The sequence below is a fragment of the Ovis canadensis genome, chromosome X, assembly GCF_042477335.2.
Source record: "Ovis canadensis isolate MfBH-ARS-UI-01 breed Bighorn chromosome X, ARS-UI_OviCan_v2, whole genome shotgun sequence".
NCBI lineage: Eukaryota > Metazoa > Chordata > Mammalia > Artiodactyla > Bovidae > Ovis > Ovis canadensis.
Window position 1 is genome coordinate 4,052,939 of NC_091727.1, and position 72,089 is coordinate 4,125,027.

Genomic DNA, 72,089 nt, shown 5'->3' on the forward strand with positions numbered 1-72,089 from the left:
GCACAATTAAATAGATGTCAAGTACGTTCTTCTCAGCACATTTCTCACATATTTTCTTAGCAATTACAGCCTGTTTCCTCAGCACCAGCGTTGACGATTGTCGGCACTTGAGAATGTTTTAAGTTTGCCGTGCTTCCTGGCAGAATGTTCAGAACCTGGATTAAAAATCTGCAAGGCTAAGCTCTCAAGTTTTCCTCTTAGTTGTTTTCTCATGCAAGTTTCATGGTTCATATTTTAATGATATCTTCTGTATCTCTGGGCAGATAACACAGGTTGAAAGGTGTGCTCAGAAATTAAATCAATAGTTATATAACTGTCGTGGTGGGCATGACAAATTTTAACCCAGACCTCAAAATGGATTATTTCTTACGTAAAAGGTAAACTCAAGATGACTGATCTTAAAGAAATGGCTGCTTCAAAGATGCATCAAACCTTCAGCGAAAGGTTGGCGTTTTCTTTGTCCAGAGATGAACCCGTGATTAATCTTTATCTACCAAGGAGCTGTATGTGAAGCAGCATTTGATTTTAAATTACTACTTCAGCAGAGAAAGATGTAAGTGAGTAGAATCCACCTACAGAACCCAGCGTTTTACAAGCCTCTTGTGTAAAAAACGTTCACTGTCATACAAAGCCCATGACTCTTTGATTAAAACAGAATCCTAAAAAACAAAAGAAAAAAAATAAAAGGAAACAATAACAACAAAAAACAGAACCCTATCTAACATAGTCTAAAGAGAAGTGAAGGAACTCAAGAATATTTAACTGATGACTTTTCACTGACGGCCAGGACACGCATGGAAACATTATGAGTGCAAGAACACATAGAGTTCTACAAGCAAGAATCAACCATTCTTGGACAGCAGATTCAGACTCCCCATTTCCTAGAGGCTGCTACAAAGTTCTCTTGTAAGCTTCTGCAAATAGTATAGTTTAGAACAAGGTACACACGTGTACACACACACACAACACACACACACAGGCCCATGCACACAATCCTTTCCATGGCTGCCTAATGTTCCATTTACCAATGGCTGTCGTTACACTCTTGTCAATGGTGATTCCGGCATCCTTCTGCACCATCACGGAGCAACTGTTTAGTATATGCAGCCTCCCACCCAGATCTGTCTGCCATAAGGGTGCTTGTATGCCTGAGCTCACCCCTACAAAGGAAGCGCTGCACGGTCGCAGGCTGTGTGCATTGTAAGTGGGGAGCATCTCTGCCAAAGTTCCCCCTGAGGGAGCTGCCCCATCGACACCGTTCTTACCAAAACTTACTAGGTGTTATCAAGCTTTTAGATCTCCAGTGCAAGGTTTAAAAATATGGGTTCCCATCCCTGTTTGTATTTCTTCACTTTAGAGGGAAAAATAATTTCCCACTTATTTAAGTTTATTATATAAACTTAATTAGTGGGAAATTATTTTATAATAAATGTCTTAATAAATGTCATTTATTAAGTTTATTATATAAACTTAATATATATTAACTTAATATATATACATGTTTTATGTATTAACTTAATATATTTATATATATAAACTTTATATATCTAATAAATTTAAATAAGTGGGAAATCGTATATATAAATATTACATATATATGTAATAAGGCTTTTATATATATAATATATATTTAGATAAGTGGGAAATTTATATAGACTCAGACAGTAAAGAGTCTGTTTGCAACTGGGGAGACTCGGGTAGGGAAGATCCCCTGGAGAAGGGCATGGCAACCCACTCCAGTCTTCTTGCCTGGAGAATCCCATGGACAGAGGAGCCTGGCGGGCTGTGGTCCAGAGAGTCACAAAGAGCCGGACAGGACTGTGTGACTAACACTAATGCTATTTATTATTTGTTCCTCTCAAACTCGGTTGTTATTATTGTTTGGGGTGAATATTCTGGACATCCTTTAAGCATGGTAGCCCCCAGTCTGTTAGCGCTTTTAATGGTTAGTCTTACATGTAGCCTTAGCCTGCAAAGGTTGTCAAAACAGAGACACGAGACTGAGCGGCTTGGAGGAAAGACATTTACCTCTCAATGTCCTGCAGGTTGGAATTGGGGATAACCAGTCAGCAGGGCTGGCCTCCCTCCTGGGTGTGTAGACGGCCGTCTCCTCCCTGCTTGCTCACGTGGTCGTCCGCCCGTGTGGGTCTGAGTCCTGACCTCCTTTTCTTATAAGGACCCTAGTCCTGTGGGGTCAGGGACCACCCCCCGACCAGTGACCTCATCTGACCTTCATCCGCCTTTTAAAGACTGTTCCCTCCAAATAAAGCACATTCTGAGGTCCTGGGGGGTCGGGGCGTTAGCACGTGAATGGTGCTGGGGGTGGGAACACGATTTCCTCTGTAGCATATCACCTGGGTTAGGCTATAGTGCCCGGGAGCTTAATCTAACGCTAGTTTGCATGAGGCTGTGAAGGTCTTTGGGCGGTGTGGTTAGCATCCACAATCAGCAGGCTGTAAGAAAAGTAGCTGAGTGGGGAGACATAAACTGGGAGATTGGGATGAACATGGACACACCAATATGTGTAAAATGGATGACTAATTAGGACCTCTCTACTCAGGGATCTGTGATGACCTCCGCGGGAAGAGAATCTAATAGACTGCATACATGTATATGCATAATTGGATCACTTGGCCATACACTCGGAAGTAACAGAACATCGTGCATCAACTATAGCTCCAACATGAGAGAAAAAAGAAAGACAAAACAAAAATAGAATCACAAATGTAGAAAATAAACTTAGGGTTATCAGGGGCGGAGAGGAAGGATATATCTATCGGAAGATTGGGACTGACAGGCTCACACCATTGTATATAAAATAGACAGCTAATAAGGACCTAAGGTATGGCAGAGGGAACCCTTCTCAATATTCCGTAATGACCTACATGGGGAAAGACTCTAAAAAAGGAGCATATACATGTATGAAAGGGAAAGTCACTCAGTTGTGCCCGGCTCTTTACAACCCCATGGACTTTACAGTCCCTGGGATTCTCCAGGCCAGGATACTGGAGTGGGTAGCCATTCCCTTCTCCAGGGGGATCTCCCCAACTGAAGAATTGAACCCAGGTCTCCTGCATTGCAGGCGGATTCTTTACCAGCTGAGTCACCAGGGAAGCCCAAGAATACTGGAGTGGGTAGCCCATCCCTTCTCCAGCGGATCTTCCCCAACCCAGGAATTGACCAGGGGTCTCCTGCATTTACAGGCCAATTCTTTACCAACTGAGCTATCAGGGAAGTCCATATACAGGTATACGTATAACTGAATCACTTCGTGTACCCCTGAAACCAACACAACATTGTACATCAACTATACTCCAATAAAAGCTAAAAAAAAAAAAAAAAAAGTAGCTTGTCCTTCATAATGAAAAAGGGGCCTTTCCTGGTTAGATGAAAAGTCTTTATATCAGAACTGAGATTTCCCACCAAAACAGAAAAAGAAATTCTGTCTCAGGACTAAAACATCAACTCCCGCCTAACTTTTAAGTCTGTTACAGATTTCGAATGTGAAGGTACTCTCCCCTCCACCACGCAAATCCTGGGAGCCAGTTCCTTGAAATAAACCATATGTGTGATTTATCAAAAAAAAGAAAGTGAATCCAACACACTGCATAATAAACTTGTTCGTAATATAAATATATGTAAATTCAGGAGATGCAAGAGGCATGGATCAAGAAGGTCCCCTGGAGGAGGAAATGGCAACCTGTTCCAGTACACTTCCTGGAGAATCCCATGGACAGAGGAGCCTGTTGGGGTACCCAGTCCGTGGGGTCGCCCAGAGCTGGACATGACTGAGCGACTGAACACAGCATCCATCCACACACAGCGTCCCGGGTATTCTGGAGCGTGTAAAGTGAAAGTGTTGGTGGCTTCGTCTGGTGAGTGATAGGCATACAAATCTTTAGCTAGATGGATAGAGCTCCTGCATATATAGAAGCCACGTATTACAGAAGGTGCAGATCAAGGTGGCCTTGGGGGTGGTTCCCTCTCCAGCCTGGGAAGGAAGAGCGAGTTCCAGACCTCTCTCTCGGCCTTGTGCGTGGACATCTTGTCCCTCTGTTTTCTTCACCCGGCCTTCTCCCTGGGTATGTGCCTCTGATCCAAATTTCCCCCTTTCCGAAGGACACCAGGCTATCAGATTGGCCCCCACTGGCATGGATTCATCCCAACTCATCTGCCTCTTCAAATAAGGTCCCATGTCGAGATGCCGAGAGTGACGACTTCAAACCATAAATGGGAGGGTCATGGTTCAACACGGACCAGGACGGGCGGTGGTCCTTTCTTATTAGCACCAAGTAAACATGCCCTCCTGTTCCTTTGGATGTGTGTGTGTATGTGTGTGTGTGTGTGTGTGTGTGTGTGTGTGCGTGCGTGCATGTGTGGCTAAAAGCTGAAAGGCAAACGGGGCACAGAGAGAGGCTTCTTTGAGCTGCTCCTGGTGCTCAGAAAGGACGACGCCTTTGAAACAATGTGCAAAGCGTTTTACAATTCCAAAGGGCTGTTCCCAAAACCACAAAAGACAGCGTGCAGCCTTCAAACTAAGCAGAGGGTGGGAGGGAGAATTCTGAGCCGGTTATGAGATGAGGGGGCATGTCAGGACAAGGTGAGAGGCCTCTTCTGAGAAGAGGTATTAACACGGAGAGGGCGCCTTTGCCCGACAGTAGACGTTGAGCATGGGAAAATAGCAGAGGAGGGCACAGGGCAGGAAGCTGGGTTTTTGCACACCCGATCCTTGTCACCTTGGCCACTGCAGGCCTTTGGAAGAGGTTTTCAGAAATCTTTCTGGTTTGCGTCTCGACTTTTCATACAATTCAGGGTGCCGACTCGGGTGACACGTTCTATTAACTGGCCACTCAAAGTTCTCCTAATGGAAAAGGTCTGCAGCTCACATCTGTGGTAAATGAACAGCTCGTTTCCGTTTCTTTTTTCCTTTTTGCAAATTTGCAGCAGGACAAGTTAAAAACTACTATGAGATATGATTGAACTATGAAAGTTCTGCCGCCTGATGGCTCAGCGGTAGAGAATCTGCCTGCCAAGCAGGAGACGCAAGTTCGATCCCTGGGTGGGCAAGATCCCCTGGAGGAGGGCATGGCAACCCACTCCGGTATTCTTGCCTGGAGAATCCCCATGGGCAGAGAAGCCTGGCAGGCTACAGTCCATGGGGATGCAAAGAGTTAGACATGACTGAATCGACTTGGCCCACATGCAGGCATATAAATATATATCTCTCCATACATGGAAGTGAAAATGTTGCTCAGTCGAGTCTGACTCTTTGCGACCCCATGGACTATACAGTTCGTGGAATTCTCTAGGCCAGAATCCTGGAGTGGGCAGCCTTTCCCTTCTCCAGGGGATCTTCCCAATCCTGGGAACCAACTCAGGTCTCCCACATTGCAGGTGGATTCTTTACCAGCTGAGCCACCAGGGAAGCCCATACGTACATATCTGTAATTTTTATTTCTTGGCTGCAACACATAACATGTGGGATATTAATTCTGTGCCCAAGGATCGAACCTGTGCCCCTGGCATTAAAAGCATGGAATCTTAACCACTGGACCATCAGGGAAGTCTGTTTATTTAAGATCTGTCCCAAAGGGGTTTTCCTTACAAACAGAGGGGAGTATTTCCCACATTTTATAAATTCAATTTGATGAGTACAATAGAATAGCATCTGTTTCTCTTATTTCAAAAATAGTTTCAAATATTCCTTTGGCCACGCTGGATCTTAGTCTCTAGTCTCACTACAAAGGATTTCTGGCCTGCATTCGAGCATGCAGGGTCAAGACTTTGGGCATGGAGTTCCCCGACCAGAGATTGAACCTGAGTCCCCGCCGCACTGGGAGCTTGGAGTCTTACCCACTGGACCACTGGGGGAGGTCCCCATCTCTTTCTTTCTTTTTTATTTTTGGATGATGAACATAAGTTTATTTATTTATTTCTTGATCTTTAACTTTTTTTTTTTTTACTTCATTTATTTTAATTGGAGGCTAATTACTTTACATTATTGTAGTGTTTTTTGCCACACACTGACATGAATCAGCCATGGGTGTACATGTCTATCCCATCCTGAATCTCGCTCCCACCTACCCCCCCATCCCATCCCTCAGGGTCATCCCAGTGCACCAGCCCTGAGCGCCCTGTCTCATGCATCCAACCTGGACTGGCGATCTGTTTCACATATGGTAATAGACATGTTTCAGTGCTATTCTCTCAGATCATCCCACCCTCACCTCCTCCCACAGAGTCCAAAAGACTGTTCTATACATCTGTGTCCCTTTTGCTGTCTCGCATACAGGGTCATCATTACCATCTTTCTAAATTCCATATATATGCATTAATATACTGTATTGGTGTTTTTCTTTCTGACTTACTTTGCTGTATATAACAGGCTCCAGTTTCACCCACCTCATTAGAACTGATTCAAATGAATTCTTTTTAATGGCTGAGTAATACTCCATTGTGTATATGTACCACAGCTTTCTTATCCATTCATCTGCTGATGGACATCTAGGTTGTTTCCATGTCCTGGCTATTGTAAACAGTGCTGTGATGAACATTGGGGCACATGTGTCTCTTTCAATTCTGGTTTCCTCGGTGTGTATGCCCAGAAGTGGGATTGCTGGGTCATAAGGCAGTTCTATTTCCAGTTTTTTAAGGAATCTCCACACTCTTCTCCATAATGGCTGTACTAGTTTGCATTCCCACCAACAGTGTAAGAGGGTTCCCTTTTCTCCACACCCTCTCCTGCATTTATTGCTTGTAGACTTTTGGATCGCAGCCATTCTGACTGGTGTGAAATGGTACCTTACTGTGGATTTGATTGGTGTTTCTCTGATAATGAGTGATGTTGAGCATCTTTTCCTGTGTTTGTTAGCCATCCGTATGTCTTTGGAGAAATGTCTGTTTAGTTCTTTGGCCCATTTTTGGTTGGGTCCTTTATTTTTCTGGAATTGAGCTGCAGGAGTTAGTCACGGGCTCACAGCTATATTTTTCTGCGATCACATCTATTTAAGATATGTCCCGAAGGGCTTTCCTCACGGGCAGATGGAGTATTTCCCGTATTTTCTAAATTCAAGAACAACAGAAGTGGCAAAGTACCACTTGCAGCCCCAAAGCAGAAACAAATGCCAAGATGCATGAACTCGGAAGAGAAGAAAGCAGACTGGCTTACCAAACGGGGTAAAATTCAGCAAGTAGTTCCCCTTTTCTGCAGGGTATCCCACTTAAATACAAAGTCAATTTGCTTATTCCGGGGCAGGGGGCATTTTCTCAAATGGACAGAAAGAATTCTCTGGCTGAACGCACCAGGGTGACTTTCCCGACTGTAGGAGCTTGTGGGCTCCACCAGGCCTATTGTTCGTTCCAACTACCAAGCCCTGGGACAGCCGGTACTGCTGTGGGGAATTTCGCAGGGACGGTCGGCAGGACTAGGGTGTCCCGACAGCTGCTAAGGCTTTCCCCGGAAATTCCCCCAAATTCCCGCAAGCAGCCAGGCCCCCTCGGCTGGTTTCACCAGCATTTGTTAGCGACTCCAAGCTCGCCACACGACAGGCCGACTCCTCGAGAGACGAGGTGTCCAGGCACGGAATCGTAGATGTATTTGTAGACTGCGGAGATGGTGGACTTGGGTATGTTCCCAAAAACTGTCTTTCTCCAGTTAGCATTTGGCTTAAAGAAAAAAAAAAAAAATTTTTTTTTTTTTTTGCTGTGCACCACTACAATATTGCTTCTGTTGCTTATGCTCTGTTTTCGCTTGTTTGTTTGTTTACTTGTTTTGGCAGTAAGACATTGAGATCTTAGCTCACTCACCAAGATGGAAACTACACACCCTGAATTACAGTGTTAGCTGTTCAGTCATATCTGATTCTTTCCAACCCCATGGACGGTAGCCCTCCAGGCTCCTCTGTCCATGGGATCCTCCAGGCCAGAATACTGGAGAGGGTTGCCATTTCCTTCTCCAGGGGATCTTCCCACCCCAGGGATCGAACCCACATTTGATGCATTGCACATGGATTCTTTACCTTTTGAGTCATTGGGGTTTTCCTAATCACTGAATTTAAGTAAATTCAACTGGAAAGAATTAGCATCCACCCTTGGCAAGGTTTCAGCGATAAAAAACGTGCTTTGATTTAAAGACTTGCATGATTCCATGGAAATAATCTTGAGCATGTGCTTTCCTGGTGGCTCAGCTGGTAAAGACCACCTGCAATGTGGGAGACCTGGGTTCGATCCCTGGGTTGGGATGATCTCCTGGAGAAGGCAATGGGAACCCACGCCACCATTCTTGCCTGGAGAATCTCATGGACGGAGGAGTCAGGTGGGCTGCAGTCCCTGCCAAGTTGCTTCAATTGTATCCAACTCTTTGCAACCCCATGGACTGTAGCCTGCCAGGCTCCTCTGTCCATGGGATTCTCCAGGCAAGAATACTGGAGTGGGTAGCCATGCCCTTCTCCAGGGGATCTTCCCGACCCAGGCATCAAGTCTGGGACTCGTGAATCACACAGGTACATTCTTTACGGTCTGAGCCACTGTGGAAGCCCCCTGCGTTAGAGGGTGAGGTCTTCACCACTGAACTGCCAGGGAAGCCTCCCGAGTCTTTCACACTAAAAGAGGGGAGGGTAAGACCTTACTTCAGGCCAGACTCCACAGGGGACATGTTAATCTCTCCCTTCCTGCAGTCATTCACAAGTGGCCCTGGGCAGGACCTTTATCTTGAGCTCAGTAGCAGTATTTTTTACCTTAATGCTCATTACCCGGGTGGCAGGGTTCCCAGAGATGGGCTATTGTGATCAACCCTTTACCGCTGGACTTGGAACACAAGGTTCTTCCCTGTTACACTCCGTCTGGGTGATGTCACTCAGCGTGATGGCCTCGGGGTTCATCGGTGTGGTCACATACGGCAGGACCTCCTTCTCTTTAAGGCTGCTTACCCTCCTGAGGTCGGATATGCTGCTTTTCATTATTTGTGCATCCTTGGTTTTTCCGTGTGTCAGTGGACAGCTGTGTGTGGCTTGCACACCTGGGTTGTTCTGGATAACGGCACAGTGGACACAGGAGCATGCATTTCTCCTGGAGGTCCTGGTGTGCCTTTCTCTGGATTCACACTCAGAAATGGTAGTAAAGAGAACAGCTTTAGCTCAGCACTAGTGGTAAAGAACTCGCCTGCCAATACAGGAGACAGAATTTCTGTTTTCTCGGATATTTCCCGAGTATATAGAATGCACACATGTTACTAAACTTCTGCTTGTTTCCGTCTTGTTAATCTAATCTTATGGGCTTCCCTGGGGGCTCAGAATCTTCCTGCCAAGCAGGAGATGCGGGTTTCATTCCTGGGTCGGGAAGATCCCCTGGAGGAGGGCATGGCAACTCACTCCAGTATTCTTGCCTGGAGAATCCCATGGACAGAGGAGCCTGCTGGGCTACAGTCCATGGGATCGCAGAGAGTTTGACACGACTGAGCGACTAACACACGTTTATCGGGCCGCACACTGCCGTATGTAAAACAGACAGCAGGTGGGAACTTGCTGTGTGACTCTGGAAGCTCAAACGGGGGCTCTGTGATAATGTAGAGGGTTAGTAGAGGGTTCAGGAGGGAGGGGACATGTGTACCCCTGCTGCTGATTCACGCTGATGTATGGCAGAAACCAACGCAATACTGTAAAGCAAGTATCCTTCAATGTAACACCAATAAATTAAATGCAGAAAATTTCTCTGGGAGTCTCCCAGTGTCCTGCTCAGAAGCTATCGTCTGCCAGCAGCTGTTGCTCCTTGGCGTCGTGTTCACCATGAAACTCGCCTCCTGTGTGATGTGAGGTCCCCACTCCCACCAGCAGAGTCAGTGTTCCCGTAACATTAATGTTAAGGGACACAGTGGAAGCTTTTCCCCATCATCTCCTAAAAGGGAATGGCGGCCACAAAACGGCTACATTGATTAGCTCCTGCCTGACGGCTGGCTGAAAAAAGAAACCAGGCTAGAGATTTGGACGAGGCTAGAGACTCTCACACAGAGTGAAGTCAGTCCGAAACAGAAAAAGAAATATCCTATATGAACACATATATGTGGAATCTGAAAAAAAACAAACTGGTATCGATGATCTTATTTCCGAAGCAGAAATAGACACGCAGACACAGAGAGCCAAGGGGTGAATTAGGAGACTCGGACTGACATATATCAACTATTGATACTAGGCATAAAACAGGTTGGAGGAGGAAATGGCAACCCCCTCCAGGATTCTTGCCTGGAGAATCCCGTGGACAGAGGAGCCTGGCGGGCTGCAGTCCATGGGGTCTCAAGAGTCAGTGGTTTAGCGACGAAACTGCCACCATCACCACCTCCGTAAAATAGGTAACTCATGAAAACCTTCTATACTGCGCAGGGATCTCTGCTCTACGCTCTGTGGTGATCTCAGTGGGAAGGAAAGACAATGAAGAGGGGATATGTGTATATACAAAGCTGGTTCACTTTGCAGTACAGCAAAAACAACATTGTAAAGCAACTATACTCCAAAAAGGAAAAGAAAAAAAGTACCATAAAGAAGGAAAGAAATCAGGCTTGTCTCCAAAGAAAGCAGGCTTCGGGAGAGGAAAAAACACAGGCAGGACAAAATAAAATTGAAAGCTGCCCTGATGTTTATAGGTGCCCATCAGTCCTGAATATTCATCGGACGGACTGATGCTGAAGGGAAACTCCAATCCTTTGGCCACCTGGGGGGAAGAATTGACTCACTGGAAAAGACCCTGATGCTGGGAGAGATTGAAGGAGAGAGGAGAAGGGGAAGGCAGAGGATGAGATGGTTGGATGGCATCACCGACTCAATGGACATGAGTTTGAGCAAGCTCTGGGAGATAGTGAAGGACAGGGAAGCCTGGCGTGCTGCACTCCATGGGGTCCCAGAGACTGGGACACGCCTGAGCAACTGAACTGAAGCGACCTTATCTTGAAAACAGTGACTGACAGGAAGGTAGAAAAACTTTGCAAACCGGAGCATGAAAGCAAGAGAAGACAGAGCCTGTGGACCCCAAACGGGTGACGAGAACCCCTTTTGGAAATGACGGCCAGTCTGAGTCAGCAACGCTTCCTTCTGACAGTGACTCCCAAGCTCAAAATGAAGACTTGAGAACTAGATGACTTTTGCTCTGCCGTTGTCAGATATGAAAGGCTATGGCAGAGATAACCCTCTGCAAGGCCGCTCTCGTCCACGAAGGGGAAGCACCTCCGGTTGCTTACTGAGCTCTAGTGGGTTACAAAGAAGCGAGATGGGCATGATTAATTTAATTCTTTCCTCGGCTGCTTTTCACACCGCAGAAATGATTCTAAAAATAGCCTACAGAATTACGTAACTTCCTTTGCCGTGATACTCTTGATTTCTTTCTTTCCTTGTTTTTCTCTTTTCTTTTCTTCTTTTTTCCCCTCGTTTTAAAAGAACTTCTAGACAGATCCACCATAAGCGGCTGTGCCTGGAAGCGATTTAAAAGGTATTTATCTCAGTGGATCCTTCTTCCTCATTAAAGTTCTAGCATTCCACTACTCCTGGGAATGATGATTTAATCTCTGCAGTCTTGCTGGTGCCTGTTGAAGCAGTGGGTTAAGTTGCAAAATGCGTGTTTGGGCGTCTAGAGCTCTCACTGTGAGCTGTAAATGTTTCCACTTCGTTTCCACAGCCCAGATTCTCCAAGACAATTAAAAAAAAAAAAAAACCAACAAGGTGGGATGGGAGCCGACAGTGAGGTTGTCGTGTTGAGGATGCTTTAGACCAAGCTGGGTTCAGAGAAGAAGGCAAACTGCTGCGGGCAAAGCACCGCCCCCCAGGCTAATAGGGTTTGAGAATTTTGGAAGGACTACTCTCTTGTAAGTCTCCTCTTTAATACCCATCCATATTAAATCCAGACTTTGGGGGCACCAAACGACTTGGAAATCAAGACAGAACTTCCTTCACCATGGTTCATTTTATTTCAAAAGGGTTTTTTTTTTTTTCTTTCATTCCTTTAATGAAAGCAAAGTACTCAAACGCATCTTATTACGACAAGGCAATCTCAAATTGCCATTCAAATATACTCCGAGGTACACTGTAACTGTGGATCTGAGTCATTAATAGAACCAGAATGGGCTGAAAAAGGCAACGAGAAACCCCCCAGGAGTACTTTGAGAGTTACAAACAAGATAATTTACCTTCTCTTATTTTTTGGTGGTAGGAGGCCATTGGATCCATCCTGAAATCCTTTTAAACTCTCCATGAAATGCTCAAGTGAAAACAGGGCTTTAGTTCGTAGACAGCAGATTTATGATTTCTGTGTTTGCTCAGTCTGACTTATCATTGGAATTAAATAATTCAATGGAATGTATTCGGTTTGGTGAGAATAAAAAAAAAAATAGATGGGAATAAAATCAGGCTCAGGGTTTGAAATCTGTCTTTCCTAACGCTGTAGGCTCTAAAGTCCCTGAGCAGGTCTTGCAGAGGGTTTTGTAATAAAGAAAAAAGAAGATTCCCATCTATATTTAATGTTTGTTTTTAATGTAAATTCATTGAGGGCAGAACTGGATCTTCTTTCATTGATTAAAAAACCAGATTACTGTCTTGTTCCTTCTTGAGCAAACCGTGAGAGCAATCGAATTATGTTCACCCAGGTACACACAATTCATTCAAATTTCAGTGTTAGGGGTTAGATGAAAGGGGGGCGGGTATCTTGTACTTACTCATCTATGAGCAAAACAATCTAAGTCTCATCTTGAAGAACATGTATTCCAGCGTGATGTACATGTGGAAAGACCCTGGATATCACTGAAAAATTTGGCCACACTGATTCAGCGCAAAAGCTGACAACATGCGGAAAGCCATCTGGTTTCAATTCTTCTTGTAAGTATAGAAAGATGGGGATTTCACTATCAAATTCCTGTTCGTCTTATAACTGGGAGTGACGCTGGAACTTAGATTAAGGTAGCACCCTGTCCAAGGCTTTCCTGGTGGCTCAGCTGGTAGAGAATCTGCCTGCAATGTGGGAGACCTGGGTTTGATCCCTGGGTCAGGAGGATCCCTGGAAGAAGGGAATGGCTGCCAACTTCAGTATTTTAGCCTGGAGAATTCCATGGACGCTATCCATGGGGTCACAGAGAGTCAGACACAACTGAGCCACATCCATACTTTCACTGGCAGCTCTGGTGTAACCATTACAAGTTACGCTGCAGAATTGTGTTCCTGACACACAATGAATTCAAAGGGAAACGTTAAGGGTCAGAACATTTGAAACTCTTTCAAAAATCAGGGCCAGTTTTCTATGTGTTTAATCTGCAGAGTCTATTACCACACTTGGCATAAATGATGTTCTCAGTATACAGCTGGTCCTTGAACAACACAGATTTGAACTCTGGGAGTTCAATTTTATATATATATAGTATGTTTTTTTTAAGCGCTTCCCTCATAGCTCAGTCAGTAAAGAATCTGCCTGCAATGCAGGAGACCTGGGTTTAATCTCTGGGTTGGGAAGATCCCCTAGAGAAGGAAATGGCAACCCCCTCCAGTATTCTTGCCTGGAGAATCCCATGGACAGAGGAGCCCGATCCATGAGGTTGCAAAGAGTCAGACATGACTGAGCGATTTTCACTTTGTTAAAAAAAACAATAAGTATTGGGTTGCCCCCAAAGTCTGTAAGATGTTATGGAACAACCCAAACAAAGTTTTTGGGCAACTCAGTGCTAAAGTTCCAAGTAATACAAAGTTGCTTGAATTCCAGGATGCAGACAGAAAATGCAGAGGTTTAATTCTTCTATGTTATACGGAGAGTCTCAGCTGTGCAGGCCACTGCCCCTAACCCTTCACATTGTTCCAGGACCAACTGAATATTTATCTGCCAGAGGAGTGAATGAATGATTCTGGTGAAAATCGCTCAGTCGCATCTGACTCTTTGAGGCCCCATGGACTATACAGCCCGTGGAATTCTCCAGGCCAGAAGACTGGAGTGGGTAGCCTTTCCCTTCTCCAGGGTATCTTCCCAACCCAGGGGTTGATCCCAGGTCTCCCGCACTGCAAGCAGATTGATAAGACGATTGAAAGGATGATTCTAACCTATACACAAAACTCTATGCCCTGCAATTTGAGAGGCAACTTAGTCATTAAGACCAGAGACACAAAGAGTTCTCCATCTCTACTGAAATCCCCCCTCACAGCAGAGAGCTTATCGCCTGTGGCCTCTCTGAATGAGAGTAATAAAAATAAGCAAAACAACAGGCTGCATGGATACAATGCCCCAGATTCATTTTGTTTTCCAGAGAACCATGATGGAGGGTTTGAGACAGTTGATTAATACTGCTCAATACTGATTAAGAAATGGGAACCCTCCCACACTGCTGGTGGGAATGAAAATTAGTACAACCTCGATGAAGATAATATGGACATTCCTTAAAAAAAAAAAAAAAACTGAAAACAGAACTGCCATATGACCCAGCAATTTCACTCCTCGGCATATATCTGGAGAAAACTGTAATCCAAAAATGATATATACACACCAGTGTTCAATGAAGCACAGTTTACAAGAGCCAAGACATGGAGTCAACCTAAGTGTGCATTGTCAGAGGAACAGATAAAGAAGGGATGGTCTATATATAGAAGGGAATATTACACAGCTGTAAAAATGAATGAAATCATGCCATTGGCAGCAACCCCGATGGTCCTAGAGATTATTGTCCTAGTGAAGTAAGTCAGGCAGCGAAAGACAAACAGCACAATATATCACTCATATGTGGAATCTTATTTTTTTAAAAACGTATACAAATGACTGTATTTACAGAACAGAACCGATACTGAAAACGATTTGATTTACAGACAAACTGATACTGTAAACTTAGGATTACCAAAGAGGAAGGAAGGGATAAATCAGAAGTTTAGCATGAATATACCCACACTACTATATATAAAATTGATAACCAATAATAAGGACCTACTTAGCACTGGGAACTCTGCTCAATATTTGTCAATGACCTATATGAGAAAAGAATCATATATATATATATATATATGATATATATATATTTGTTATATATATATATATATATATATATATATATATATATATTTGTTGGAAGAAAAGTTATGACCAACCTAGATAGCATATTGAAAACCAGAGATATTACTTTGCCAATAAAGGTCCGTCTAGTCAAGGTTATGGTTTTTCCAGTGGTCATGTATGGATGTGAGAGTTGGACTGTGAAGAAAGCTGAGCACCGAAGAATTGATGCTTTTGAAGTGTGGTGTTGGAGAAGACTCTTGAGAGTCCCTTGGACTGCAAGGAGATCCAGCCAGTCCTTTCTAAAGGAGCTCAGTCCGCGGTGTTTATTGGGAGGAATGATGCTAAAGCTGAAACTCCAGTCCTTTGGCCACCTGCTATGAAGAACTGACTCATTTGAAAAGACCTTGATGCTGGGAGAGATTGAAGGCAGGAAGACAAGGGGACAACAGAGGGTGAGATGGTTGGATGGCATCACTGACTCGATGGACATGAGTTTGGGTGAGCTCCGGGAGTTGGTGATGGACAGGGAGGCCTGGCGTGCTGCAGTCCATGGGATCGCAAAGAGTCAGACACGACTGAGCGACTGAACTAACTGAACTGAAATGAACTGAACTGAACTGATGAAGCCTGGTCCTGGTCCTGAAGCTAAATCTTTTTTTTTTTTTTTTCCAGAGATCATGAATCCAACACTGTTCACCGTAAGCTATCATTACCACAATAAATAAAAACACACACATAAATGTTTAAAATCTGCTGCTCCTTAATACTTGTGGGGAGAAAGAAAGAGAATCAGATCACGTTGCTCAAGGTCCTGGGATGTGGAGAACAAAATCTGGTGCGTTCCACGGAGCGTCTTCATTGCCTACTCTGGTTAATTAACTCTCTGTGAAGTTCAACTAGGTTGCACCATCCCAATAAGGAAGCTGAGAGTGAAGAAGCTTAAGCGCGTGGGCAGTTTCAAGTACTTGATAAATGGAAGCAGCGATGCTGTAACCCTTATCTTCCATGCCCAGGTCCAGAGCTGTTCCCTCTCTCCTGATACCCGTTGAGTGGACATGAATTTGTTCATGCTACAGTTGTCTTCGTTGGAGAGATTTCTCTGGCATCAGGGAGCGTTTGGCAACAAGTTGACATGCTTTGCAGAATGCAAAGCCATTTGTTTCCAATGCGTGACTTCTCCCTTCTTTCCTTATTGAAGTGATCCTTCCCATAACTCATTCAAGATCATCCCCTGTGTTCAGGGTTTATACTGAAGTGAGTCAAGAACAGTGAGCAGACTTCTCTGTGCTCTCTGAGAGAGACGGTGGCATGGCCCAAACTTAATGTACCTTTGTGACCTCACAGTTTGTGCGAGCTCAGAACCAGATGGATTCTCCTTGCAGAGGTTGGTGAGGCTTCCTCCAGAGGAGCCTGGCTGGGCTGAGACCTCATCTAAAGGACTAACTGGGGAAGAACACACTTCCCCAGTGTGTTTAGACTGGTTTAGACTGGTTCTCACACTCCTAGGGGGGTCACTGCAAGATTTTTAAAGACGTCTGTAAGATCTTTTATTAAAAGATTTTTAAAGGCTTCTATAAGATCTTTTTAAGATTGCTTACTGTTTTAGCATTCAGATCAGTTCAGTCTCTCAGCCGTGTCTGACCCTTTGTGACCCCATGGACTGCAACACGCCAGGCTTCCCTGTCCTTCACCATCTCCCAGAGCTCGCTCAAACCCATGTCCATTGAGTCCGTGATGCCATCCAACCATCTCATCGTCTGTCGTCCCCTTCTCCTCCTGCCCTCAGTCTTTCCCAGCATTAGGGTCTTTTTCAGTGAGTCAGTTCTTCTCATCAGGTGGCCAAAGGATTGGAGTTTCAGCTTCAACATCAGTCCTTCCAATGAAGATTCAGGACTGGTTTAGACTGGTTTGCTGTTAAAGGGCTTCCCTGGTGCCTCAGACAGTCAAGAACCTGCCTGAATTGTGACATACCCGGGGTCTGATCCCTGGATCAGGAAAATTCCCCTGGAGAAGAGAATGGCCACCCACTTCAGTATTCTTGCCTGGAGCATTCCAATGGACAGGGAGCCTGGTGGGCTAAATAGTCCACAGGGTCACAAAGAGTCGGACGCAACTCAGAGACGAACACTTTCAGTTTCACTTACTGGCAAAAGTGTTTAAATTAATTGTGCCCTTGGTTACATGTTGAAAAATAGAGCTAAGGTTTTAAGGGATGACCAAGAGATTGTACTTCCTTTGTGCTTTTGTTGTGGGAAAGAGTAGATGAAGATGAAACAGCAAAGGCATAGCCAAGAATCAAGTTGTACAATTAAGGGCTGATATTTTCTCAATGAGAACAAGAAGCAGGTCTCAATAATAAAGAACAAAAACGTAGGTCTCTGCCTCGTCCTACTCTGACAGTTAATTTCTGATACCTTGAGACACACACTGATAATATATAGCACCCTCTGCATTCAGCAGTCACACGTGCCCCTCTGCCACTGTAGGTTTTGTGGTCTCATTTCTACCCTCCACTAAATATATCCAGGGACTCTGGAACTCCTGGGTGGCGTGAGCAACACACAGACCCTTCCTGCACCATGAGTGTGTGAGTGTGTCCGAGCATTCAATTTCTCAATTCAGTCTCTGAGCTCATCAAGAGAAATAGGCAGGACATGCGAACCAATGTAATATCGCTTTCTCCAAACTCAACTTTGGAGTTTTGGACTCAAAGCTTTGTCAGGGTGCAAGTAGATCAACCCTGAATATTCACTGGAAGGAGTGATGTTCAAGCTGAAACTCCAATCCTTTGGCCACCTGATGAGAAGAACTGACTCATTGGAAAAGACCCTGATGCTGGGAAAGATTGAAGGTGGGAGCAGAAGGGGACAACGGAGGATGAGATGGTTGGATGGCATCACCGACTCAATGGACATGACTTTGAGCCAATAGTGAAGGACAGGGAAGCCTGGTGTGCTGCAGTCCATGGGGTCCCAAAGAATCGGACACAACTCAGCAGCTGAACAACAATAACCAAAGCAGCAACAAAGAGTTGTTCAACTCTAGAAAATTGCTTGGTTGTGAAAACCCTTCCACTTTATCCACCTATTGTTTTTGTAGGTCTTCTTTAAAGAATCATGAAATCAGAACAGTATCTGAGTGGCTAGAAATGGCATAAAATAACAGATAGCCAAGTAGACAAAATTTTAATCAAATCTTTTGGTGTTTGGAAAGGAAAACAAATGGTAAATCATTTAAAGGTTTTTAAAAAAAAAAAACATTTAGATGTAAACTGTTCTCTTCAGAGACCATCCATATTTAATTTTCATGTTTTATAAAACAGAACCATGTTGTAATTAGTGATACAAACACGCATGAAAACAGTTTTCGTGTGGAGCAATTCAAATTCATTTGGCTTGCTGATGGTGCATTACAGGCTTATAAACCCCCCTAGTTCTTGGCACAAAGAGGGAATGGACTTTTCTTAGAGGGGATTTTTTGGACATAGCTGAAAACTATGGAAATTCTTATACGCCTTGAGTGAATTCCTACAGGGCAGGTATTATAATGCTTAGAGTAGCAAGATTTGACTCTTTTCCTTAAGTAGTAATATGAAAACAGTTTTCACCAATTAGACTGCCCTTACCAAGTTAAATGCATGTACCTAACATACCTATGCTGAAAAAGACCGCAAATATATATATTAATATGTAACGAGTCGGACACAATTGAGCAACTAACACACATCACCTTGGGGCTTCCCTGGTGGCTCAGAAGGTAGAGAAGCCACCTGCAATTTGGAAGACCCAGGTTCGATCCCTGGATTGAGAAGGTCCTCTGGAGAAGGGAATGGGCAACCCACTCCAGTGTTCTTGCCTGGAGAATCCCACAGACAGTGGAGCCTGGTGGGCTACAGTCCATGGGGTCCTGAAAGCTGGACACAACTGAGCAACGGACACCCACATATATTAATATGCAAGTGTCTGTGCGTAGCAGAAGCTGGTGAGAGGCTGTGTCTACTGGTCTTCATGGGAGCACACTGAGGCCTTGTATTCAAGAGATGCAGAGAGCTTCGCTTGCAGTGCTGATGTTCAAAATCTTTGTTCATGGGCTGCCACACCAGTATGGTTGGGGAGATTGCTCATAAACACAGATCTCCAAGCAACTCGTAAAAGTGGAATCATGCTGTGTATGTCCTTTTGGGACTGACTTAGCAAAACACCCCCAAGCTTCACGCATATTGTAGCACATGTCAGAATCTCCTTGCTTTTTAAGACTGAATTATAGTCCACTGTGGGCTTCCCAGCTGGCTCAATGATAAAGAAGTTGTCTGCCAGTGTAGGAGACGGGGGTTCGATCCTTGGGTTGGGATGATCCCCTGGAGGAGGAAATGGCAACCCACTCCAGTATTCTTGCCTGCAGAATCCCATGGACAGAGGAGCCTGGTCCATGAGGTTGCAAAGAGTCAGACATGACTTAGGGACTAAAACAGCAACATTCCATTGTCTTTGTAAACCAAATGTGATTCTGCATTCATCTGTCAATACACACTTGGGTTTCTTCCACCTTCCGGCTACTGTAAATAATGTTGCTATGAACACAGATATGCAAATATTCTGCTTGACATTCTTTTAAGGGTATACTCACAGGTGGAATTCCTGGATCACGTACAACTTTTACCAACTCCCCACTGCCCCCTCCACCCCGCAAAAAACAGCAGAATCTCAAGTTCATATGAGACTTGCTTCAAGTTTTTATTGCAACAAAATCTTTGCTGTGATTCCCGTGCACGTGATCATACAAGAAGCTGCGTGGAGAGAAAAAGGGCAGACATATTTGCATCCAGGGAGAGTCAACGTTGGTTGGGTCGAGTCCCTGAGCAGTGGAGCTCTGATACAACAACTGGTGTTAATCACACTCACCGGTACTCAGAGGAAGTCATACCATCACGTGACCCATCAATTCTTCAGTGGTGTTGGGACAAAGACACTTGGGTTTGGGGTGCTTTATTAGTGAAGAATCGAAGCAGAGTTTGGGAGCTCAGAGTCGTAACCACTGGGCCACCAGGGAAGCCCCCAGCTATTACATAAATTACTTTAAATTCAAATTATTAATCAGTGTGCCAGGTTATATGAGTGTGGGTCTAAAAGCAGACATTTACACACAAACGAAATCCTATTTCCCCTTGCCCTCCCATATTTTAGCTGACCTGGCACTTTGTCTGAATGCATTTTTACCCTCCTTACCCACCCTGATGCTAGGAAAGACTGAGGTCAGGAGGAGAAGGGGGAGACAGAGGGTGAGATGTTGGATGGCATCACTGACTCAATGGACATGAGTTTTGAGCAAACTCTACTATATAGTGACGGACAGGGATGCTTGGCGCATTGCAGTCCATGGGGTTGCAAAGAGTCAGACACGACTGAGCAGCAACAACACACGCCTTCTCCAAGAGAACCAAAGAGAAACACGTGACTCTTTTGAAAGTTCTGGAACTTGGCATTCGTGTCTGTGAGATTTGCAAAGGATGGAGCGTTCATTGCCATGAAGGGAGGCATCCTTTCTGAATGTCGTATGAGGGTTCATCCATAAAGTCTCAAATCACTTCAGTGAAAGAGAGTGTATCCTTTCCTAAATTTTTAGGGAGCAGGCAGGAAGCCACATGTTCTAAGTCAGCAGTGTCCATCACTTCTGACCTGGGGAACAACTTGACCTCCTTAGAAATGACTAAGGACCTCAGTTCAGTTCACTTCAGTCCTGTCCAACTCTTTGCAGCCCCATGAACTACAGCATATCAGGCTTCCCTGTCTATCAGTATCTCTTAGAGCTCTCTCAAATTCATTCATTTAGTGATGCCATCCAACCATCTCATCCGCTGTTGTCCCCTTCTCCTCCCGCCCTCAATCTTTCCCAGCATCAGGGTCTTTTCCAATGAGCTGGCTCCTTGCATCAGGTGGCCAAACTACTGGAGCTTCAGCTTCAGCATCAGTCCTTCAATGAATCAGTCCTTCCAGTGAATATTCAGGACCGATTTCCCTTAGAATGGACTGGTTGGATCCCTTTGCAGTCTGAGGGACTCTCAGGAAACTTCTCCAACACCACAGTTCTAAAACATCAATTCTTTGACACTCAGCTTTCTTTATGGTCCAACTCTCACATCCATTAAAAAAAAATCATGTATTTATTTCGCTGTATTAGGTCTTTTGTGATCTTTTCTTGCGCGTGGGCGCCTCTCTAGTTATGGGATACAGGCTTAGTTGCCATGTGGCATGTGGGATCTTAGTTCCCTGACCAGGGATCGAACCTGTGTCCCCTACAGTGGAAACTCAGATTTCTAACCAGTGGACCACCAGGGTCGTCCCCCAGAGAACATTTTTAACATCCATTATATTTATTCATACTTCTGAAAGTACAAATGAAATGAAGTGAAAACCCAGACACAGTTAAAGTATTGACTCATTAGTCTTTTTTATACTGTAGCCCACCAGGCTCCTCTGTCCATGGGATTCTCCAGGCAAGAATACAGGAGTGGGTTGCAATTCCCTTCTCCAGGAGATCTTCCCGACCCAGGGACTGAACCTGGGTCTCCTGTACTGCAGGCAGATTCTTTACAATCTGAGCTATGAGTTCAGTTCAGTTCAGTCACTCAGTCATGTCCAACTCTTTGGGACCCCATGAACTGCAGCACACCACGCCTCCTTGTCCATCACCAACTCCCGGATTTCACCCAAACCCATGTCCATTGAGTCGGTGATGCCATCCAACCATCTCATCCTCTGTCGTCCCCTTCCTCCTGCCCTCAATCTTTCCCAGCATCAGGGTCTTTCCCAGTGAATTGGCTCTTCTCATCAGGTGGCCAAAGTACTGGAGAGCTCTGCAGTAATTAAATGAATGAAGAAGGCACAGCACATTTTTCAATAACGAGCATTATAGTTATTTTCAGGAATTCATGAATCTAATCAACATATGCTTTTCAGAATCATCCAATGGTTTCCAGGGGCAGGGGAGAAAGAGGAGAGAAAAGAGTTAGATGTGAAGTGAAGCCATGATTTGTTGCCATCCCCTGCCATGTGATGTCTTAAACAGCGACAGAATGATACAGGGTTGAGTACTAGCAATTAACTTAATGTCTGTTATTAAAATGGTCGCTGGTTTTCCTCCATTGATTTTTCACTCTCGGGGAATGACAAGCTCATGGCCCTGTCTCCATCTCTATATGAAGGACTTGGGATAAGCAGTGCTGTTTTAATGCCTTGAATACTGTTGGCAGGACCAGTGGAGGCAGTCACCCAAGAGGAAGGGAGAGTTTGGATACCTCAGATGTGGGCTTCCCTGGTGGTTCAGTGGGTCAAAAAACATGCCTGACGATGCGGGAGACTCGGGAGACCTGGGTTCAATCCCTGGGTCGGGAAGATCCTCTGGAGAAGGGCATGCCAACCCACTCAAGTTTTCTTGCCTGGAGCAATCCCATGGATAGAGGAGCCTGGCGAGCTGCGGTCCACGGGGGTCACAAAGAGTTGGACACGACTGAGCACACCCACCTCAGATATGGGACGGTGTGCAAGGGTGGACCAGGCCAGAAATATGCCCATTTAAGAACTTTCACCTGGACAGCTGTTTGCAAATGAGATCTGGAGGGATGGCAGCTGGGGCTGCAAGAATGTTGAAGGAGAGGGAGGTTGGAAAGGGTTGATGGCACTCTGGACAGTGAGAAAGCCCAGACATAGGAGTTGGCAGGAAGACTGGAGGGGGACATCAGGAAGGAAAGGAGAGGGAAAGGAAAGGGGACTGGTTATCAGGCAGGAAAGGACCAGCTATGAGACAAAATGGCAGGATCCAGCAGTGCTGAAAGGAGCGAAGACGTGGACAGGTGTTCATCGTGTTAGACCAGTGACATCCTGACATCCGGGTCCAACATCCCTTCTAGGCGTGAACACCTTGAAAGTAACATGATCTTCATTTTTGTTTCATTATTTCTTTGATGTGGACCATTTTTTACCGAACTTGATACAATATCATCGCTGTTTTGTCTTTTGTCTTTCTCTTTGGCTGCGAGACACGTGGGACCTTTGCTCGCCAACTGGGGGTCGAACCCTCAACCCTCTCTTAACCATTGGACCTCCAGGGAGGTCCTCAGTTCAGTTAAGTTCAGTCCCTCAGTCCTGTCCGACTCTTTGCGACCCCCTGAACCGCAGCACACCAGGCCTCCCTGTCCATCACCAACTCCCGGAGTTTATGCAAACCCATGTCTATTGAGTCAGTGATGCCATCCAGCCAACTCATCCTTTGTCGGCCCCTTCTCCTCCTGCCCCCAATCCCTCCCAGCATCAGGGTCTTTTCCAGTGAGTCAGCTCTTCGCATCAGGTGGCCAAAGTGTTGGAGTTTCAGTGTTAGCATCAGTCCTTCCATTTAATATTCAGGGCTGATTTCCCTTAGAATGGACTGGTTGAATCTCCTTGTGGTCCAAGGGACTCTCAGTGTCTTCTCCAACACCACAGTTCAAAAGCATCAATAGGGATCTTTCTTTTGAAGGCCACAGGAACATCTGTTAACTGCTGATAAAAACAGGGTAAACAAATCAAATATTAAAGTTCTGTCTTCCTGTATTAAATGAATGCAGGTGAAATGTGGAAATCTTTACATGTCAGATAACTAACGGGGGAAGCGTCATTGTAAGTCTCCATGAATAAAATAACTGCTACTTCTTGTCTATTTTTCACCCCAGAATATTTGCCAGCCCATATGGACATCCTGTCTTATTTATAATTAAATGTGATGCTTACTATAGTATTTACATTTTCTGACTTTGTATATGCTTTTTATTTTGTGTATATAACCCATTGAGTTGATGTGATTTATTTCAATGTGAACCAACAGGCAACATTTAAATTACTGGCCTTTTTTTCAGCCTCACTTTGTTTTACTTTCACAGATGAGCTGAAAATACAAATGAAACTCCACAACCATTTTCCTTCAAGGCTCTGCATTATTTTTAAATTACCTTATGGCATTTGTTGTGGGGGTGGGGGGGGAATAAACCTTGAGGAAAATCTGTTGTTTTCGTTCCAATTTTTAGGTTATGTGTGTTTCCTGCTTGAACGCATACAGACGATTCTTGCCTTTTCCATGAAATTCTTGGTAAACCTTCTTAAGTCACGAAACTCAATTATTTTATCAGCTTAAATGGCTGATTCATGTGAATGTATGGCAAAAACTACCACAATATTGTAAAGTAATTAGCCTCCTGCTCTGCTACTGCTAAGTCACTTCAATTGTGTCTGACCCTGTGCAACCCCGTAGACAGCAGCCCACCAGGTTCCCCCATCCCTGGGATTCTCCAGGCAAGCACACTGGAGTGGGTTGCCATTTCCTTCTCCAATGCATGAACGTGAAAAGTGAAAGTGAAGTCACTCAGTCGTGCCCGACTCTTCGAGACCCCATGGACCGCAGCCTACCAGGCTCCTCTGTCCATGGGATTTTCCAGGCAAGAGTACTGGAGTGGGGTGCCATTGCCTTCTCTGAATTAGCCTCCATTAAAATAAATTTAAAAATTTATAAAAATTATTTTGTCAGCTTAGTAAAATGTCTTCTATGATGCATTTAATATTTTCCCGTCTTCCATTGGTCTTTATTTTCCTAAGTGTCAACTGTATTATTTGGAGTTTAACGTGATGGTTCTGGAGGGCTCTTTAGCCTAAAGAAACCTACCAAATTCCTTTCATTTCACTAAAAAAAAAGAAATTGATCCCATTTCTTTGTTTTCACATGAACCATCTCAAACTGTCTTCCATATCTCTTAGTTGGTTTCTCTAACTTTCACTGTCTCTTTTTACCTATTCCAAAGCAGATCTTCATGTTGGTGGAGCATTTCTGAATTTTGCAAAATCTCTCTCTACCTCCTTGTGCTATTCAACCATCCCAACGTACCCCTTCCTTGTCTGTTGCTATTCTGATGCCTCGTAAGCAACCCGATTCTGTATTTAACATCTCAGAGCAGTCTTTCAACAACAGTCTCTCTTTGTGGCTCCAGTGCACTCCAGAAGAAAGCTTGCCTGCATTCCTCTGCAAATTGCAACCTTTGCTTAACACGGCAGAGTTGTATCCTAATCCTCGTGTTATCCTGTGAACCCAAGTGTCAACTCCTTCACCCGTTTCTCTCTCCAGGTTCACCTTCTGGAGTCCTCTGTTCACACTTTAGGTGTTTTAACTACTTATACTTAGAAAACACATCGGTCATTTACGAGAGCATCTTCCCCACCAACAGGAAGACCTCACAAAAAGTGGCAGGATCTTCCCCACTTGTACCTCCTTCGCATCCAGCCAACTCTTATTAGGTGGCTCAACAAACCGCATTAAATCCAGAAATGAAGGAACTCGTGACTGAGGGCAGAACTCTCACTGACATTAAGTTACCGTTCACTAGTCAGGGTTCTAAAACCTACAACCAATGGAGGCTTTCCTGGTGTCTCAGCGGTAATGAATCGCCTGCAATGCAAGAAATGATCTGGAGATATGGGTTTGAGCCCTGGGTCAGGAAGACCCCAGGGAGAAGAAAATGAAACCCACTCCAGTATTCTTGCCTGGAGAATCCCATGGAGAGAGGAGCCTGGCGGGCTGCAGTCCACGGGGGTTGCAAAGAGTTGGACAGGACTGAGCAAATGACATACACAACCAATAAGGAGGGCAATTCAACTGGGACCGCCCAACTAGGAAGCAATGAAACTAATACATAATCTCAGGACCTGTCAGAGGCCTTTCTAAATGCATTGCAGTAATAGCTCCCTAATAATGATTATGGGGTTTCTATGGCAGCTCAGTGGTAAAGAATCCACCTGCCACTGCAGGAGATTGAACGCGGGTTCAACCCCTGGTCTGGGAAGATACCATGTGCCTTTATCAGCTGAGCCCATGCACGGAAACCCCTGAGCCTCTGCTCTCGAGCCCATGAGGTGGAAGTACTGAGCCCACAGGCCACAACTACCGAATGAAGCCTGTGTGCCCTAGGGCCCATGCTCCACAACAAAGAGCAGCCCTTGCTGGGGACAGCCAGACAGAGCCCGCACAGAGCAGTGGAGACCCAGGGCAAATGGAAGCAAAGAAATAACTGTTAACAAGAAAAAAAAGCCCAGCAGGAAGTAATGAACAGAAAACAGAATAATGATTATGGATGAAAGAACCCAAGAGTCCACTGATGGATGGATGAATGGATATATATACACACACAGTGTACACACAGTGTCTGTGTGTGTGTGTGTGTGTATGTGTGTGTGTGTGTGTGCTCAGTCGTGCCCAACTCTTTGCGACCCCAATGGACTGCAGGCCTTCAAGCTCCTCTGTGCATGAGATTCTCCAGGCAAGAATACTTGAGTGGGTCGCCATGCCCTCCTCCAGGGGATCTTCCCAACCCAGGGATCAAACCCACATCTCTTATCTCTCCTGCCTTGCAGGCAGATTGTTTTCACTGCTGAGTCACCAGGAAAGCTGTACACACACACACACACACACACACACAGAGCACACAACATACACATAAGACTATCATTCATGACAAAGAAGAAATAGTTCCAACTCAACAACGACGACAAGAAAAGATACAACGTAATCGAAAAAAGGGCAGAAGAAGACATGGACAGATGGTCAACGGGGACAGGTGAATATGCTCAGACATTGCAAATTATTAGAGAAAGAAAAATCAAAGCTATAGTGTGGTAGTAACTCACGGTGGTGAAAACGGCCAACGTCGGGAAGCCTAGAAAATAACAAATGCTGGAGAGGGTGTGGAGAAAAGGGAACCCTCCTACACTGTCGGTGGGAATGCAAACTAGTACAGCCACGAAGGAGAAGAGCATGGAGGGCCCTTAAAAGGCTAAAAAGAGATCTACCATAGGATCCACCAGGGGCTTCCCAGGTGGTGCTAAGGTAAAGAACCCGCCTACCAATGCAGGAGACACTGGAGACGTGGGTTTGACCCCTGGGTTGGGAAGATCCCCTGGAGGAGAGAATGGCAACCCACTCCAGCATTCTTTCCTGGAGAATCCCACGGACAGAGGGGCCACGGGGTTGTGAAGAGTCAGACAGGACCGAAGCCACTGAGCGTGCACACACATGATTCAGCAAACCCACTCCTGAACAGATAGCCTGAAACAATTAGAGTTCACAAAGGTAAGGTTATGATCACAGCACGGCTACGCACAGCTGCCAAGACACCAAGATGCAGAAGCTATCTAAATGCCTATCCACAGAGAAATGAATAAAGAAAAAGATGCGGTATCTATATATGTGGTATACATATACAATGGAATATTACTGACCCATAAAAAGGAATGAAATGTCATCTGTAGCAACATGGCTGGATCTAGAGATGACCTCAGCAGGAGCTGAGTGAAGTAAGTCAGACAAAGACAAGCACCACTCGGTATCAATTACGTGTAGAATCTAAAATAGGGCACAAATGAACTTATCTGTGTCATAGACAGAGGCCACACCCAATCATTTTTTTTTTATGACTGGTTAAGAGTCATTCGGAGAAGGTCCCATGGGCAGAGGGGCCTGGTGGGCTGCACTCCATGGGGTCGCTCAGAGTTGGACACGACTGAGCGACTTTACTTTCACTGTTCACTTTTATGCAATGGCAACCCACTCCAGTGTCCTTGCCTGGAGAATCCCAGGGACGAGGGAGTCTGGTGGGCTGCCGTCTCTGGGGTCTCACAGAGTCGGACACGACTGAAGCGACTTAGCAGCAGCAGCAGGAGAAGGCAATGGCAACCCACTCCAGTGTCCTTGCCTGGAGAATCCCAGGGACGAGGGGGTCTGGTGGGCTGCCATCTCTGGGGTCTCACAGAGTCAGACATGACTGAAGCGACTTAGCAGCAGCAAAGAGTCATTGGTTTCCATAGGTAGTTGTGTTTCAGCCAAAGGAAAAAACAAACAGAAGAGCTTTCCAAGATTCACTGCGGTCCGTGACATCCGTAATGTAACACCAGATCTTAAATTCATCAGAGATAAAGTATCATATGCTGGGGATCTGGAGATATCTAACCATGTCTAAAATATAACATGGCGAACTCATCTACAAACCAGAAAACAGGCTGTGTATCAGACATGGAGAACTGACCTGTGGTTGCCAAGCGGGTGAGAGATAGCAGACGGAATAATCGGGAGTTTGGGGTCAGGAGATGCAAATGATTATACACAGTATGGATAAATGATGAGGTCCTACAGTACAGTTCAGGGAACCATATTCAACCTCCTGTGATAAATCACAAGGGAAAAGAATATTAAAAATTATATTTATTGCAACTGTATATATTTATGAGTCACTTTGCTATAGAACAGATTTAAAACAACATTGTAAATCCAGTATCCTTCAATTAAACAAAATTTAAAACATTACGAAAACAAAAAGCTAGTCCTGGAGATGACCTGTATACAGCATGGAGGGAATCGTTCAGATAATTTTGCATCTGAAAGTTGCTAAGACAGTAGGATCATAAAACTTCACAAGAAAAAGAAAATCTCCTACTGTGTGAGGTGGTGGATGGTCACTGGACCTCTTGAAGTCACAATGTCACAATATATGTGCTTAGAGGCTCAGGCGGGTCTGACTCTTTGTGACCCCAAGGACTGTAGCCCACCGGGCTCCTCTGTCCATGGGGATTCTCCAGGCTAGAATATTGGCATGGGTTGCCATGCCCTCCTCCAGGGGAATCTTCCCAACCTGGGGATCGAACCCAAGTCTCTGACATTGTAGGCAGATTCTTTACTGTCTGAGCCAGGGAAGCTTGTCACAATAAATACACATATCAGATCATCATGAGAACTTCTGTGGTGGGCTAGTGGCAAAAAGTCTGCACTCACAAAGCTGCGGGCCTGGGTTCAATCCCTGCTCTGGGAACTAGCTTTTGCATGCCACAGCTAAGACATGGTGGATAGAAATTTGTTGTTCAATCACTCAGCTGCATCTGACTCTTTGCGACCCCACGGAGTCCAGTATGCCAGGCCTCCCTGTCCTTCACGATCTCCGGGAGTTTGCTCAAACTCACGTCCACTGAGTCGATGATGCCATCCAACAATCTCATCCTCTGTCCACCCCTTCTCCTCCTGCCCTCAATTTTTCTCAGCATCACAGTAAATACAAGAGAAATCCTTAAAAAATATTATGTTGTACATCTCATACGAATATGATATGGTGATTACTCCTTGAATTGAAAACAATAAAAATGAATGCAATATGTTGATTATACCTTGAGCTGAAATGAAAGAAGAAATACACCCTCTAACATTTTAATCCTGAACATCTGGCTTCCAGAATTATGAGAAAATGAGTATCTGTTATTTAAACTGAAAAAACAAGAGCAAGGTCCCTTCCATCTAAAGGTTTGGTCCATCTTGCTTTCCCACCCGTGTCCCTCAAGACCAGCTCTCTTTTCAGAGATATATGGTCCCTCACAAGACACCTTCCCGCTTATCCTAGGGGGCTGTTCCTTAAAAGTGCGTATACAGAGACAGCATGCCACCGATATAGTTTAAGCTCTCCAAAGGCAGGGAAAGCAAGTCGTCATCATCAGTCTGTTTACACACTGCCGAGAGCATTATCTCAGTGCATTCCAAGCAAGAATGATTCAACGTTTCTCTTGCAGCCATTAATTATTGAAGAACATCCCCTCTGGGGGAGGGAAGATCTTCAGTGAGGTTAGAGCTATAAAAGCCTGATGTCTGCAGAGAGGGTATCAACGCATCCTGAGCCTCATCACGGAGAAGAAGGTCCGGTTTCAGATCCAATTAGCATCAGAAAAGTACCTGATGCGGCTTCTAAGAATAGGATCAAAGCACATCAGCATTTCTGAACCGAGTAGCAGGGGGTGCGGGGAAAGAAGACACTTCTACATGGTGAGCCCTTTGGGGGTGAATCGGAAGCTTCTCAAACAGGGTCCATTTCAACCTTGAGAAACGACCTCTAGGGCTTCCCTGGTGGCTGCGAGGTAAAGAATCCACCTGCCAAGGCACGAGACATGAGTTCGATCCCTGGTCCGGGAATATGCCACGTGCCTTGGAGCAGCTAAGCCTGTGGGCCACGACTATTAAGCCCGTGTTCTAGGTGTCCAGAAGCCACAACTACTGAAGCGCGTGGGCACTGGAACTTGTGCCCTGCGGCAAGAGAAATCAGCTCAGTAGGAAGCCTGCATTCCACAATAAAAGCAGCACCACCCCCTACCCACCAACAACCCCCAACTCCCCAAACCCCCACGCCTCAGCTCACTGCAGCTAGAGTGAAGCCCGTGAAGCAGTGAAGACCCAGCACAGCCAAAGAATAAAAAGCAAGAAAATTATGAACAAGGTAATAATTTGTAAGGGCTTCCCTCACAGCTCAGTCGGTAACAAATCTACCTGTGATGTAGGAGACCTGGCTTCAATCCCTGGGTGGGGAAGATCCCCTGAAGAATGGAATGGCTGCCCACTCCAGTATTCTGGCCTTGGAGAATCCCATGGACAGAGGAGCCTCGTGTGCATTCATGGGCTCGCAAGATTCGGACACGACTTACAGACTAAACCAGCAATAATTTGTAAAGAAGACGTGCCTGGGTCCGTTTTCTAAAAGAATGAAACTGAACAATGGGAGAGGTCACCCAGTTGCTTGAGAACCTTTGCTCTGAGTTACTGGGTGCTGTTTGACTTAGTTCAAATGGGAGCCCAGAGTTTGCACCTCCATGAAAAGTGGGGGTTGCACTTTTTTAAAGGACTTTTCCTTGATTCTGACCTCTGTGCTTGCCTTACAGTCTCTCCCTTCTGGAGTCACCGCATCCCTCCAGGCTTTGACTGGTCTGAGAGCATCTACCCTCAGAAGACAGAGAAAATGCCACTCTCCCTGTCTCCCTTCATTACGGAGGAGAACATTCCTTCCCAAGGCTGGTTCTTCTGCATGGAGTGGTATCGACATCACTTCCAACACCCCCTGTCTCTCTAAGAATTATCCTGTACAGATTTACAAGTATTCAACTCAGTCCACAGCATTTTGAGTGAAATTCACCCAGAATGAACGAGCGTCTTTCCAGTGAATGACTATGATGTCATAAACAACAAGAACACAAACGTTGTTCCCTTCAATATTCCTTAAATGTTACCCTCTCATCACATCTTTATCACGACTAAACAGGTTCTGTTCAATCTGGGCCTCCCTCGTAGCTCTGTCGGTAAAGAATCTGCCCGCACTGCAGGAGACCCAGGTTCAATCAATGGGCTGGGACGATCCCCTGGAAGAAAATGGCAACTCAATCCAGTATTCTGGCCTGGAGAATCCCCATGGACAGAGGAGTCTGGCAAGGCTAGTCCATGGGGTGGCAAGAGTCAGACATGACTTAGCAACTAAGCAATGATGAAAGAGCAACACGGAGAACATGCATTGAGGTGGGAATTGCTTTCTCGGTGAACCTGGTACTCATAAGCAATTCCAGAAACAAGACTTCCAGGGACTCTGGTCATATGTGGGCAGTTGAATCAAGAACCACACAGCACCTGTAGTCAACTCACATGTCAACACGGCTGTGGATGTAAAACTCATGTAGTTGTACAGGTGACGGCCAGGGGTCTCCATCTCACACGGTAGAAATACTGACTACTTTCAGCTTAGGGTTGAGCTCGGTGACCTCTGCCTTTACCCTGATTCTTTGTCCTTTCTCAGTTCATAGTGATCGTTTGATCAGGCCAGTCCATCCTATAGGAGATCAGTCCTGAATGTTCATTGGAAGGACTGATGCTGAAGCTGTAGCTCCAATACTCTGGCCACCTGATGTGAGGAGCTGACTCATTGGAAAAGACTTTGATGCTGGGAGGGATTGGGGGCAGGATGAGAAGGGGACGATAGAGGATGAGATGGTTGGATGGCATCACTTACTTAATGGACATGACTTTGAGCAAGTTCTGGGAGGTGGTGATGGACAGGGAGGCCTGGCATGCTGCAGTCTCTGGGGTTGCAAATGAGTTTGACATGACTGAGCAACTGAACTGAACTGATCAGACCCTCTCATCTGTTAGGGACTTCGCTGGTAGTTCAGAATGTAAAGAATCCACCTTCAATGTGGGAGACCGTGGTTCTATCCCTGGGTCAGAAGATCCTCTGGAGAAGGGAGTGGCTCTGCATTCCAGTATTCTTGCCTGGAGAATTCAATGGACAGAGGAGCCTGGCAGGCTAGTCCATGGGGTCACAGACTCAGACAAGAGTGAGCAACTATCATTTTACTTTCTTATCCCTTACTCTTTCAGAGTTAACTTACTGCCTGGCAAAGTCTGGTGATGTCAGTCTCTCTCTCTATACACACACACACACACACACACACACACACACACACACACACATGGGCTTCCTCGGTGGTCTAGTGACTAAAACTCTGCACATCCAATGCAGAAGCCCAGGTTCAATCCCCTGGTCAGGGAACTGGATCTCACATGCCACAGCTAAAGATCTTGTGTGTTGCGACAAAGCCTGGGCATAGTCACATTAAATATAAATTATATATATATATATATATCTCCATGAAAATTCTTTCCTTCACAGTAGTTCTGTGCAGCAAAATAGTTACTAATAATTAGTGCTATTAGCTTTGAATCAATAATCTATAAATAATCTACTGAGCTGAAGATCTTCACCACTTAGTTCTTCGTTGACCTATGGGCAAAACTCTTTTGCTAGATAGGACCCCTAGAATATGAGGAAGAGGAGATATTTACCGAGAGACACCAGAGGAGTTAGAACACAGAAAATCCAAGCACAGCACCCCACAACTTCTTTCCTTGGTAATCATTTAGCCAGCATATGCTTTCCCAGCATAATCATTTAGTAAATCGAGTCACTGTCTTGCTTTACATTTTTTTTTTCTTTTTAAAACGCACGCATGTGACACCATCTAGAGAATGATGCTTTCCAAAACGGCCACTGGAAGTTGCAGGGGTGAGGAAATAGACAAGGTCATCTGAGTTATCTTTCCTGTCACTCAGCTTGGAGATTCATTCCAATAAAAAGGGGGCCTAAGTTCCCAGAGGTCTGGTCCGTGCCAGGAATCTAGACTTTTGAAAGCATTATTTTTAATGAGTCCTTGAGTTTATGCAAAATGCCTTTGCTCATACGGGTTTGGTTGACAAGCATTTAAGTTTCTGGCCAAAGGTGGTTGAGGAAAAGACATGTTCACTGTACTCTCCTTCCTTAAAATCTGCCATAAAGACATGAAATGGTGAAAAGCTAGAGGGAAGAAGTAACCTCTAGCTTGAGTAGAAGAAACTTTCCACAGACCTTCATCAGTGGACTGAACGTGGAATCTGGATTTACAAAGAAATGACAGACACCCCCGCCCCCTTGTCCTGTGAGAAGGAAGCCTAGAAAAGCTAAGGAAATTCTCCAGGGTCATAATGCTGCCAAGGGGTGCCGTCACAGAGCTTGACGCCAGCAAGCAGGTGCGGAGAAGGGAGTGGAAAATAAACCCCTGAAGAGACGAAAGCCACAAAGCTGACTCACGCCGGCAGACACGGTCAAGATTCTTTCCCATGCCGAAAGGACCAGCAACACTGATTTTTTCATTTCTTTCTGCAGCTTCACCAGTTTGCTTGCTGTTGCGTGCCTGCCTTGCCTGTCTCGAGCCTTTGAGAGACCACAGTTTATTTATTCCCTTTCGCGATGGCTAAGAATAGTAATGCTTGGTGTTGCTGTAGGATTGCTATCGAACGGAACGCATGGGAGCATGAAGTAGAATGTGTACCCATTATGAAAAAGGAGGTGAAGTCATTATTGTTGGACAGGTTAGTTTTATAACAAAAACTTCAGAGAATCAACCAGAAAAAAAAATTTTTAAGTGATAGTAAGACAACAAAAGAACATGGGTATTTATGAAATTAGCACAGAAATTCAGTATTTCCCCCATATATGAGTAATAATATGTTAGACAAGAAACTGACAGGAAGGGAGTGAATCAAAGTGAAGACGCTCAGTCATGTCCGACTCTTTGCGATCCCATGAACGGAGCAGCCTGCACCAGGCTACTCCGTCCATGGGATTTTCTGGGCAAGAGTACTGGAGTGGGTTGCCTTTTCCTTCTCCAGGCAATCTTCCCGACCCAGGGATCGAACCCAGGTCTCCCACATTGTAGACAGATGCTTTACTTTCTGAGCCACCAGGGAAGCCTAACTCATTACCAGAAAGGTAACTCATCACCAAATAACTAGAGTAAAGCACCTCAAAATTAACTTAAAGGGCCATGTATGATATATAGAGAGGAAGGTGTTGAAATGTTATTGACATAAATAAGAATTAAATAAGTGGAAAAGCCTATTATTTCTTCCACGGCAAAGAAGACTCAGGATTATAACGACGTCCATTGCCCTAAATTAATTTGTAAATTGAAGGCGATCTCAATGTTAACGTTGATAGCATTTCTTTGAAACAAGGAAAGCTGCGTCTCAGATTAATGAGGAAGGGCCAGCCCCTCCAGACATTCAGACGTATGATAAAGCTACATTTATTAGAGCCACTTGACGTTGGCGCCGGAGTATACACAGAGAGCAAGAGACTGGACAGAGGGCATAAGTAGACAGACATACAGAGAGGAACTGAATTCATCACAAAGAGAGCATCCTGAATCAGTGGGGAAGAGACGGTACGCTTATCAAGCGATTGTGAGATAGAGATAGGGCCATCAAGGGAAGATATATATGTGAATATTGTACGCACATATACGTGCGTGTGTGTGTATATATATAAAACCATTTTTGTTACTGTATATGATAACTGATGTTTTTCAACTGTGACACTGGAGAAGACTCTGAGAGTCCGTTGGACTGCAAGGAGATCCAACCGGTCCATCCTAAGGGAGATCAGTCAGGGGTGTTCACTGGAAGGACTGATGCTGAAGCTGAAACTCCAATACTTTGGCCACCTCATGTAAAGATCCATTTCACTGGAAAAGACCCTGATGCTGGGAAGATTGAGGGCAGGAGGAGAAGGGGGCAACAGAGGATGAGATGGTTGGAATACATCACTGACTCGATGGACATAGGTTTGAGCAAGCTCCGGAAGTTGGCTATGGACAAGGAGGCCTGGTGTGCTGTAGTCCATGGGGCCGCAAAGAGTCGGATACGACCGAGCAACTGAACTGAACCGATGACAACTATATGTAGGCTTTAGGCATGGGCTTTCCTGGTGGCTCAGATAGCAAAGAAGCTGCCTGCAATGCAGGAGACCTGAGTTTGATCCCTGGGTCAGGAGGCAACCCACTTCAGTGTTCTTGCCTGGGAAATCCCACGGAGAGAAGAGCCTGGTGGGATACAGTCCGTGGGGTGGCTAACTCCATACTACATAAAGACAGACTCCACACTAACCAGAGCTCAGGCTTCCTTGGTGGCTCAGATGGTATAGAATCTGCCCGCAATGCAGGAGACCCAGGTTTGATCCAGGTTCGAGAAGGAAATGGCAGCCCACTCCAGTATTCTGGCTTGGAGAATCCCATGGGCAGAGGAGCCTGGCGGGCTACAGTCCATGGGGTCACAGACAGTTGGACACAACTGAGCAACTAACATATACTAAATAATATCTGTGTATATTCAGATAGATGGTAGATGACATATATTTACATTTCCATTTATTGACTTCTGGCTTATATTTTCCTTATACAGATTTAAGTAGCAGGGTAGAGATTCTATAATAGAAGGGAGCAGGGCTCATTTTACAAGTACAAGGCTGAAGTGGAGATGGCTTTCAAATCAAGGCAGAAACCTAGGCACCATATTGACTTATTGATTTGGCCATTCCAGATTTATGATATGTGCCCTCCAAAATGAACTATAAGTGAAATTAAAAGAGAAATTTTGACAAGATGCATCTCTCAGCCTAGTCATCACGGATTAAAGGCTGAGGATGCTTCTGTTATCTTGTTTTTTTTTAGCGTCATCAAAAGCCCTCAGCACAGCAGGCTGAATAAACAATCACTCTCCACACATACGATCATCAGTTCACGTGACTCAACTCCATACTCTCAAACAGGAAATCTTCCCTCTACATCCAAGCAGGAAAACAATTGTTTCACTTATCCCCCAAAAAGGAAAAGAGGCTAAAGTTTCCTAGATTTGTCTTCTGTCTCAGCTTAATATAAACTTCATGCTGCTGGGAATGAAATCAACTATAAAAAGTGAGCCAAGCTACTCCGACTTCCATTCCGTTTTTGTTTGAGTTTTCTTTTTCTTTCTTTTTTTTTTTTTTGATAACATCTTTACTGAGATATTTACACTCAGTCGTGTCCGACTCTTTTGATCCCATGGACGATAGAGTCCATGGAATTTTCCAGGCCAGAGTACTCGAGTGGGTAGCCTTTCCCTTCTCCAGGAGATCTTCCCAACCCAGGGATCGAACCCAGGCTTCCCACATTGCAGGCAGATTCCTTACCAGCTGAGCTGCAAGGGACGCCCATTGAGATATAATTATTGAGATATAATCCACATGCCACAAAATTCACCCATTTCAAGCACAAATCAGTGATTCCTAGCACATCAGAGGAACTGCTCAATCATCACAAGAAATTTTAGAATATGTTCAACATCTTCAAAAGACCACCTGTAACCTTTGGCTGGCATTCCTCATTACCCCTCTCCCCAGCCCTAGGCAATTACAAACACGCTGAACGTGTCTATGGATTTCCGTATTCTAGACATTTCCTATCAATAGAATCCCACCGTATGTGGTCCTTGGTGACCAGCTTCTTCATTTAGCATAATGTTCTGAAGAATCATCCAAAGAGTAGCGTGAGGTAATTCTTCATTTCTTTTTATGGCTGAATACCGTTCCACTGCATGTAGAGACCACAGGCTTTCCAGTTGGCCCTAATGGTAAAGAACCCGCCTGCTAATGCACGAGATGAAAGAGACGTGGGTTCGATCCCTGGGTGGGGAAGATCCCCTGGAGGAGGCAATGGCAACCCACTCCAGTATTCTTGCCTGGAGAATCCCATGGACAGAGGAGCCTGGTGGGCTACAGTCCATGGGGTCACAAAGAGTCAGACATGACTGAACGACTCACCAGGCATGCAGAGACCACGCTTGTTGACCTATTTGTCTACTGATGGACACCGGAGTCCTCCAGCTTTGCTCCTCTTCTTTAAGAATGTTTTATCTATCCTGGCTCCTTACAATTCCAGATGAGTTGTACAATCAAGCTTTCCATTCCTGAGATGGGCCATTGGGATTTTGACCGGGGTTTCAGTGAATCTGCAGATCACTCTGGTGAGTATTATTTATGCCAACAACATGAAATCTTCTAAATAAGGAACACGGATGTCTTTCCACCTACTGGGGTCGTCTTCACCTTCCATCACCAATGTTTCGTAGTTTTCAGGTTGTAAGGTGCATATTTTCCATTGTAAGTTATTCCCAGGCACTTCATTATCTTTGATGATACAGTAAATGGGAATTGTTTTCTCAAGTTTAGCTTTTTTTTGTGAATGTATAGAAATTTCATTGAGTTTTTTTTTCTGTTGATTTAATATCCTTAGGATTTTCTATATACAAGATATGACACCTGAAAAAAAAAATCATCTTTTACTTCTTTCTTTCATAGCCTGCATGCCTTCATTTTATTTTCTGCCTTAATTCTGCCCAGGCTGAAATGTACAGTACGATGTTAAAAACAATCAGCAAAAAAACCTGTCATATTTCTGACCCTGAGGGGAAGAATCCAGAATTTCGCCATTAAGTGAAATGTTACCTCTTGTGTTTTTGTAAATGTTCTGCAGAGAATTTTCTATACGTGTAAGAAGAATATTAAATTTGAGTTAATGGCCCATGTTCAAATTTTGACATATATACAACCAGTCATTCTTACAAAATATAGCCACTGTGCTATTTAACGAGTGATCTTAAATTTGCATTAATAAAGTGCAGAAAAATTCCCAAAGAGCATTAGTAGAATTTGATATGCACCAAAATTCAAATTGCATATTAATACTTTCTCCAAACAAACAAAACAAAACAAAAAAACTATAAAAGATAAAAACAGACATTAAGATATATCCCATCTATTCAAACACAGATTCTAATCATGATATGTGTTAGCATTAGCAATGCTAAAAATATAATTGGTCATCTTAAAAATTACTGAAAATAGGTTAGAAATGTATTTAAAAATATACTAAGTAGCTTAATTCACTTGTCAGCTTCAGTTTGAAAATAACAATGTCACCTTGGTTGTATAAAGCACTTGCTTTCATAACCTTTGCCTCATTTTAGCTCTCAATTTCTATAATTTCAGTTTAAAAAATTGTAGGTTTAATTTCAGACTTCTGGTTTAGTTAGGTCTAAAAGTGGATATTAAATTAGGACTCAATATTAGTTTCTAGATGACCCAAGACCTTTTTTTTTTTTTTTGCCAACGTCTCCACATCCCCAAGAAAGGATGAATATCACCAGGACTTGCAAAGGAGGAACCAGCGGTGATCTGAAATGCATTTTGTAATTCTCAGCTCCTCACCTACATCAAGCATATTAGAGTTGGCACAGAAACGTCCAAGTTTGAGGTGTTGGAGGGGGAGGGAGAGAGTTTAATGGAAAGCAAATTTGAAGTTTTTTTTAAAAAAAGGCTTATTTTATTCAAGCACAATCGGTTTGCAATGCTGTGTTAATTTCTGCTGTATAGCAACGTGAGTCTATTAGACATATATGCGTTCTTTTCCATACTCTTTTCCACTAATGGCTTATCGCAGGATCCTGAATATCGCTCTCTGCACGCTCCATCAGAACTGTGTTGTGGATCCATCCTGTACAGCGTAGTTGGCATCTGCTAGTCCCAAACTCCCATGCCATCCATCCCTCATGGCAACCACAAGCCTGTTCTTTCTGTCTCTGTGAACTCTCAGTTATGAGACGAGAATAATGCATTTTCATCTGAGCAATGAGGAGACTGTAGCATTGACATCTATCCCTCCATGTGAGGACAGCGTTTTACTGGCGACGTCTGTCCTAGGAATTAAGTTTCACCATTAGAGTCCCTTGGATGGCAATGAGATTCAACCAGTCCATTCTAAAGGAGATCAGCCTGGGTGTTCTTTGGAAGGAATGATGCTAAAGCTGAAGCTCCAGTACTTTGGCCACCTCATGTGAAGAGTTGACTCATTGGAAAAGACTCTGATGCTGGGAGGGATTGGGGGCAGGAGGAGAAGGGGACGACTGAGGATGAGATGGCTGGATGGCATCACGGACTCTATGGACGTGAGTCTGAGTGAACTCTGGGAGCTAGTGATGGACGGGGAGGCCTGGCGTGCTGCGATTCATGGGGTCGCAAAGAGTCGGACACGACTGAGCAACTGAACTGAACTGAACGGATTCCATCCCCTAGTTCTCATCTCTTTAATGCTCCCTCACTTGACCTGATGTTGGCATAATTTCTCATCAACCTCAGCACCACCTGAAGTTTCCACTGGACAGCAAAAATGGGGAAAGTTGAATCTGTTAAAAAAAAAAAAGTATATTAAAGCACTGCATCTCAAAAGGGCACTCAATGAAAAATATAAGCCACCTTAAAAAATATGATTATGGGCTGTTGGCACTAATGAATGTTAATTTATTTTTTGCTATTCAGGTGCTTCACTGTGGGGGGTGGGGGGGGAGGAGTTAATGGATGTGGGATGCCGGTCCAAAACTTTTGAAAATTTGTATTTCAGGTTAAAAAAAAAAAAGCTCAAATTTCCAGGGTGAGGTTGTCTTTTCTCAATAGTTGGAAACCAACAATCCATAGTTAAATCAATTTAAAAATGTTTAAAGAGAAAGGCATCATCTCGAAGGAGGATTCAGTACATTGTTCTGTGTCTTTACTTTCAAGGTAACTACATCATATTTCAAAACTCTAAGATACTAAACAAAGAAAGGGGAGAGAGAGAGAGCAGAGAGAAAATTCTTTTCTGAGAATTTAAAAAAAGAAAGGGGAGAGAAAATTCTCTTTTTTTTTTTTTTTTCTGAGAATTTCCCTAGGCATGAAAAGGAACACATTTGAGTCAATTCTAGTGAGATGGGTGAACCGAGAGTTTATTACACACAGTGAAATAGGTTGGGAGGAGAAAAACACATATCGCATATTGGCCCAATATATAGGGGCTCTATAAAGATTGTGCTGATGAACCCACTTGTAGGGTAATAAGGGATCTGCAGACACAGAGAACAGACTTGTGGGCACAGTGGGGGAAGGAGAGGGTGGGAGGAATAGAGACAGTGGTATTTAAATATATATATATATTTATTACCATATCTTAGACAGACAGCTAGGGGGAATTTGCTGTATGACTCAAGGCGCTCAAACCTGATGCTCTGTGGCAGCCTAGAGGGGTGGGATGGGGTGGGAGGAAGGTTTAAGGAGGAGGGGACATATGTATCCTTGTGGCTGGTTCATGCTGATATAGCTCAGAAAGCACCACAGCATGGTAAGTATCCTGCAATTAAAAATAAACACAAAGAAGGAAGTTTATGAGTCACCAGGAGCTATGAAGCGAAAATGATCCATTTGGTCAATACACCGGCCTTACAGAAACGGACTGTTTTGTCCATCCATGGTGGAAGGACTTTCAGCTTGAGGTCTAGGAGGCAATTTTTGAAAGTGACACTACATGAATGTAAGGACACCTGCTGGTTAAGAAAATGGGAAATGACAGCCTTGCACGCTCCGTGACAATCTTTTAAGTCACGATTCTTATCACATGCCCCCCACATGTCTCATCATCTTACCAACCCAGGGAACGAACCTGCGTCTCTTGCATGTCCTGAGTTGGCAGACAGGTTCTTTACCACTGAGCCAGCAGGGAAGCCCCCATATTACACTTGATCTTAGCCAAAAGGACAAGAAGTGATATACATAATATATATGAATTGGATATATAAGTATGAAAGAGAATGGGCTTCCCCAGTGGTGCTAGTGGTAAAGAATGGCATTGTAACATGTATACTGTCATGTAAGAATCGAATCGCCAGTCTATGTCCGACGCAGGATACAGCATGCTTGGGGCTGGTGCACGGTGATGACCCAGAGAGATGTTATGGGGAGGGAGGTGGGAGGGGGGTTCATGTTTGGGAATGCATGTACACCCGTGGTGGATTCATGTCAATGTATGGCAAAACCAATATAAATTAAAAAAAAAAAAAAAAAGAATCCGCCTGCCAATGCAGGAGACATAAGAGACGCGGGTTTAATTCCTGGTTTGGGAAGATCCCCTGGAGGAGGGCATGGTGACCCACTCCAGTATTCTTGTCTGGAGAATCCCATGCACAGAGGAGCCTGGTGGGCTACAGTCTGTGGGGTTGCAAAGAGTTGGATAAGACTGAAGCGACTCAGCAAGCTCGCTTGCACAAGAGAATATTCTAATATATGCGATTCTCTCCTATATTTATCAATATATCTAATGAATACACTATATTAAGCAATAAATACTGGTGTCATTCAGGGGAAATAAGCATACTTGACAACTTCTGACTAGAGGTTATTTGTTAACAAACTTTCCACAAGGAAATAAATGGCAAAGGCTTTAAGCACATGGAATGTCCTTTGAGCTAGCAATTCCATCTGAAAAAGCGCATCTTAAGCAAATAGTCATTGATGAGGGGAAATATTTCATCCCGCGTTCCTCAAAGTTCTGAAGCTAAATACCCCAAATGAAGAACAGATAAAATATTATGCCAAGGACTTGAATTTCAAAGGATGGTATTTCAAGACACCGGATGATACAAATGAAAGGTAGAGTATATGAGTTAACAGAATAAGTTTAAACTACTGGATGGATACAAATATACAGATACAGAGATATACTGATACAGAGAAAATACTGAAAGCCTGTGTACTCAGTAGGTAACAGTGGCACAATGAAAGCTAATGCAACTTTGTTCTTTGCATCTTTCTGTATCAAATATATTATGAAACCCAAACCAGTAACTTTGCAGTTGTTCAGCTCCTTAGCTGTGTTTGCCTCTTTGTGACCCCTTGGGCTGCAGCACACCAGGCTTCCCTGTCCTTCACCATCTCCTGGTGGTTGCTCAGACGCACGTCCATTGAGTCGGTGAGGCCATCCAACCGTCTCATCCTCTGCCACTCCCGTCTCCATTTGCCTTCAATCTTTCCCAGCATCGGGGAGAAAGCTAACATACTCTCTCAGCAGGTGATGAGATAGTTTAACAGCAACTGTGACACCATTTTGATACAATGTATCCTCCCTGGCCTGTGATGCAAACTGTAGCTGCCTATCTTTCTGGCACACCCTACAACTCTGGTTGCAACATGGTGAAAATCCCAGTTGAGGGATATTCTATAACACACCTGAGGAATCCTCCAAAGTTATCAGCAGCAGCAGTGTGAATCACTCAAACATGTCCGACTCTCTGAGACCCATGGACTGTAGCGTGCCAGGGTCCTCCATCCATGGGAATCTCCAGGCAAGAATACTGGAGTGGGTTGCCATGCCCTCCTCCAGGGGATCTTCCCGACCCAGGAATCGAACCAGGGTCGCCCGCATTGCAGGCGGATTCTTTACCAGCTGAGCTCCCTGGGTGGAACCCCCTCTAGTTTCAAGAGTTCATCTTCGTACCCAAAGGTGTGGTGTGGTCTTCACAACTCACGGTCTGATCTGCGTACGTGATCGGAAACTCCAGTCCACATGTTTTCCCCGTTTCCTTTGTTTTTATAGCTGACATCCCTCGTCTGTCCCAGCGTCTATTTGGGACATCCCGTGCCATTCTGCCCTCGGTCACCTTAGGGTCCTGTTGGCTATGACAGGCTCTTATGATATCCAAACTAACATGAGAGAGGGAGTTGGATACACTGAGTCTGTTTTCTGGCGGGGAGGGGTCTTCCAGCTTCAACCTTTTCACTCGAATGTCCCCACCATTCCTTGCAGTCCGATGATAGACTGTCCTCTTTGAAGCTAAGATCCTTAACGGAACCCACTATGAGCATCTTTGACAAGCTTCCCTGCATCCCACGATGCTCACCTTCTCTTACAGATTCCACTGCAGGTGAGCCGACACCTGTCCTCAGGTGAGCTGGCTCAGGCAGGATACCAGGCTGGCAGGCAGCCTTTCAGGTCTCAGCTGGACCAAGCCCCAAGTCACGGGGCTGTGGTCCTGCCTGTCTGTGACATCACAAAGATTGTCCAGGAGACGGGCTCCGATGCTCACAGTTAGGGGGGTGGGCACCTTGATGCATCTGCAGTCTGGACCATCAGACACTGCTAAAGCAGGCTGCTGGAAAGCGCTCTGCACTTAGCAACAGAGGTAAGGGCTTTTATTCCTCTTTCTCCTTTTTCTTTCTCTCCTTGTTTCCTCTTCTCCTATTGCTTGTCCCCCTTGGCAACCCAGGGAATCTTCCTAACCCGGGGATGGAACTCACTTGCATTGCAGGCAGATTCTTGGGATGGAGCCCGGGTCCCCTGCACTGCAGGCAGATTCGTGACCATCTGAGTCACCGTGGAAGCCCACAAATGTGTTGATATATGATATTTCTTTTTCCTCTGCCTGACTTGACTTTCCTCTGTATGAAGGTCTCAACCCTTGCGCCTTAATGACATTTTTGGACTAGTAGCCACGGGCTCTGGCTCTATGACAGATTTCATGAAGACGCCAGAGGCCGGCCTAAGAAGGACTAAGCCATATTAAGTCGAAAAGGCTGTGTAATGGCATTATCGTGGGATTTGGATAATCTGCTCAGCATCTGGGCCTCAGATCTTGATTGAGCAGGAGACGATTGGTCGGAACCTGTGACAACCAGGGAAGGATTCATGACATGTGGGGGGCAGGATGACTGGGCTGTGACTCACGTATTCTTTCATCAAAAAAATGAATTTTCAAACCTTCTGTTCAGCGCTTCCTCTGGTAGGAGCTGAGGGTACATGGAAGGATGAGGAGAGACAGGAGGGAAAAAGAAAAGAAAGGAAGCGAAGCGCAGTGTGGAAATCACACAGGAGGACTAACAACAGGGTGGCTGGGTCAGAAAAGTAGGAAGGGCTTAGCTCTGACAGGAGGGCAGAAGAATTCACACATGCAACAACCGTGGGGCTGAATCTTAAGGACCTTCTTTCAGGTGAAAAGGTGGGGAAGAGGTTTTCTGGTCCATCACTACATGCATATTCACCATTTGTAAGCTTCAGAGTAGACTCTGTGCAGAGGCTGTAGGGCTTGAAGGTCGACCAGCAGGGTAGGTCAGATCAGAAAGGAGAGAGAATAAGATACGGAAGAATTTAAGTGATGCTTTGAAGGTAATGTAGGATTTAAGTGTATTAGGCGTCCCTGGTGGCTCACAGGTAAAGAAGCCACTTGCCAATGCAGGGGATGCCCTTTGATCCCTGGATCAGGAAAGTCCCTGGAGAAGGAAATGGCATTCCACTCCAGTATTCTTGCCTGAGAAATCCCATGGACAGACTACAGGCCATGGGGTCACAAAGACTCAAAAATGACTTCCGTCAGTTCAGTTCAGTTCAGTCGCTCAGTCATGTCCGACTCTTTGTGACCCCAGCGACTGCAGCATATCAGGCCTCCCTGTCCATCACCAACTCCCGGAGCTTGCTCAAACTCATGTCCATCAAGTCAGTGATGCCATCCCACCATCTCATCCTCTGTCGTCCCCTTCTCCTGCCTTCAATCTTTCCCAGCATCAGGGTCTTTTCAAATGAGTGAGTTCTTCACCTCAGGTGGCCAGAGTATTGGAGTTTCAGCCTCAACATCAGTCCTTCCAAAGAATATTCAAGACTGATTTCCTTTAGGATGGACTGGTTGGATCTCCTCGCAGTCCAAAGGATTCTCAAGAGTTTTCTCCAACACCACAGTTAAAAAGCATCAATTCTGTGGCCCTCAGCTTCCTTTATAGTCCAACTCTCACATCCATACCTTACCACTGGAAAAACCATAGCCTTGACTAGACGGACCTTTGTTGGCAAAGTAATGTCTCTGCTTTTCAATATGTTGTCTAGGTCTAGAAACAACTTAGGCAACTTAACAACAAATGATTTAGAATTTTATTAAGATTCTCGCATAAATGTGGAGGATAGGGAAGACGCGAAGCTGGAAAGGGTCTGGACATTACAAATCCATCAATAGAGGAAAAGTCCGCAATGTGAAGAGCTCGTATTCAGCTGATAGCATGATAGGCATCCTGGGTTCAAGGGAAATAGTGCGGCTTAAATCGGGGTTACAGGCACAATTCAGAGACATTGTGGGCTTACTTCTACGCCACGGCAATGAAGAAAGTCACATAGATGCTTTTGTTTCTCATAAAACTTACGGTCGCACTGGACCACAGTCTATTAAGTGCGCAGTAACATGGTGCCTTAAAAAATGTACAGACCTCAATTAAAAATGTATAGTGTATATTTTTATATATATTAATCACTCATGCTGCTGCTGCTGCTAAGCCGCTTCAGTCGTGTCCAGCTCTGTGCAACCCAGTGGACGGCAGGCCATAAAAAAAGAAATGATGCCATTGGCATCATCACGCATGGAGCTAGAGGTTGTCCCATGGAGTGAAGTCACTCTGGCAGAGAAAGACAAATATCATAGAATGTCTCATGCGTGTGGAAACTAGAAAAAGTGGTTCAAATGAGCTTATCTACCAAACAGATTCACAGACATAGGAAAGAAATTATGGTTGCCAAAAGGGGAATATGGGGAGGGATAAATTAGAAGTTTGGGATTAGCAGAGACAAAATATTCATATATAATGTAGGCAAACACAAGGACCTACTGTTTAGCACAGGGAACTATATTTAATATTTTGTGAGAACCTAGAATGGAAAAGAATCTGAATAACAATGTGTGTGTGTGTTACCTAGATAGTAACACAATATTATAAATCAACTACAGTTCTATTAAAAACATACATACCCATGTATGTGTGTGTGCATATATTTATATATACAGGGCTTCCCTTTGTGGCTCAGCTGGTAAAGAATCCACCTGCAATGCGGGAGACCTAGGTTTGATCCCTGGCTCGGCAAAGATCCCCTGGAGAAGGGAACGGCTACCCACTCCAGTATTCTGGCCTGGAGAATTCTATGGACTGTATAGTCCATGGGGACGCAAACAATCTGATACGACTGAGCGACTTTCACTTTTACACATATATACAAAGACATCCACGCCCTGATTCCTCACGCCTCTGACTCTGCAACTTCACATGGCAAAAGACATTGCAATTTTGATGCCAGTGCGGGATCTTGAGTTGGAGGGAGTATCTTGGATTACACAGGTATGAGGAAGGCAATGGGGTGACTCATGGTGGAAGCTTCTAATGCTGGTTGTGAAAATGAAGGCAGGTCCCCTCGAGCTTCTTTACAAGCTGGGAGAGACAAGAGCCGCAAAACCTCCTTGTTGCTGTATTTAGCCCTAAGTCATGTTCAACTCTTTTGCGACCCCTTGGGCTGTAATCATCCAGGCTCCTCTGTCCATGGGAGTCTCCAGGCGAGAATTCTGGAGTGGGCTGCCATGCCCTCCTCCAGGGGATGTTCCCGACCCAGGGTTTGAACCTGCGTCTCCCGCATTGCAGGCAAATTCTTTGCCATCTGAATCACCAGGGAAATCCAAAATCTTGCTTAGAGACATCAAAACGAATACAGTCTCAACATCACCTTGATTTTTAGACCAATGAGACCAAGGTCAGAATCTCGATCTCCAGAAAGGTAGGATCATAAAGCTGTGTTGTTTGAAGCCAGTAGGTTCATGAACAGTTTCTATCCCCCCTACAAGAGAACTCCTTTTCCTGTAAAGGAACAAAACTCTAGAATGGCCCTAATAAAGATGGGCCATTTCCAGATAACCAGATAAATGGCATCAGGCATATCCTCACCAGGATTGTTCTGCAACATTTTTTGGATACAACCCCTGCTTTGAATTTCCCCTGGAGCCAACAGATGTAAGAATTGATTGTCCTCATGGTACCCTGGCTGATACAAGATTTCTTCATTGGAAATGGAATACTTTAATACCCAAAGTGGTACATTAGAAGAGGCAACATCCACTCATTTTATTTTTTTTTAAGTATTTTTGTTTATTTGGCTGCACTGGGTATTGGGGCTTCCCAGGTTTCACTAATGGTAAAGAATCCATCTGCCAATGCAGGAGACGTAAAAGACACAGGTTCGATCCCTGGGTGGGGAAGAATCCGTAGAGGAGGAAATGGCAACCCACTCCAGGATTCTTGCCTGGAGAATCCCACGGACAGAGGAGCCTGAGAGGCTGCAGTTCACAGGGTCACAAAGAGTGAGGCACGACTGAAGTCACTCAGCTCACATGTCTAGTTTCGTGACGGGGAATGGAACCTGGGCCCCCTGCATTGGTAGCTTGGAGTTTTAGCCACTGGACCACCAGGGAGTTCCCTCAGTTTTAATATGCAATCGAATCATAACCACCTATTTCTTAAGAGATTACAAATCCTCTGAAAATTTTTCTAGGCATTCTTTCTTTGATAAACACCCTTAGCTATAAATTTATCATATAAGAGCAGAAAGGAGAAAATTAAGAACTTCTCGTTGGTAACTAATTCTTGCAAACACACACACACACACACTTAGTAAGGACATTCTAAATAATCAGTTGAAGATACCGTGATATAAATGGGGGCTTCCTAGATGACTCAGCGGTAAAGAATCCACCTGCAATGCAGGAGATGTGGGTTTGATCGCTGGGTTGGGAAGATCCCCAGGAGAACCCACTCCAGTGTTCTCGCCTGGGAAAAAACAATAAACAGAGGAGCCTGGCGGGTCAGACACGACTGACCACACAGTATAAAGAGTACTTCTTAGACTTTGATTTCCAAGTCAGCAAGATGAAAATGGTCCTGGGAATTTGTTATAAAGCCAAATTCTCAGATCCAGTCACAGACTTGTGGCTCAGCTGGTGAAGAATCTTCCTGCAAAGCGGGAGTCGTGGGTTCGATCCCTGGGTTGGGAAGAGCCCCCTGGAGAAGGGAAAGGCTGCCCACTCCAGTATTCTGTCCTGGAGAATTCCATGGACTATGATCGCAAAGAGTCACACACAACTGAATGACTTTCATTTCACTTCATCACAGACTCACTGAGTAAAGGCCAGAGAATTGAGAAGTGGAAGGAACCGTGGCTGTTAACACACGGCAGGGTGACTCCTTGAAAGACAAGGCTCAGCTGTGTCATCCACAGTTAGGATGGTGTCATGCCAGTAAAGGAGAAGGAGGAGAAGGGGGCGATAGAGAGTGAGATAGTTAGATGGCATCATGAACTCAATGGACATGAGTTTGAGCCAACTCTGGAGAAGGCAATGGCACCCCACTCTAGTACCCTTGCCTGGAAAATCCCATGGATGGAGGAGTCTGGTGGGCTGCAGTCCATGGGGTCGAGAAGAGTCGGACACGACAGCGACTTCATTTTCACTTTTCACTTTCATGCATTGGAGAAGGAAACGGCAGCCCACTCCAGCATTCTTGCCTGGAGAATCCCAGGGACGGGGAGAGCCTGGCGGGCTGCCATCTCTGGGGTGGCACAGAGTCGGACACGACTGAAGCGACTTAGCAGCAGCAGCAGCAGCAGCAGCAGAGGATATCGGAGGACAGAGGAGCCTGGCGTGCTGCAGTCCACGGGTTTGCAAAGAGTTGGACGCGACTTAACGACTCAGCAACAGCAACATGCCTGCAAAGTGAAAATTAGTACCAAGCCTTTGATTTTCAAATCTTACACAAACTTCCATCCCCTAACAATGGGTGCCATTTTAGAATTGAATTTCTCCATACCCTTAAAGAAAAAAAAAAGCTAGATAGTTTAAAAATGTACACATCACAGGTTATTTGCTCTTTGTGGACCTTCATGAAAAATAAACGATTAATTGTGCTTAGTAGCTCAGTCCTGTCGGACTCTTTGCAACCACACGGAGTGTAGCCCACCAGACTCCTCTGCCCATGGGATTTTCCAGGCAGGAATACGGGCGTGGATTGCCATTTCATCCTCCAGGGGATTTTCCTCACCCATGGATCGAACCCAGGTCTCCTGCATTGCAGGTGGATTCTTTACCAGCTGAGCCACCAGGGAAGCCCAAAGGATAATTACTTAATGAATAATATCCTCAATTGAATTACCCTTTCACAGACTTAAATACTGTCACCATTTCTTAAAGAAACATCTTTTTTTTTTTCTATCTTGTGTTTACGGCCAACTGCTTGCAAAATAAAACAGAAATTACAGGAATCATGGAAGTATAATTACATTTTCAAAGAAGAAATGATGAAGAACTTTCATATTTAAAAAAGGCATTTTCAAGAGTTAAAATTTTAGTTCTGAATTTAAATCAGGGACAGATTACAGAAGCAGCCTGGATTGGGTATGTTTTCCTTCTTAATCTGTTATCTTGTTTCCAAATGTCACTATTGTTTGTGAATTTGCTGTGTCTTTTGTCTTTTACGAACCACACTTGTTTCTTTGCCCCTTTGCTTTTCCAACGCCAATCTGTTGCGTTTTTCTTATGCTTTCAGCTGCTAATTTGTTTCGTGTCAAAATAATTTTGCTTCATAATTCAGGCTCTCAACATGGCTCCCAGTTTGAATTAATGGGACAATTGGGAAATTTCCATTTCACTTTGGGGTGTGTGGATGTCACTCTTCAGAAACCCTCTTTAGGGTTCAAGATCAAATGTGTTCTGGGACTGTTTCTTTTTAAACCTTAATCTTGAGAGTTCTGCACGGTGATAGGTAGATAAATTGGCTCCTTAATTGAAGAAAACAGGTACACACTTTACCATCACTTACGAACAAAGCTTTGCCATGCACATCCGAGTCAGCTGTAGAAGCGAAGAATGTTCCAGCTAGTTATCATCATCACGGATGCTTTATTCCAAAATCAGCAAGAAAAAATTTAAAACACTCCTAAAAGCAGTGCCCGCCCCCCCCCCAACACTGGCAAATAAATATGTCCTGAAGATACTACTTATGATATAATTTAGTCACCATAAGTAAGTGTTAGTCGCTCAGTTGTATCCACCCCTTTGTGACCTCATGCCCTGTAGCCTGCCAGGCTTCTCTGTCCCTGGGATTCCCCAAGTACGAATATTGGAGTGGGTTGCCTTTCCAACATCCAGAGGATCTTCCTGACCCAAGAATGGAACTCAGGTCTGGTGAATGGCAGGCAGATTCTTTACAGTCTGAACCACCAGGGAAGCCCCATACCCCTCATGTAAAAAGAAATATATCACAAATGACTTTGTGTTAGCTGTGGCACGTGACCTCTTACTTGAAGCATGTGAACTCTTACTTGAGGCATGTGGGACCTAGCTTCTGGACCAGGGATCAAGCCCTGGGCCCCCTGCATTGGAAGCATGGAGTTAAGTCTGCTGGACCACTGGGGAAATCTCTCCATGGACTTCCTCTTCAGAAGTATGCTTCCTGGAGCAGTTGCATTTCATTGCCTGGAACCTCATAGGAGAAGCAGAATCTTGAGACCTGTCTTTCATCTATCTACAGAATGTGCCTTTGGACAAGCTTTCCATCTATTACAGAATCTGTATTTTGACAGGGTGACTCACATATCCAGTAAAACTGGAGAAAGTGTATGTTAGTCGCTCAGTCGTGTCTGAGTCTTTGTGACCCCAAGCCCACCAGGCTCCTCTGTCCATGGGATTCTCTAGGCAAGGATACTGGAGTGGGTTGGCATTTCCTCCTCCAGGGGATCTTCCTGAACCCAGGGATCGAATCGGAGCGTCCTGCTTTGCAGGCGTGTTCTTTTCCGGCTGAGCTACCAGGGAACCTCACTTAAAAGTACAATTACGCTCTGAAACCCAGGAGATTTGGGGATTCCATCCTTAAAACATCTGACTTAGGTATTCCAGTCTGGTGCATATGCTGTGCATATGAAAAAGTCATCCATCTTTGGTGTCAGGGCAAATGAGAAGTGTTATTGGAGACGAGAGCTTTGGACTGAAAGCTGCCAGAACAACAAGGGGGGCGGGGGCAGCGGTGAGCTGTGAGAAGGAAGGAAGAAAGAGATCTGCTTTTCAGAGCCCCAGCCAGGTGACTCCCCTCCCTGGGAATAGGAGGGAAGGCAGGACAGGGAAGCCTGGCATGCTACAGTCCACGGGGTCGCAAAGAGTCGGACAGGACCTAACAAGAATGATAACAACAATTAAAATGGTAAGCGTAGTCCCTCCCATATTTGGAGATACCATCAGGGTTGAGAAACCTTGCCGTTCTGCCTACGGTACTTGGAGAGCCACAATATAAATTCAATTCCAGACTGTTCTACATTCGATGGCAAGGGGCAGATCTAAGAACATGTGCTCTTTGGAACCCACCTAAACGCTGAATTTCTGGACACTAATCTCATCCTCTCATCAGATCACTCATCTCCCTTTTAAGGACATGCCCATCCTCTTTCCGTACAAATACACACAAAGAAAAAAAAAATCTTTTTTTTTTTTTCTTCTTTTGTTAGTAACTCGCTGGAGGGCTGGTAATTACTCTGTATGTATTTAGGAGCAAGTATCATTAGAATTCTGAATTAAAAATAAGATTAATGATTTAATTTCCATCTTGTCAAGATGACCCATTTTAAAAAATACTGATGTGACATAATGCTATGAAAGATTTAAGCATAATTTATTGATAAATCCATTACAACTGGAATGAGAGAGCTATTTGTCTACATAATGGTTTCTGAAATTACAGATAGCACTTTCCCATTATTTCGCTGCAACATTTATAATTCCTTTTTGGATTTACCATTTCTTTTTATTTTTATTTTTTAGCAACCACATGTGGTACAGTGCCAGCCACATTTTCAAATGTCTTCCAGACAGGGCTCACAGTGGCCTTCCAAGTTACTGTTAGTCTTACATTAAGTATCAAGAAACGTAGCTGTGTAAAGTTCTGATAGATTCCCCGGTGGAACACAGTCATTGAGTCTGAGGGCCATGATACAAACGCACAGATTCTGGATCCTGACTGTAGCACTCTAATCCCCACTCTCCATTCCTGCTCCAAGAGCAGGGGAAGCTTAGCCTGAAGATAGGAGCAAAGACATCTTTGCATTTGGGAAAATAGCCAGGTGGCAATATTACTGGTGTAAAGAAGAAATGTTCTCAAATATAGAAGTTCCATAATCCTCACAGCTACATCAAATGTTATACAGATCTTCTCATAACAAGGAATTATATAATTTTAGGTGTAGAAAATTAAGACTTCTACTACATTAAAATTTTTTTAACTTTATATTGGGGTACAGCTGACTAACAATGTTGTGATCCTTTCTGGTGGACAGCAAAGGGACTCAGCCATACATACACATGGATCCATTCTCCCCCCCAACTCCCCTCCCATCCAGGCTGCCACATGGCACTGAGCAGAGTTCCCTGTGCTGGACAGCAGGTCCTTGCTGGTTCTCTATGTGAAATACAGCAGTGTTTCCATGTCCATCCCAGACTCCCTGACTATCCCTTCCCCCATCCTTCCCCCTGGGAACCATAAGGTTATTACAGAGCATTGAGCAGAGTTCCCTGTGCTGTCCAGCAGGTCCTTGCTGGTTCTCCATGGGAAATCCAGCAGTGTGTCCATGTCCATCCCAGACTCCCTGACTATCCCTTCCCCCATCCTTCTTTCCAGTAACCACAAATTCCTTCTCTAAGTCTGTGACTCTGTATCTGTTTTCCAAGTAAGTTCATTTGTACAGTTTCTTTTTAGATTCCACATACAAGGGATAGGATTTCTAGTGATTTTTTTGTTCTTTTTTTGCCTATGCTAGCTAGCCTATAAGATCTTAGTTCCCTGACCAGGAAGCGAACCCAAAGCCCCTGCATTTGAAACACAGAGTCTTTTTTTTTTTTTTTTACTTTATTTTACTTTACAATACTGTATTGGTTTTGCCATACATCAACATGAATCCGCCATGGGTGTACACATGTTCCCAATCCTGAACCCCCCCCTCCCTCCCCATACCATCTCTCTGGGTCATCCCAGTGCACCAGCCCCAAGCATCCTGTATCCTGCATCGAATCTAGACTGGCGATTCGTTTCTGACATGATAGTATACATGTTTCAATGCCATTCTCCCAAATCATCCCACCCTCTCCCTCTCTCACAGAGTCCAAAAGACTGTTCTATACATCTATGTCTCTTTTGCTGTCTCGCATACAGGGTTATTGTTACCATCTTTCTAAACTCCGTATATATGTGTTAGTATACTGTATTGGTGTTTTTCTTTCTGGCTTACTTCACTCTGTATAATTGGCTCCAGTTTCATCCACCTCATTAGAACTGATTCAAATGTATTCTTTTTAATGGCTGAGTAATACTCCATTGTGTATATGTACCACAGCTTTCTTATCCATTCGTCTGCCGATGGACATTTAGGTTGTTTCCGTGTCCTGGCTATTATAAACAGTGCTGTGATGAACATTGGGGTACATGTGTCTCTTTCAATTCTGGTTTCCTCGGTGTGTATGCCCAGCAGTGGGATTGCTGGGTCATAAGGCAGTTCTATTTGCAGTGTTTTAAGGAATCTCCACACTGTTCTCCATAGTAGCTGTACTAGTTTGCGTTCCCACCAGCAGTGTAAGAGGGTTCCCTTCCCTCCACACCCTCTCCAGCATTTGTTGCTTGTAGACTTTTGGATCGCTGCCATTTTGACTGGTGTGAAATAGTACCTCATTGTGGTCTTGATTTGCATTTCTCTGATAACGAGTGATGTCGAGCATCTTTTCATGTGAAACACAGAGTCTTAACCACTGGACTACTAGGGAGGTTCCCAAGACTTCTACTTCTTGGAGGGTTACCTTAGCAACAGCAAAAGTAAAACAGTGGTTGTCAAGACACTGAGTTTCAAAGAATGGATAACAGTGGCTCCAGAAAGATGGAGAATAAATGAGATTAGCACTGTGAGAGTACAGTTGCTGCAACTGAGCAGGATTCAAGGTCATGGTTCCAGGAGAGGGTCCAGGCAGAACCCAGCAGATGCCTCCATCCGAAGTGAGGGTTTAGCGATATCAAGGCAAGGAAAGCTTTCAGAGTCGAGTCTTCAGGACAAGGAAGAGCTGCACAGAGAATCCCAAAGAGTTACAGGGTCCACCCCTGAGTGTTTAGCAGACGAGTAAAGGTCACTCGAATATGACTGGTGCAGCGTGCATGCATAGGACCCGTAGATGGGGATGTGCTGTGTGCTGACTTTAATTGCTCAGTTGAGTTCGACTCTTTGTGACCCCATGGACTGTAGCCCACCAGGCTCCTCTGTCCATGGGATCCTCCAGCAAGAATACTGGAGTAGGTTGCCATGCCCTCTTCCAGGGGATTTTCTTCACCCAGGGATGGAACCCAGGTCTCCCACACTGCATGCAGATTCTTTATCATCTGAGTGACCAGCAAAGCCTGTTGGGGATATACCCATCCAAAAGCATTCAATGGGACAGTGCTTGGACCTTCAAGAGGACCACAAGTAGTGTCTGTTCCTCCTCAGTCAGAAAAGAATGAAATTTCACAGTACCTAATATGCTGCAGAGTGCTGAGGAAGGTCCAGCCTTTGTAAGGAGGAAATCGTTCACCACAGGCTGAGCACAGCTCAGAGTCTGCTTGCCAAACCTCATAAGCTGGGCTCCAGGAGACCAGTCTCCCTCCTCAGAGCTCACCTGCAGCCCAGAATAAAAGGTAAGACTTTCACAGGAATAATTCTCAAACCCAAAGTGGTAAAATTCACAGTGTTCTATATTTAATTTGAAGCAGAGCCACAGAAAATATCCAAAATGAAATACAGCTGAACCTTGAACAACAGGAGTTTGAACTGTTTAGGGGCCACTTATACGTGGATCTTTTTTTTTTTTTTCAAAAATATTACAGTATTACATGATTAGTGATGGACTGAATCTGGATGCAGGACCATGGATATGGAAGACCAATTACTGATACAAAGTAATATGGGGTTATCCAAGAGTCAGTTTCCCTAACCCCCAAGTTCTTTAGGGGTTGACTGGACACAGGAAAAAAAAGTATAAATTCACTGCACTACAACATCAAGTATCCTAATAAATGGGTGACTGGAATACTCAGAGGACAGGAGAGAGAAGAGGACTGAAAAATCATTTGAAGAAATAATGAACAGAAATTGTCAAAACTTAAGGAAAGCTAGAAGACTATAGATTCACGAATCTCAACAAACTCCAAGTGCAAGAGATAAATACAATTTTACCGTCATAACCAAATTGCTCAAAATCAGTGACAAGAGATAAAATTTTCACAGGCCCCAGAGGAAAGAAACATGTTCTATACAGAGGACAAAGATCAGAATAACTTCAGACTGTTAGGGACCAAACGACGGTCTCTAGGACCTGAGTCATGTTTACCAGAAAGAGACAGGATATGCCCTCAACCTGCCTGGCCAATCATGTAACGCCAGCTACTCCTGTAACTGAGACAAAGAACTGCCTGTATATAAGCCGCCATACTCCTTTGTTCACGGCTCTTGTCAGATTCCCTTGTGTGGGATGAGACTTGAGCCCTAGTGCACTAGGAATAAACAAACTCCCTTCTTGCGTTTGCAATACTGTGGTGGACTTGCTCTCTCGGTCGGTTTGGAGATACGGGCTCGGAGCATAACGCAGACTTCTTGTCACTAATTAACATATTCAAAGTACTAAACAAAGAAAGAAAATAAAAGTGGTCACCTACAGTTCTATACCCCAAAAAAATATCTTTAGATCAAACAATGGTATAGAAAGAACATGCATACAAATCTGGAAAAAAAATCATGACCAGAAGACCAGCATTATAATAAATTTCCAAATAATCTTTCAGATATAAAAAAATAAATGATCCTAGATGGATACTTGCATTAACATAAGAGTGGAGAATACCATATAAGCTCCTTGATAAATCTATATGTTTCTTGTTTAAATATCTTTAAAAATACCTGATGGGTTAAACAAAATTTACAGGACTGTTATTGTGAAATTTATAATATATGTAAAATCGAAACGACAATATTAGTATATCCTGTCATATATGACTGGAAAGGTGAAATTGAACTGTTGTACAAAATCAGACAGAGATAGCACAAGAACAGAAATCTACAGGCCAATATTCCTCATAAACATAGGGCTGGAAATTCTAAACACATGCCTTGAAAACTGTATTAAAATAGTGTAAAAAGGATAACATATCAGGATGCAGGAGGACCATTTCAAAAATGTAAGTTTGTTTTATCATTCAAAAATCGATGTGCTAGTGACCAGTTAAAAAAGAAGAAAAAAAAAAAGATCATCTTAATATATATGAAAGAATAACTGAAATTCAATATGCATTCCTTTTTTTTTAAGTATGATAAAAAAAGAAGTGAGAAAAGAAAGAGGCTTCCTCCGTATCCTAAAAGGCATCTACATAAAATCTACAACCACTAGCATTTTTCAGGGTGAATTCTTGGCTGCTAAAATCAGAAACAGACAAGTATGCTTGCTCTCAGCACTTCTGCTCACCATTGTACTGAAGCCTGTAGACAGTAAGATATGGAAAAGTAGCTTTTACACCGTCAGATTGCAAGGAAAGAATTAAAACTGTATTTACACATAACAAGATCATCTGTGTGGAAAAGTCCAGGGTATACACACAAGTACTCGAACTATTAAATGCATTTGGCATGGTTGGAAGATAAAATATCAACATCTAAATTTTATTTCTATACATTCAAACATCACAACTTAGAAAACAATCTCCATTATAGTACCATCAAATGGATGAAACACTTTGGGACGATTCTGACAAAGATGTGCGATACCTGTGTACTGAAAACTACAAAAAAAATTGCTGACAGAATTTGAAGACCACCCAAATAAATGAAAAGGTTACTTGATTTATGGTTTAAAACACTATTTATTGCCAAGATGTTAGCTCTCCTCAACTCAGTCTATAGGTTCAACACAATCCTAGTCAAAAACCTCAGCAGGATGGCTCTTTGTCAAAATTGATAAACTTATTTTAAAATTCATATGTTGATTTAAATAACATAGAAGGGCCCCAAACAAACAAAACTTGAAAAAGAATAAATCTGAAGGTCTCACACGATTTCAACACATACTAAAGCTATAGAAATCAGGACAATATAATATCCGTGTTCAGATAGATAAACAGATCAACTGAACAGAATCAGAACTTGAGAAACAGACCTACACATTATATGGCAAACTTCCCTTTTAAACACACACACACACACACACACACAGAGTCAAGGTGACATTTGAGGGCCACCAGGAGCAGGTGTTTGGGACTCAGGCCCCCAGATACTCTTCTGGTTCCTATGTAGACTAAAAGATCAATACTGCTTCCAACTAAGCCTCCATTCCTTCTCAGCAAAGAATGCAATGGGAGCCATTTCTATCTGATGACAGATCCAAGCCGCCATCTTGCATGCGGACCAGCCCGCCATCTCAGATGCTGACCAGCCCGCCATCTTAGATGCTGACCAGCCCGCCATCTTAGATGCTGACCAGCCCGCCATCTTGGACGCTGACCAGCCTGCCTTCTTGGATGCTGACCAGCTCGCCATCTTAGACGCTGACCTGCCGACATCTTTCACAGGTAAGAGCACCAGCCAAATGTGACTGGGGATGCTTAGAGGGTGATTCAGAACAAGAAACCCATTCCCTTGATGCCAACGCAGCGTCCCATAAATGACAGGCCAGAAGACAGAATAATTCAAACCTTAGTGTAAGTGCAGAACATGGGTGCAGATAAATATAAATAGCAAAAGGGTTCAAAATTAGATTGGTAGCATTGAACAGTTTTATTCACGCTATCTTTGTATCTGTTGACTTAAGATGTTTATTATCTAATTTTGACTTTAACAGGAATGAAACTAGAAAGGCTAGTCATATTTTATCTGAAAAAGACACCTAATTGAAAATGTGCTTTTTTTATATTTTTGGCTTATTATATTGAGCTGGGCAAGAAGTTTGTTCGGGTTTTTCTGTAAGCTGATACAGAAAAACCGGAATGAACTTTTTGGCCAGCTTGATCTAACTAAAGCAATTTTCTAATTCTCTAAGTCATAAGCTTAAGAGTCACTTGTTATTACAAGTGTATTTTTTTGTGTGACTGAACAGCTACATGCCACTACTATATGTTGAAGTCATGTGTCTAAATCGAATACACTTAATATTAAAAAAGAAATTAAGATATAAAATAAAGATGTGGCCGTTCTATGTGTAGTGACAATTCACCAGTGATTTATAGCCACTGGTAATGTTTTCAGAATAAAATTCAGTCTTATAGAAAAGAAATTTAAAAGACTAGGAAAAAGGACAAAATTTTTTTTTAGGTGTGATTTTTTTAAACCCCTAAAATATTTCCCCTTTCCTTATAAATCCCATTAAATAAAAAGAAAATATTTTGGTGTTTGACCAGTGGCATTACTCAGGATTTTACTGTATTTATACATTTCTAATCATTCCTAAAGGAAGTTAACCCTGAATATTCATTGGAAGGACTGATGTGGAAGCTGAAGCTGCAATATTTTGCCATCTGATGCAAAGAGCAGACTCATTGGAAAAGATCCTGATGCTGGGAAAGATTGAAGGCAGTAGGAGCGGGGGACAACAGAGGATGAGATGCTTTGATGGCACCGCTGACTCAAAGGACATGAGTTTGAGCAAACTCCCAGAGATAGTGAAGGACAGGGAAGCCTAGCCAGCTGCAGTCTGTGGGGTTGCAAACAGTCCAACATGACTGAGCAATTGAACATCAACAACAATCATTGTCAACAGAAAACTTGTCAGAAAGCTTTTAGTGACTTACTGACTGGGACAATTAAAAAAAAAAAGAATTAAAACACCTTAATTGCAAAGGGATTTTCAAAATTTTCTACTAAAAATCTCTTACAATTATACCTATGGTAATAAACTTGGTAATAACCTAATGAGAGCTTTTAAGACAGCACATTTTGCAGTGAAAAACGTACTCCAAACACCTCTTACACATTTAGAAATTCTTGTGAAATGTCTGGTCTAGACATATGGGCTACTTGGAGACAGAATGTTTGGCTAAAAATGTACTTCTTCATTACAGTCAGATGAGGCTATTATTTGATATGACAATACCGATACACTGGCAAGAAGGGGCTACAGGAGACAGTGTGTCCCTCCTCCCGAGATTAACTGAACATTAAATTACCTTGTTTTGACAGTGCAATAGAATATCAGCCGGCCTTATGATTCTCCATCATCAAGTCTTCATTGGGTTATAAAAGACAATACTAAAGTGTTTCCTTCTGAAACCCTCAGGCTCATTCTGTTCAGTTACAGAGGAGAAGATTTAGCAGCCTGTGTCATCAGTAATGAAGATATCAAGGCAACCCTGTTCCATTTTTACCAGGCAAATACAGAACATGGGTGTGTATTCCTGTGGATGTACACAAACGCATTCAGAAGTACTGGAGAGTCCGGATTGAAGTGTGCTGGGGTGGGCTGACACCTCTAATTCTTTAAGCTCCCAACTCTATAAAAGTTTTACACCTAAATGGTCTCACCAATTTTGATTCTTTTCATTAAGAAAAGCAGGTTTCATCCAATTACCATGGGGGGGGGGGAATGGAGGTTCCTCAAAAAATTAAAAAGATGATGCAGCAATTACACACTTGGGGATATACTTAAAGGAAAAGAAAGCAGTAGGTGCATAAATTAGATAACGAATTCGAACGCACTGCCCAGGACAGGGAGCTCTACTCAGTGCTTAGTGGTGACTGAGCTGGGAAGGCAATCCAAAAAAGAGGGGAAATATGTATACATATGGTTGAGCCACTTTGCGGTACAGCAGAAACTGACAACATTGTAAAGCTACTATACACCCATAAGAATTAATAAAACAAAGGAAAAACAAAGACATAAGTGGACTTCCATGCATATTGTGGCATTATTCACAACGGCCAAGATACGGAAATCACCTGAATGTCCCTCCATAGACGACTGAATAGAAAAGGAGCTGGTATATATGAACCATGGGATGTGATTCAGCCATGAGGAAACAAGATACATCCAGCCACCTGTGACGTCACAGGTGAACTCTGCGCACACCGTGCTCTGTGAGCTAAGTCAGACAGAGAAGGACAAGCACTGTATGAGTAATTTCACACATGAAACCTAAAAATGTCATGCTCCCAAAAGTCAGTGGGTAGACCGGCGGTTACCAGGGGACTGGGGTGGAGGATAAAATTGATGCTGTTGAAGGGTTACGAACCTGCTGTGAGCAGGAGATAAATCACACAGAGAGATCTAATGTACAGTATAATAACTGTAGACAATAACACTGTATTATAATCATGGAATATGATAAATGTCACTACTATGGCAAACACTAGAGAAAGAAATGGCAACCCACTCCAGTATCCTTGCCTGGAAAATCCCATGGATGGAGGAGGCTGGCAGGCTACAGCCCATGGGGTCGCAGAGTCAGACACGATTGAGCAACTTCACTTTTCATGGCAATTATGGAAACGGTAAAGAATCTGCCTACAATGCAGGAGACCCAGGTTGTTTCCTGAGTCGGGAAGATCTCTTGGAGAAGGGAATGGCAACCCACTCTAGTATTTTTCCCTGAAGAATTCTATAGATAGACCATGGGGTTGGACACAACTGAATGACTAACAGTTTTACGGCAATCAATCATGGTACATCATATAACTGTGAATGACAATTGCACACCTTAAATGTACCTTAAATGTATATATCAAATATATTCAGTTAAAAATGTTGGGGGGCAGTGCATTTTATACTGAAAAGGAAGGTGTACGAAGGGAGTCTAGTCACCCTGAATATTAAAATATACCAGGTTTCCCTGGTGGCTCATTGGTAAAGAATTAGACGTGGGTTCAATCCCTGAGTTGGGAAGATCTCCTGGAGAAGGCAATGGCAACCCACTCCAGTATTCTTGCCTGGGAAATCCCATGGACAGAGAAGCCTGGTAAGCTACAGTTCATGGGGTCTCAAAGAGTCAGACACGACTTACCAACTAAACAACAAACAACAACGAGGGGAGTCTAGTCACCCTGAATATTAGAATATACACCGAAGGGACTTCTCCGGTGCTGTAGTGGATAAGAATCCACCTGCCAATGCAGGGGGCACAGGTTGGGTGCCTGTTCCCATGGGCCAGCTAAAGCCGTGCCTGACAACTCCTCAGCCCACACTCTAGGGCCAGTGAGCCGCAACTCCTGAAGCCTGTGTGCTCTGCAACAAGGAAAGCCAACGCAACGAGAAGCCCGAGAACCATGATGAACACAATGAAGAATAGCCCCCGCTCGTCCCAACAATAAAGACACAGCACACGCAGCAAAAACAAACACACAGCAAAGTCTTCACAATGGTAACTCTGTTGATCTGGTAGAAAAATAGAATGGAATGGAATGGAAAGTCGACAGACACCCAAGGATACACACAAGCTCAATGAATGTTCTTTAACTAAGTTAGGATTGTGAAACTACTAAAATTTATATAGAATCTAGATTTATGTGAAATTGAATTGAAACACACACCATAAAATAAGCCGGTCTTCAGTAATGTTTCTATGTGATTTTGAAAGAGTGTGTCCATACAGGAACCTCTCTTTGCATATTATGATACGAATAAGAGCCACAGCTAAGAGTGCCTCTACAAAGGTCCATCTAGTCAAGGCTACGGTTTTTCCAGTGGTTAAGTATGAATGTGAGAGTTGGACTATAAAGAAGGCCAAGCACCAAAGAATTGATGCTTTTGAACTGTGGTGTTGGAGAAGACTCTTGAGAGTCCTTTGAACTGCAAGGAGATCCATCCAGTCCATCCTAAAGGAGATCAGTCCTGGGTGTTCATTGGAAGGACTGATGGCTGAAGCTGAAGCTCCAATACTTTGGCCACTGGATGCAAAGAGCTAATTCATTTGAAAAGACCCTGATGCTGGGAGAGACTGAGGGCAGGAGGAGAAGGGGACGACAGAGGATGAGATGGTTGGACGGCATCACGGATTTGATGAACATGAGAACTGGTGATGGACAGGGAAGCCTGGCATGCTGCAGTTCATGGGGTCACAGAGTCAGACACGACTGAGCAACTGAACTGAACTGAGCTTACCTTTCCATGTTACAGACCTCAGAGTCTGTGATGCTCTGAGAAAGGAATGCATTGAGATCTGAACTCCGCATGGGGAGTGAAGACACAGCAGTGATCAGAGTGCCTTTTACTGCAGATTACTTTCCCTGGTTTTATATCAGACCTCATATTTAGGGAGCGGTCAGGAGTATGTGAGCATTGCTAACAAAGAAAGAGTATGGAAGTGCTGTCTCACAGGTCACCATCAGCGTCATCACGGAATGTTCTACTACAGTCTTAATTCTTCATCACCAGAGGCCCTGCTTATCGCTGGACCCACCCTTCAACTGGATTCTCTCTCCCCTTTGCCATCATCACTTTAGTAAAATATTGGCAAATACGATGAGACTTACTTACAGAGCTGAAGGTGCAGGGGAAAGAATTGCAGTCTTCAAGGTTCACAACAGGAATTTCTAAAGAGAGAAAGAAAGAGACAGACTGGAATAGAACTAGGCATGTGGAAGAGTAAGAAACAGACAGAAGTAATTGGGGTTAGTCATACGGAAAAATTCTATAATCATCAGTCACATATCGCCAAGAGTTCATTCAGAGATGCACAATGAATGAAATACGATAACTTCAGTCTTACTTCTTGAAGTCTGTCTCAAAATATTTTGCAAATAGCCAACATTTCCTTTGCAAGACTTCTGCAACTGTGACATTCCTTGTCTGATAAGTATCAGCTGAATGGAGGAAGATTTCCTGTTACCTACTTTTATAGTTGTTTGGCTAAAACCACAGGACACAACTTTGAATTTTTCTCTTCTTCTTCTTCTTCTTTTTTTTTTTACTTAAATAAAATCTTGAACTTTTTATTTTGTATTGGGCTGTCGTTCATTAATAATGATGTGACCGTTTCAGGTGAACAGTGAAGGGACTCAGCCACACTTGTACATGTATCCATTTTGCCCCAAATTCCCCTCCCATCCAGGCTGCCACATGACACTGAGTAGAGTTCCCTGTGCTGGACAGCAGGTCCTTGCTGGTTCTCCATGTTAAATACAGCAGTGTGTCCATGTGCATCCCAAACTCCCTAACTATCCCTTACCCCATCCTTCCCCCTGGTGACCATAAGGCTATTACAGAGTATTGAGCAGAGTTCCCTGTGCTGGACAGCAGCTCCTTGCTGGTTCTCCATGTTAAATACAGCAGTGTGTACATGTCCATCCCAAAGTCCCTGACTATCCCTTCCCCCATCCTTCCCCCTGGGAACCAAAGCAGAGTTCCCTGTGCTGTCCAGCAGGTACTTGCTGGTTCTCCATGTGAAACACAGCAGTGTGTCCACGTCCATCCCAGATTCCCTGATTATCCCTTCCCTCCAGCCGCCATATGTTTGTTCTCTAAATCTGTGAGTCTCCTTCTGCTTTGTAAGTTCATTTGTGCCATTTTTTAAAGATTCCACATGTAAGTGATACCATATAATATTTGTTTTTCTCTGTCTTACGTCAATTAATATAATTTCTAGGTCCATTCATGTTGCTGCAAATGGCATCATTTCCGCCTTCTTCAGGGCTGAGTAATATTCCCCGTCTGTATGTCCCACATCTTCTTTATGGACGTTGATGAACATTCAGGTTGCTTCTGTGTCTTGGTTGCAGTAAACAGTGCTGCAATACACCCTGGGGTGCATGTATCCTTTCGGATCATGAATTTTTTTATATTTGGATTTTCTTCTCAAATCTTGGACATACTTTGTGTCTGGAGAAGTGCCATCTTTCAGAAAAAAAGAAGCTGGAAGTCCAACCAGTGGAACCACCAACACTCGCAGTTCCAGCTGTGGGCAGGAGCATGCCTGCTGTTAAGATGTTCTCAGGAAACCAGAATCCTGGGACCCTGTAGGGGATTTTGCCAGCCTGGGGAAGGTCAATGACCATTCCGGAGTTTGGTAGAAATACTATGTCCTGGAAATTCCCAGCATTACGATGAGCTGCAGGATTTTGCTTTTCTGCTTGGGGTGACGATTTTCATCAGCTGGTTCACATCTCCTGTTTTCTTTGTGGTGGTTTAGTTACTACGGCAAGTCCAACTTTTGCAGCCTCACAGACTGTAGCCTGCTAGTCTCCTCTGTCTATGCAATTCTCCAGGCAAGAATACTGGACTGGGCTGCCATTTCCTTCTCCTGGTTTTTTTTTTTTTTTTGGACAGTACCATTGTTTTGCTTGATGTTTCTTCCTTTTCCTTGACATACTGTGAACACAGTTTCTGGGTCAAGACTACATTTTACTGTGACTGCAGGAAATGTGGTCTATTTAATCAATGACTGTGATGGGGGTGGTAACCTGTGGGAGTGGAATCTTAATTTTCCCTAAAGGGCCATGCCTTTAACAAGATTCTTTTTTTAATTATTTACTTATTTTTGGCATCCTTGTTAGCTCTGTTGGTAAAGAATCCACCTGCAATGCAGAAGATTCTTGTTTGATTCCTGGGTTGGGAAGATCTGCTGGAGAAGGGATAGGCTACCCACTCCAGTATTCTTGGGCTTTCCTTGTGGCTCAGTTGGTAAAGAATCCACCTGCAATGCGGGAGACCTGGGTTCGATCCCTGGGTTGGGAATTTCCCCTGGAGAAGGGAACGGCTATCCACTCTAGTATTCTGGCCTGGAGAATCCCATGGACAGTATAGTCCATTGAGGTTGCAGAGTCGGACATGACTGAGTGACTTTCAGATTTTTGGCTGCACCAGGTCCTTATTACTCTGTGTGGGCTTTCTCTAGTTGTGGCAAGTGAGGGCTACTCTCTAGGTGTGGTGTGCAGGCTTCTCATTGCAGCGGCTTCTCCTGTTGCAGAGCCTGGGCACTTGGACATGTGGGCCTCAGTGGTTGTGGTGCACCAGCCTAGTTGCCCTGTGGCATGTGGAATCTTCCTGGACCAGCCATGGAACCCAGGTCCCCCTGCATTGGCAAGTGGAGTCTTAACCACTGGGTCCCCAGGGAAATCCCAGGACACATTATTGTCATTGTTTCCCCAGCTGCTACCCCCAGCTTCTTCACTCTGAAGTCTGCTCCCTCTTTGCACATATTGTGAGCCGCAAAAACTTATGCTCTGTATTTGGGTGCTTATAATTTTCACAACTTATACAATTTTTGTAATGTATACAATGTTTATGTAAAATATTAATTTTAAAATTTGTATAATGTTATATAAAATGTGGAGAAGGCAATGGCACCCCACTCCAGTACTCTTGCCTGAAAAACCCCATGGACGGAGGAGCCTGGTAGGCTACATTCCATGGGGTCTTGAAAAATCAGACACGACTGAGCGACTTCCCTTTCACTTTTCACTTTCATGCATTGAAGAAGGAAAAGGCAACCCACTCCAGTGTTCTTGCCGGGAGAATCCCAGGGACAAGGGAGCCTGGTGGGCTGCCGTCTTTGGGGTCGCACAGAGTCAGACATGACAAAGTGACTTAGCGGCAGCAGCATATACAATGTAAAACCTTTGTTTTGGAATTTATATAATAGTCACATAACATGAAATGTGTATAAGTGTATTTGCATATTTGTAACTACACTGTGGGTTTTATTTATTTATTTTTTTACACTGGGTTTTCAATCCATATTACAAAGAATTTTTGATTTGTGTCTGTGAGTAGAAGTCACACAGTCTCAAATACCGAATTCTTTGATAGAGTAGTGATTTTTTTTTCATTTCAGAGTCAGTAAAATCTCTCACCTTATTGAAGCTAGTAGATTAGAAATGCTTGAATCAATCAAATTCATTTTTGATTCAAAATGAAAAGGCAAGAACAAGTGACTTAGACTAGCATGAGATTCAGTTCAGTTCAGTTCAGTTCAGTTCTGTCGCTCAGTTGTGCCCAACTCTTTGTGACCCCATGAATCGCAGCACGCCAGGCTTCCCTGTCCATCACTCAGACTCACGTCCATCGAGTCGGTGATGCCATCCGGCCATCTCATCCTCTGTCGTCCCCTTCTCCTCCTGCCCCCAATCCCTCCCAGCATCAGAGTCTTTTTCAATGAGTCAACTCTTTGCATGAGGTGGCCAGAGTACTGGAGTTTCAGCTTTAGCATCATTCCTTCCAAAGAAATCCCAGGGCGGATCTCCTTCAGAATGGACTGGTTGGATCTCCTTGCAGTCCAAGGGACTCTCAAGAGTCTTTTCCAACACCAGAGTTCAAAAGCATCAATTCTTATGAGTCTGCAATGGCCTGGCTTACCTAGGAAGAGAAAGTCATACTTTAAGAAATAAAATCAGAATGATGTATTACCACTCATTCTCCAGAAAAAGTAGGGAAGAAAGGCTTGTGCAAAAACGTAAGGAAATGTGAAAGGACATCCAAGAAAAAGCGACTGATTCCACAGCTAGGCTAGCGTAATACTGTACGCTGCATAATATGACAAACACAGAATCACTGATTCTTTCAAGGGAAACATTCCAGCAATATTTGGGTTCTAATATTGTGACAACTGACAACGATGGCAGTTGCTTATAAAACTAGAAGGAACGCTGTCATAATACGTCGTTGAAATTAGATACGTACTTTTTTCAAACATTAGAGATGTGCTTTGGCATTTTCTGAATGGTAAGCCAAATATTCATTCATCCCATATTTGCCATCAGAAGAAGGGAGACACAGCTATGCTACGGAGCGTATGACCTGGAAGACAAGGAAGGCAACTTCAGTCAGTGGGGGGTCATTGCCTGAACATCTGTGGCTCATCCAGGAAGCAAGACACAAATCAATGGTCCTGGGTTATTGTCTCCCTCACCACCAGCCTCTTTCTGCCCTCTGTTAGGGAAATTAAAATGGAAGAAGTCTTGCACAGGCTTCAGAAGCAAGCCTGATCTGCCTGGACACAGCTCAGATTGCATGCCCGCCCCCAAGCACAGCAAGTCAGGCGGCACTGTGGATAAGAAAGGGAGTGGGTCTTGGAATTCTTGAGCCCCTGGAGGTCTGGCCAGTCCTCCAAGGGTCTAAGACCTCTTATGACTCCCAAGGTGAAGCAAACAGCATTGTAAAAGTTGAGACAACCAGAGATGAATTTCTGAGCACAAACTGATGGTAGCAGTTTGGACCTTGGGATTATAAGCGGGAGTCACTTAAACTGCAATCTTAAGTCTCACCCACAGGGTGGATGCGCCGCTTGGGACGTTTCCCCCAGTGGGACTCCAGATTGGTGTTACATTGGACCTCCCAATGCCGTTTATGTCTGCATGTAGGTTGTCAGCCCAACTGGGTAATGTATATGCTGATGTGCATGCGTGCTAAGCCCGCTTTAGCTGTGTCCAGTTCTTTGCAACCCTATGGACTGCCAGGCTCCTCTGGCCATGGGATTCTCCAGGCAAGCATCATGGAGTGTCTTTCTATTGCTTCTCTTTCTTTTCTTTTAAAGTCTGTATACTGAAATTAAGTCAAAGAATCTTCGATTAAAAATTGAAATCTCTTTCTTGTGTGTAACTAGTGGTATCTTTTGCTAACAAATCCTTCAAATCTAAAAAGGAGAGTAAAACTTTTGTCAAAACACCTTCAACCACTTTTCCCCACTCAAACTGGATGCCCATGTATATGAATTCCGAAATGCATTCCTAGTTTTCATACCCAGGGTGATCTATCATAAATTCAATAACCCTCAGTTGCACCTACACCTGTTCAGTTCAGTTCAGTCACTCAGTTATGTCCGACTCTTTGCGACCCCATGAATTGCAGCACGCCAGGCCTCCCTGTCCGTCACCAACTCCTGGAGTTCACTCAGACTCACGGGAGTGTCATACTAGACACAGCCAACCTGTAGCATCTTTGATAAATAACAAGCGTAGCCATAGTGTTGAGGGGAAAAAGACCAGTATCTCAGACTGCGTCTCTAAATGTTTTATCGTGTTAGTTCCTCAGTCCTGTCTGACTTTGTGACCACATGGACTGTAGGCAAAAAGGCACCTCTGTCCATGGGATTCTCCAGGCACAAACACTGGAGTGGGTTGCCATTCCCTTCTCCAGGGATCCTCCCGACCTAGGGATCAAACTCGGGTCTCCTGGGTAGCAGGCAGATTCTTTACCATCTGAGCCACGAGGGAAGTCACAACATTTATATAGGGAACACTTCAACTCCATGAAGTCATCTTCTTATAGAGAACCTCTTATAGAGAACTCTTCAACCATAGAATACGACTTCATGAAGGGATTCCCTAAGCACTCTCTCAGGTGTTGTTTTGCAATGATGCTGGCTTTGTATTGGCAGGGGGTTGGGGGGTGGGCAGGGAGGGCAGGCCAATGTGTAGGCAAGCACCCCGGGTTGTAGCCGTGAAAGTCATTCCATCAAGACACTACCTAGGGTTTCCCTGGTGACTCAGTACTAGAGACTCTGCTTGCTGATGCAGGAGACAGGGCTTCTATACGGGGTCTGGGAAGATCCCACATGCCTCAAAGCAACTAAGCTGCTGTGTCACAACTACTGAGTCTGTGCTCTAGACCCCGGGAGCCACAAGGATTGAGCCCATGTGCCATCACTACTGAAGCCCGCATGCCCAAGACACTGTGCTCTGCAACAAGAGAAGCCACTGCAATGAAACCCTCCTCGCTGAAGCCAGAGAGGGGCCCCTGCTCCCTGCAGCTGGAGAAAAGCCTAGAGAAGGGAGGAAGAGCTAGCGCAGCCAAAAATAAATTTAACAAAGGTTTTAAAAAGAGACTATTGAGAATTTCCAGGAAAGTGGTAGATACAGATGCTGTTGTTACACCAGTAGCACTACAGATTTATCAACGCTTCCAGTTGCATTCAGCACTTCAGTTCAGTTCAGTCGCTGTCATGTCTGACTCTTTGCAACCCCGTGAATTGCAGCACACCAGGCCTCCTTGTCCATCACCAACTCCCGGAGTTCACTCAGACTCACGTGCATCGAGTTAGTAATGCCATCCAGCCATCTCATCCTCAGTCGTCCCCTTCTCCTCCTGCCCCCAATCCCTCCCAGCATCAGAGTCTTTTCCAATGAGTCAACTCTTCGCATGAGGTGGCCAAAGTACTGGAGCTTCAGCTTTAGCATCACTCCCTCCAAAGAAATCCCAGGGCTGATCTCCTTCAGAATGGACTGGTTGGATCTCCTTGCAGTCCAAGGGACTCTCAAGAGTCTTCAGCAAAGTTATTCCAAAACTGCACTTTCTTGACACCCAACTTCTGGTCCATTTCTCCATTGTTTTACCCTTGAGGGCTTGTCAGAGAAAGTGAACATATGATTTGAACATCCTCAATGTCAGAAACTTCCTTGATCTACAGACACAAAGACTGGGATCATAGGTGCAAATTTTCGTTTTTGAGAATATATTGTCTGCTTGAAAACTTTGCTGTGAAGAAAGTTTGCTCAAACTATGGAAACGTGTGTGTATCAATAAGTTGTTTGCCTAAAATTAAGTGGAAATGATCACAGTTCCCCCCTTGAATGAACACGAGGGACTGAGTAAAGTCTTTGAGTTGTACTCACCTTCAAAAACTTGAACTGTTTTACATCAACTCTTTTCCATCCTGGTCAGAATTATGTTCTGATTAGTGGATGTATACTAGAAATCGAGGAATTAAAAATTTGAACCTACCTCTTTTTCTAATCACCCTTACATAGGTGTGTGCATGCTAAGTTGCTTCAGTAGTGTCTGACTCTTTGCAACCCCATGGACTGTAGCCCTCCACGCTGCTCTGTCCATGGGATTCTCCAGGCAAGAAGACTAGAGTGGGTTGCCACGCCCTCCTCCAGGGGATCTTCCTGAGTCAGGGATCTAACCCACGTCTGTTACATCTCCTTCACTGGCAATTGCGTTCTTTACCACTACACCTGGGAAGGCCACTTTTATATACCACTTTTAAAATTTCACTTAGTGTTAAAATGGGTGAGATAGCCATATAATTCAAAATTCAAAAATGATATGCAATGTGCCTTTGGATATTTCCTGCTCAAACTTCTGTTTTCTCCCAATAAGATTAGTATGCAACCAGCCAGTGTTTCCTTTATACAAATAAAAATGAATATATAATCCCTTTAACCTGTTTCCAACACAAAAGCTACATACATTTTCCACATACATTAGTTTATACCATATTTTTCTCATCTAATCCACTATAAAGAAATCTTTATATACTTAGCAGAATTTTACCTGCCAGTTTTCAAGCTTTTTAAGTCCAGTCCTAACTCACCTGAAAATCATTGACTGCACATCAATGTCCATGGCATTTCCTCTTTTGGGAAAGTGCTTTGCATGTCTTTGACCTAAAACAGGTTTCAATACCCTTAAATAAAACAATCCGTGCTTCCCTGGTGGCTCAGATGGTAAATAATCTGCCTGTAATCTTGAGAGTCCCTTGGACTGCAAGGAGATCCAACCAGTCCATTCTGAAGGAAATCCTGGGATTTCTTTGGAAGGAATGATGCTAAAGCTGAAACTCCAGTACTTTGGCCACCTCATGCGAAGAGTTGACTCATTGGAAAAGACTCTGATGCTGAGAGGGATTGGGGGCAGGAGGAGAAGGGGACGACAGAGGATGAGATGGCTGGATGGCATCATTGACTGGATGGACGCGAGTCTGAGTGAACTCCGGGAGTTGGTGATAGACAGGGAAGACTGGTGTGCTGCGATTCATGGGGTCGCAAAGAGTCGGACATGACTGAGCGACTGAACTGAACTGAAATGAACGAGGGAGACCAGGGTTCAATCCCTGGGTTGGGAAGATCCCCTGAAGAAGAAAATGGCAACCCACTCCAGTATTTGTGCCTGGAGAATCCAATGGATAGAGAAGCCTTTCAGGCTACAGTCCATGGGGTGGCAAAAAGTCGGACAGGACTGAGAGTGACTGACACTTTCTGTGAGGGGAAGGGAGTGCCTAAGAAAATAAAACTAAGCTCTACATTGCCTCTCACTGCCTACAGCAAGTTTGGCAAGAGTTAAACTTTCAAAAAGCCCACGAGCACCCTGAAACATACCTGAGAGGACTCTCAAATCGTCAATGCACTCTAAACAACAAAGACTATGATTTCAAGGCCTTTTGACATTAGAGAATCACAAGCCAAAATTAACTTCTGCAATGCTGAAGATCTGAGATCCACGTCCTCCACAACATCCAGTGTCTCTGCATCAATTTTTCCCTGGGAAGTGTGATAGGGTAACAGAAGATTGGTCTCCTTCTACTGATTCAGTATAAAATGGGGGGAAAAAAGGTCATTAAGGAGGGATAGGGTAAGTATCGATCGCTCTTGGAAAGTTTGAGGAAGCATTAAGTCATGACTGACTTTGACAAAACAGTTGTATTAGAGAAACCTAGTTCCTGGCTCTTTTGTATTCCAAGATTCCAGATCCAGGACACGTTCCTGGAAGCTGGAAGGTGACAGTGTTATGACAAATAGAAGCATCTGCTGTTTCCACAGCAGGTAGGAAGGATGCCGAACTCATTTCTGGAAAGATCCATCACAGATGGGGAGGGTGCGTAGGCACAGAAGGATCACGGTAAAATCAGAGAAGATGAATTACAAAGGAGGTAGAAAAAGAGTGATGATTTATATTCATATGCTTTATATATCTATCCATAGATATGATATGACATAGCATGCTTGCTTCATCTAAGCGAGAGAGACTCTACACAACTGTTTTCTTCATCTAAGCGAGAGAGACTCTACACAACTGTCCAAGAAGGAACACCCCATGTCCTGTGTAGTTGGTCTCAATTAGTACCCTGTGGGGGCTACTCTTCACTGCGGTGCATGGGCTTCTCACTGTGGCGTCTTCTCTTGTTGCAGAACACACACTCTAGGCATGCGGGCTTCAGTAGTTGCACCATGAGGGTTCAGTAATTTGTGGCTCCCAGGCTGCGGAGCACGGACTCAATAGCTGCGGTGCACCGGCTTACTTATTGCACACCACGTGGGATCCTCCCGGACCAGGGACTGAACCCAAGCCTCCTGCACTGGTAGGTGGATTCTCTACCACTAAGCCACCAGGAGAGCCCTCTTGCTACGTATTCTAAAAGAGTGTCTGTTACCCCCTTCTCCAGAATTCCTATGCATCTTTTCAGTGGAAGTGTTGCTTTGGCATAAGCA